This window comes from Xiphias gladius, chromosome 11 (genome assembly GCF_016859285.1).
Source record: "Xiphias gladius isolate SHS-SW01 ecotype Sanya breed wild chromosome 11, ASM1685928v1, whole genome shotgun sequence".
Classification (NCBI taxonomy): domain Eukaryota; kingdom Metazoa; phylum Chordata; class Actinopteri; order Istiophoriformes; family Xiphiidae; genus Xiphias; species Xiphias gladius.
In genome coordinates, this window is record NC_053410.1 from 20275353 (window position 1) to 20336300 (window position 60948).

Below are 60948 nucleotides of genomic sequence, written 5' to 3' on the forward strand. Positions count from 1 at the left end.
ATCCAGGGTAACAGAGGGTCCAGAAGATTACCAGTTCGGCAACTACTCTTGATAGTAGCAACACCGGGTAAGAATGATCCCGCTGAACAGGAGAGAGAAGAGGAGACATATTAACAACAGAATAATCCAATTGTGCTGGCTGCCATATTGCTTTAACAGAGGGGATACAGGCAGCACAAAGAGTTACGGAAGTAATTCAAGATCACCCATCCAGCACACGTCATCCTGAATGCTGGGACAGATGACAGAAACTCTAGATTTTAAATAACTTTAGAAAATGAACAACAAAACACACATCATCTGTTCACCAAATTGTTTTTCAGATTTACATCTGTTTACGCTGAAAGAGTAGTCATCATAAAGTGACTATTTACAATTAGAGAATCCTGCTGGGTTCTTATACATTCACATTCTCAGCGTGTCTGAAATTCAACAAAACACTGAGACAAACAGACAGATTTGCCTAACTGTGATTGCATCTGACATTAGCTTTTTTCCTTTCTTGGTATAAATATGTGACACCACATGAGTTGTTCTTTGATGTTGAATCAATATCGGACACTATCAGATGTCTAAGACCTGTCTGCAAATATACTGGGCTGGTTACATTTGAGTCTGTAAACCTCCCTGCCACAACCAAATGATCTTTGCTGACAATTTGGTCTAGACCAAATCTCTGCTTATTGTGAGGATGGGTAAATCTGGTGTATATTGCTCCTATAGTCACAAAACATCCTTTATAATGTTTCAAAAGTTGCTTCTTAGTTTATTTTGTCTTACATTTAACCTACCATCTTCCTTACCAAATTCCCAGGTAGTACTATTACTGTCATTTTTCACAAAGTATTTCACGGAGTAGGAGACAAAAGCAGCATCAGCATCCTCAAAGTGTCCCTGAATGGCCCATGTGTTCCCAGTCCCTCTGAAGCCAGGTTGCTGTCGTTCGTGATGGCGAATCTTATCCAGGCCAGCTGTAGCCCCTCTCCTCAGCCGGGCTCCTCATGGGTTTGGCAGAGTGGCAGTGCCAATGCCCATCAGCGCTGAAAATCAGTCACTGCATGCCCCAGATTCACACATCATCTCCACTTCAGAGGGCTGGCCGACTGCTTGTACGCCTGTGTTTGTGAAGTATCTGTGAGTGTGTGTGTGGACAAAATTAACTAACTGAGGCAACTTGAGATTTCATGAATATCATTTTTGCGAGAAAAAGGCCCGACACAAACAAACCTGATACATTTCTGCCACCTGGATAACGCGGAGGTGATGCAGTTATCTTTGTTTAGGTGATAAGGTGATTTAATCTGTGAACCCCTGCTCATACTGTTGCTGGTCCATAAACATTCACTTTCTGTTTATCTCATGATGCACAATACATACAAATCACATAGACATAGCTAAAAAATGCCTCTGCAAATTCTGAAAAATGATTTCTGTTACACCTCTGTAAGATTTTCAGCAAATCTCAAGTTTACTTACAAAACCAGAGCCATCTAATGAAGAAAATCACCGACTGAAACCTACAATATCTTCTTTCAATTTTTCATAAAAATCTCTCCTTTCGTGGAAGAAAATACTGTAAAATCTTTGACAATCTTACCATCGCAAGCTCTTCAGAGGAAAATTGCAGGCTACTATTCATCTGTGATTCATCTAGTACCAATCAAAGGGACTGAAAGTCAATTAAATAGACAAAATGAATAAATAAGGAAAAAACTGAGACGTTAAAGATTTATCCTGCCTGTTGATTCCCTTTGCTCAACACATCTCTTGCTTCCTTTGTTGATCTGAAAATACATTCCTTTCAAAACAAAGAGGTGCAGATCTCCAGCGACAGCAACTAAAAAGCACAAAGACAGTTTATCTATAAGTCATCATTGAAATTCTTAATGAAATGTATAGGTTTCATGCCATGGGATATTTATCTAAAACTTTGAAGTCTGATGTATCCTGAGAGAGGGAGAATGCTTCAGGAATCCTTGGGGAAGTGGAGCTGCCAGGCTGAAACGAGGCACTTTTCTTTCAGGGATATTTCTGAAACATATTTTGTGCCTCGGACAAAATATAGCTTTATATTAAGTTTATTAAAATACAATAATCTTAGGCTCTTTGTAGTCATGCTTTGTGGGTGAGTACCATTTAATACACAATATATTCTCCATCATGGTGTTATTTAACCTCTCAACTTGACTGTTTCCTTGATCCACTGAATTCACGACTGCATTCTCCAGCAGTTTCTTATCCTTGAGCAAATGCATGAGTGCTGAATGAGGTCCACATGTCTTTGTGAGCATAAATCTGAGTGACTTTGGTGTAAGAAGTTGCAGAAGCCATCGTAATTTCATGAATGCGATAGGACTCGTTGGCTCTAGCTTGTACAAATCAGTTCTTCAGTTGAAGATATATTTATTTCTGCTGCCTCACTGGCCGCGACAACCTTTAGACATAGCAATTTTACCTATGCAAGCAGTGTGGTATGAACCAGCGCATGGCTTATAGTATCCAGTGACCTAAAAAAAATTTAAAGTCTTGGTGAAAATAACCTGCCATCTCACATTCATTTTCAGCGCACTGATGAAGTCTGACATGAGTGACGTCAGAGGTCATTTTACCTATTCACCATTATATTATCATCACCTATACTGTTTCAACCCTCATGTGGCTGACACAAGAGTAGGTGTAGGGTTTGTTTTTTTTTAGCACAAACTCAAAACCTCATGTCCACCTGCTTTTCTGCACATTTTGCTTGAGCATGTGACAAATCAAACTTGTAAATCATTAGGAGAATTAGAAGGAATATGTAATAGAAATTTTTGGGAAATATGCTTTTCAGCTTTCTTTCTGAGAGTATCCTGAGAAGACTGATATCACTCTCTGGTCTCTATAGTAAATATAGGTCCACTGCCAGGAAATGGTTCGCTTAGCTTGCATTAAAGCCTGGAAGCAAGTGGGAAACAGCTTGCTAGAGTCATCACTGTAAGGTTACCTGGCAATGTCATGGCAGTGAGAAAACTCTAGCTAGCTTTTTCCTACCTGCTCCCAGTCTTTATGATAAGCTAAGCTAACCACCTCCTGTCCACTGAATATTAAGCTATAAATACGTAAAGTCTTGATACATGACTGTTAGTTTACAGCTAGATATCAGTGACAGCATCCATCCCATGAGCTGTGATCATCGAGCTGTGTGAAGATCTCCACAGGTAATTGGTAAAAACAGCTTGTTTGTCAGATCACAGTGCTGGATGTTTGTTTGACTGCAAGCTCAGTGTGACCGTTGAAAACACAGAGGCAAGTTGTTGTAAAGCCGAGATCTGACCAGACATGCATGTTTGTACCCTGCCATGAGCTGGTGTACCCATTGAATTATTGAAGTGTCTCTCTCTACAAAGAAGCAGGTGCTAACCATGACAAAGTACTTATTCTTCACAGCTTTGTTTTCTCATTCATTTCCTCCTGCTCACCGGCAGACAGACAGGTGGATAGAAAGACACACAGACATGCATGAGCATTCACTCACCCAGAAATATGCATACGTGTCAGCATGCACACAAACGTGCACGCCGTATCCCCAGAGTCAGTGTGTCTCTAAATAGGTTGACAGGTAATCCTGTGGTCTGTAATGCTCCTCGAGTCATTCAGCTGGAACAGATTGAATTTCAGGGCTTTTGCCACGCAGCTTTTTACCGACTGCCACCTGTAAGTTTTAGGGGATCTGTAATTTTACTTTGCACTGCGATGATCATTTGAATACTTCATATGGGTTGTAAATGTTCCATGAATATATAAGTTGATGTGTGGCAATAATACCAATTTAGTTGCTAATACCAAGTAAGCACAGGGATTCTGCGGAAGGTGAAATGCTAACAGCCAAGTTCACCAAGTTTCACATCAACCCAAGGAAGCACAAACATTTTGCAATATTAAATACACATATATAAAACATTACATAGAAAAATGCAACGTTTTCATTTTGCGCTGTTATCGGAAAGATAATTTTTGTACCAATTTCTCCACAGAGCGTGTAGCAAATATGACTGCAGGTGATGTCCCAGCTTGTGTATTGAATGTAAAAGAGATCAATTCTGCTATCTACTATGAGGATTTGATCATGTAACATACAATATCTCCACAGTCACTATGTGTGTTTAGGATTGGATTGCCTGTATAGGTTTGTATTGTAATTCAGCATTACCAGTCAGGTCTACCTTCCTGCTTCATGTGGGTCCACTGCGCTTGGTCATCATGAAATATTTATTCCACACTGGGCTTTTGTCCTGCTCACTTCAGCTCTTTTTATACTCTGATGCATACAGATGTAAAAACACATGGTAGACTGTATGCACAAGTCTAGAAGCTTGTTGTTGGAGATTTCAGAAGACCTGCCGCACCACATCGATGTGAAAATCTACTGTAGAGTTCATGGAAGCAGAAGACATACACACACACACACTATCAACAGAGTTATCAGAAAGAGGAATCCTGCCAAGTGTCATTAGTCATGGTGTTAGGATGGGGTTCGGGTGGAGCTGAGATAAACCCCTTCCTCTTCCGTTTGGTACCTTCATCTCAGGGGCTGTTGATGGCAGATAAGTCAACATTTCAGGTGGTGTCGACTAAACTTTTGCCCTCAATACAAATTCAAAAAACTGTACTTGGAGAGATCATATCCATAAAAATGAGTAATCCTCCATCCATTTTGAAAATAAGTTACCTGATGTCTGTCACTCAGTATATAAAAAAATATTCACTGATGTTCCAGTCTGTAAAGGTGTCATTAATGTGTCAACTGCTGATATGAATTACCTGCTATCATTTTCTCTTCCTTGAATCGAAATTTTTAATTTTGTGCTGTCGGCTGAGTTGGTATCAGTTTGGCAGATTTGTCATTTTGAAATGCAGCTCTGAAAATGAATCATCAGTTTTGGCAAAATGAAAAGCTATTATAAATGTAGATTCTTTTCCCAACAAAATCTGGTTTGATTTCATGTGTGGGGAACAGGAACAGAGAAAAATGTACATCAAAAAACATTCTGTTTGAGCTTTGAGGATCTTGTTGTCATGTAGAAGAATTGAATCATGAATTTTCATAATGCAAAAATCGCTGAAAGTTGCCACATTTTCATTCTTATTGTGGCATTATTGTTGCCGAGAAAATCCATCTTTGTGCCAATATGGCCTGATTACGACTCAAGTTTGTACTGCATTAGGATCAATATGCTCATATACAAACAAACACTCAATTCTCCCACTCCCTCTCATGTGTGCTCACACATAGAGCTGCCCACTTGTGATCGGATCACCCAAGACACATGTTAATGCCAGGTATGAACAGGGCCATAGACTCTCACATCCCAGGGTCATGTGTATAGCTCTAAAATGCATCTGGCCAATGTGTATTGTAGGACCATCAAATTGAACACACACCTGTTTCTCAATATAACATGTTTTCAGTTACTTTATATATAACATAGTCGAACAATTAGACATGTGACCTATCAGCGAGCATAAATATATGGTATCCAGAACAACATTACAATCTTTTCAAAATTGTTTAACAGGCTACAATATTGACTCTTAAAAGACGAAGGGGGTTTTCAAGGAAAATATAAGTCCTATATACATTCTACTGAGCCTTTACATAAAATAGCTTAAATCTAGTTTAACACTCTCAGGTATACTGTAAATTTCCTGAGAGGGTTAAATATCTGGGAAATTCGCAAAGCCTCACTTTTTTGTAGCGACCTCTCTAAATCGTCCTCAGTTTCTCTATATTAAAAGTAAAAGACCAGGTGATTCATTCCCATTAAGTTTTAAGCATAGTGCCTCTTTCTTCCGCTGTTCTCTGTTTAAGCAAACAAATGAATAAAGCAAAGGAACATATATCTGAAAGTTGTGCAACATGTTTCATTTTGACGGGCTACATGAAAACACAGCCAATAAAAATCCCTTTATATTAGAAATGCACGTGAGAGCGGCCAGCAGTGACAGCCACAGCGGAGCTTTCTGTTCAGAGTCCCAGCAGGCTCTGCCACTGTCCTGGTGCTCACAGCTAGGTCAGTGGCTGTTACCATAATGCAGCTCACCTGTGGCTGCTGGACCTGGCGCAGAGCAGATAATTTGGGTAATCCTCCAGCTGTCCTCTGGGGCTTTTCCCAGGGGCCCCGGCTGCGGCTGTGAGAAACACTGTCAGTGGTGCTGATGACATTGGTTTACTGCAGTAGTTCATCACAGTGTTGCCACAGTCGAACATTGATTGTCACTTCTTTTTTAAGTTTAGATGTGTTATCTTTTCATTATAGGTTACCAACCACATTAAAGCATTTACAACATGATGAACAAACCCTAAATGACATCAGTTTGTGAAACCCTGTGAAGGGTGTTGGATGCTGAAACTTTTACACTTTGAAAAAGTTTTGTGAAAGGTTAGAAGTGCCAAGCATGAAACCAAGTCAGCACCGGCTGACTTTGCAGACTGGGTTTGTTCTCTCAGTGTCTCACTTAGCTCGCCTCACACCTTAGTCATCAATAACGCCTAAGGAACAGCAACAGCAAAGAAGAGGATATAACAAGGTCCTTCAGAGTGAGCCTGAGCCTGCCGAGCCAACAGGGAATTCCAGCCCTGTACAAAACTGCATGAGCAGATTTAAACCTCTGACCTTCAGGAGCACTGTTTTGTATTGTGATTTTCAAACATTTCACCATAACAGATAACAAAACAATTTATGTAACCCGTCGTGTATTACAGTCTAAGGAAAACACAACATGCCCCTCATAAAGTAGTTTTAAACTTTACGTGAAAAATTGTAACGATATAACTGTTTTTTTTCGCAATAATACGCATGACGGAAATGTGTGGGAGTAAAGTCAACAACAGAATACACAGTGGGAGCAAGGATAGACAAGGAGGAGGCAATGTGAAAGTAATAAAAGCAGATAATAGAATAACAGAATAAAAGTCGGTTTCTTTTCATAGATAAGGCAGCAAACAATGTCAAAGGGGAAGGCATAGATGCAAGGATTGCAGATTTGAGTTGTACAAGCTTTTGTTCAGTTCATAGTGTGACTTTTTGCATAAAATAAATATAAAAATACATAAACTTGTTTCTTTGTTTTGGTTTTGTATGGATATGCAGTCAACTCACTTACCAGCCTTCATCATGAGACAATTTTGACCTTCTAGGCGTAAAAACTGAGCTTGACTGACATTTACAAGATTTGAATCTATATTTCTCAAATGACATTTTGACCAATCAAATAATACAGCAGTAGTTAAGGAATCTTTATATATATCAGATGAGAAAGCTCCTTTTCGGTATTGCAAAGGTGACTTAAAGTCAAGCACCAGTAAAGCGTAGCTCATAAAGTTTCTCAAGCTCCTTCTCATAATTATTTGACAGTGTTCGCTTGTGAAAAAGCCTCTTTTGATCCATTCAAGTACGTTTGTCCTTTGCTAACTTTTGACTCTGCCATGTCTCTGAACGATCTGGATCGTTTTCTCCCTGGGAGTGAGCCAAGCAATTAGCATTTAGCATTTAAGAAACGAGAGAGCAAGACTGCCACTCACTTTGCCACAATTCCTTGCGGGTTTATACTGAATGTTGCACTTTGACAGAAATGTGGTTTGTGTATTAAATGAAACAGACATGACAGAAATCACTGAGTTCTGAAGTTTAGCACAGCACCCTGAGGAATTTACAGAAGCATGAAAGGTACATCTGCAGCTGTCTGCTCATTGCTATTGATCTATTATGAATGTCAGTTTCCACTTCAGCATGTTGAGTTGGAGAGTTATTGTGCATGCTACTTTACACATATACAGTTTTTATGACAGTATAAAATACTATACAGGAGGAGAACTTACAACCCAGATAATGTTATTAGAAGACATTTGGATTTTTAAAGGTCTAATCAAATCAACATATAGATAGGAGGTTTTGCCTTTACAAAACCTCCTAATGGAAATCAGCACCTACGGCATAATTGAAAATCTGAATCAGATTTCTTTTAATCACAGAGTCATCACAGAAAAGGCACACACACAAAAAAATGTACATGACATATCCCCTTTAAAAGAAATTTTAATTTCAGTTATGACTTTTGACTTCTCGGGAGCTAAGCAGAAACATGTTTTTTTTCTCTGTTTTTCCAAGATCAGACAAGACTTCCAAAAGTCGTATAAAGATGATCGACGCCTCTTACCTTCCTCCCACTGTACAAAAACGAAGCCAAAATTTCCCAGATACGGGCGCTGCCATCTTGCACTGGTGACATCATTGGGAGCGAGAGTCTGCACAATAGTGATTGGCGGGTCAAGCCACGATATTGAGATTGATTGAGATTTCTCTCTCTTTCTCTCTCTTTCTCTCTCTCTCTCTTTTACTAATTTACCACTGAGAGAAGATGCTATTGGGTTGCATTATGCGAAATGTAGGATACAGTGTTTTTGGATATAGACTCACATAAGTGAATATCTCAGCACCCCTTTAACTCTGTAAGCCCTCTAGTTGGAATTTAAACAGCCTGGTCCAATAGAGACTTACACAAGTGTGTGGTAACTTGAAGCCTACATTACATATACATAGATTGAGAATGGACTGTCAGTGATGTAGGAGACATCTTGTATCCAGCAGTTAAACTTTTAAAATGAAAAAGGGTTGCAACAAAGATCAACTGGTAAATTGAAAACTGTATTTCGGCCCAGCTCCCTCTTCACAAGAACATTCGAGTACAATTGCATATTAATAGACTCTCAAATCTTTTCAATGCGGGACACATACACGATGTCAATTGTAACTGACAAAAAAAGACATTAATTAAATTAACTTTTTTAAAGATGCAGTGAAGGACTTTTATACATAAATGAATGTCCGTTACATTCAAGCCCTTGCCAAATGAGTTCACACAATGCTGATCAAGCCTATCAGCGCAAGATAAAATGTCTCTGTATTTCACAGTGTACCAGAGTAAATATTCAGACCCTGGTGACATTTCCATGCTGGCGCTTCATAAGCGATGCATTTTACATCAACCAGCAAGTTTGGTAGAGCCGCAGAGCGGAACAACCGTAGCAACAGAGAGGGAGGAAGCTACAGCAAATAGGAGTATGGCAGAGCCTATGGCAGAAAAACCTAGGAAGTGTCCAAGAAAAGTTTCTGACGCTCCAGATAAAAAAGAAACTCTGTGTTCAGAGGAATGAACACAGTCTTAAAAAGACAGCGATCAATGGCGAGGACAAATACGGATTATCACTGGTGAGGATTTTATTCGTTGGAGAGCGCTGAAAGAAGGTAAAGGACTGAGGGCAGACATCAATGTTAACTTACTGCTCTTGAAACGATTTGTATTCGTCAAATATTTGGATTAGCCTCTGTAGCTATTACATTTACTCTACCTAAATAATAGATTATTGTCTTGGAATTGTGGAAATGTCTCTGTATTTGACAGTGTTTGTGTAATTACTCTAACTGACAGAAAGAGGAAACAGAAGTTCCACACTGCAGGTTTAAATTAAATCCAGCTACTACTACCAGCATGTCCTATTATATTGAAAAACATAACATCAAAAGTGTGATCTAAAACAGGCTTCACATTTTTCCAATACAATCTGATAAAATCCACCTAATCTATTAGAGGAAAAGCTGGTCTGATGTCCACTAATTGTTCAGTTTCTTGTCAGCATCTACAAAATCGAATTACCATGTTAACAATCCCTGTCTCCTCAAGACTTCAACTAATGTACCCACAGGTTCGGGAAATCTCGAATTAAATGCCAGTTTGAAAACCCTGATGGAGTGTTCTATGCAGCATCTTGAAGGGTACTGCAATGTTAAATGATATTAGATACCAGCTCACTGTTGATACATTGAATCCAGGTTGATTTGACTGCCTTAATGGCTCATCCAGAAGCAGGGAGTTGCCCTTGACAGGAAGAGAATATGGATGTTTTGAGGGATGACACACTTGCCTTTGACTGAGCACTTTAATCATTCACATACTGAAAGGAAACTATCGCTTCTCTTTCCAAGGCAAACTAATGTGTGACTGACAGGCAGTTCTTTGTTGCACTCTCAAATGTTAGTCAAATGCTTTGCTAAACAAGATCTGTATTTAGTGCATAATTTACCTCAGTAGCACACCTGATCTCACAGCACATGGTTTCTTGTAAGGCTTCAAAGTGAGAGTTGCTGAGGAGCAACAATGACTGTCTGCATAATTGCTGCTGTGTGGGTGTTTTAGTGTTGTGTGAGCGCTCAATGTGCCTTCAAACTACGTTGTCTACCATACCTAGCAGGAGCACAAGCTCTCAGAGAAATATGATGACATTTTAACAATTCACTGTCAACTCCAAATAATGTATACGTGATATTCGCCAGGTGCAGGAAGATGTTGGGGCAGTTGGGCTGATTGGATGGGTTGTTACCAGATATCCAACACTCAAAAGCTGTCCATCAGGCGGCTGTGTATTTGAAAGAGTTTTCTTTTTCTTCTTTCTTTAACCCTCAGTTACCTTGAGGCCTTGTGCTCTTTACAAATGTCATCACTCTTTAATAACCTTTGAAAAAGACACATAATTGCAACAGCTCATCAGTGCGCAGAAGAGGGCAGATGTCTGAGAGCAACCACCTTGTTGACCTGTGGTGTCGTGTCATTTTCAGAGGGAATTATTTTCCCGAGTAACAGGGCTACAAGGGTTACAAACCTCTATGAAAATTTTTAGGGAATTCAGTTTGAGCCCTTCAAAATAACGTAATTACCGAAATCGTTTTAAACAGCTGTATGTTATTTGAAGTTTTGAAAGAAATGCATTGGGAGCATGGTCATATTTTTTGGTAACTAGGAACTAAGCTGTTATGTTCTTGCAATTGTTTATTAATTAAATTAAATGGCAGAAAACATATTTTCAACTGGCAATCTAAAATCAAATCCTGATTGCAAGCTTGATGTATTTGACAAAGAGCCAGAATTTTATAGTGAAATGTCTCGGCAACTATCATATGGATTGCCACGGAATTTAGTACAGACTAACACCTAAAAAATACTGACCTAAGGCTGAATTGTAAAAACTTCGGTGATCACCTGGCTTTTCATCTAGCACCATTATCAGGTCAAAGATTTAATTTGTCCAATACTTAAGTTTATGACCTGCAAAATAATGATACTTCCATCAGCCTAAGTACTTTATGCTAATGAGAACATTTTAACATGGTAATCTGATAAGCATGCTAGCATTATCGTTGTGAGCTTGTTAGTATGTCGACAGTAGCATGTTAGCATGCTGACGTTAGCATTTAGCTCAAAGTACCTCTGTGCTTTAGTGCAGCCTCACATGCTAGCGTGGCTTCAGTCTCTTCATGTTAGTTAGCACACATACTGTACAAACAAACTTTTTAGAGTGGTGTTCTCTAAAAGTAGTGTTGGGCCATAAGAACCTGGCCTGTGCTGTTTGTCTATCTCAGGGATTAGGTTTTTAGTCTGGCAACACATCAGCATATTTTAATAAAATCATTTATTTTATCAACAGGTGGATTGCTTTGGTTATAAATAATGCCATTACAAAATGATGTTGATGCTGAATTGTAATTGGATTTTTGGCAGGATCACGAAATAACTAAAAATATAAAGGAGTGATTGCAAATATTTTGGTATTATGGTATATGAAAAGAAACTATCCTCAGCTCTTAGGAGCTGCCCTTGCCAGCAGCCAGATTAAATCCTACTGATATGAAAAGCAACAGGCAGTCTTAAGCATACATACATTTATTGGAATCTCCCTAAACAAGAGTGCAACACAACTGATGCAGAAAAGCACAACACAAACTTAGAACAGAGTTACTATACATTCACACACACACCCTTAGCTGCCTCAGTAGCACTGTGCACTCTGACAGCAGGACGGTTGAAGCATAAATCTACAGAACTGAACTTGGGATCTAGCTCATTCAAATGTCTGCTGATGCATAATGTAAGACTGTTCATTTGCATATAATAAGGAATAATGTGGTAACATCGATGATCTGAATACAGTGTGGATTTTTTTAATATAAACATCCTCAAACGTGGATTAGTTTCCAATGATGTGCTGAAACCATATGAAGCGGTTCAGAGTTCCTGTCACAACAACAAACCAAGGCTCCAACGATCACACTTTGACAAGATACAGTAGGCTCCATAGTTTTCTTCATGGACAAATTTCACACAAACGCAGTCCTTTATTGTACATAAAGTATTTAAACAGCAAAACACAGCTCAAAGAATTCTCAAGGCCGGACATGCTTATTCATAGAAAACAGTCTTTTCTCACAAATTGAACTGGCATGCCATGAACATAGATTACTTAAGACTTAAGTCTTACACTCATTTTTTTCTTCAGACATCGATTCATTATAATTGCTAATTATTTCCTTATTCGTGAATATTTTTAGTTACTTCTATCCTTTCAGTCCTTGGGAAGGTGAAATGACTGAAAAAAAATTACAAGCACTGGTTTCCCTTGAGCATCTGATTTGAAAAAACAGAAATATGTATTATAATTATTATTTTTTTCTCTGTAGAAAATTATTGAACTTTTATTTTAAAATGACACATCCACCATTTGAAAAAAGTGATGCCTACTGCTACAAAAGTATCTTTAGCACCAAAATTAAAACAGATCATGGAATGATTTGAAGGACTCTGGGAAAAATAAATCCTTAAAAAGCAAAAATACATACAAGATTTCTGAACATTTTTTCCAGTATACACTGTACAATCTAATAGGGTGAAACTAAATGACAAGGTACGAACATCAGGGTGCCAAATCAGGCAAATGCAGGTCCAAAGAACATATTGCATCTGTGTCACAATCATTTCATCCTCAAATCTGCTGCAAGATGTCAAAATCTCACAGCCACAGATGTCTAGGCCCGTGCTGAAAGACTCCGTAGAACCAGCAAGCAATATACAAATTTCTCTCCAGTCAACTCTCAGAGTCTCTTGAAGTCCCATCAAAGAGTCTGATGTGCAGAGTCGAGCACCTCCTCCCTATAATGAAAGTTTCATTTTGTATTGCACTGGTGTGGGATAGGCCTTGTCAAAACCTGCATGTGCACGCACGCACACACACGCACACACACACACACACACACACACACACACACACACACACACACACACACACACACACACACACACACACACACACACACACACACACACACACAGTTTTAAGAAGCTGCCAATGGGTTGCATTAGTGATAGAGGCTTAATGGTGGCTAATTTTAATAAATTATATTTAAAAGAATTTTGAACAGAGAAAAACTTTTGTTGCAGTTCCTGTGCAATGAGCCAAACTGTGACTTGAGTTAAGACAACAGCAACTGAAGATGCAGCTGTCTCAACTGTTGGCTTTTACAAAACGTGTGGTCTTTTGACTGTGAAGACAGACAAATGTAAATAGACTAGACTAACATCCTGACAAGGTAATAAAATTACAAAATAGCCTTCTGTATTTGGCTTGGTGCTAATTTCATATCATGCTGTTTTGTTGGGATATCTCCTGTTTTTCTTCCCTTGCTTTTAAGTGCAAATATATAATCTATGCCTTCCTATGTAGTTTGGCTGGGTTAGAGGTAAAATGAGATTGCACCTTCCCATTAATGTCACAGCAGTGGTGAAAAAGACATGGTAACCAAGGCAACAAAATTATCCAACATATCTAACAAAACTTGTAAGAGGCTACAAATTGCTTTCTTGATCTGGTTATGTGTTATCTCTGTTTATAAAGCATAATAGGGTGCATGGAACCCAAGCAGAAAAAAGCTACAAATCTTTGGTGTCTGCTTCGTTTCAATGCAATGTTCCTAAATTAAGGCTGGAAATATTAATAAAAAAACAAGACATTACTGGATGAATAATAGATTGAAATTCGCTGTCCTGGGATCAGGAGTGTTGTCCACTGAATGCTAGATTGTCTATTTGTGGGGCTACAGTGGGCTGAAAGCCATTTGCAGTGCTTGGGCAGTCTGTGGCGCACTTCATATAGTCCTAATGCCCTCATAAGCAGCGGTGGCCGACCTCCCTTAATGAGGATTAATGCAGGATCAGATTGGAGTTTGTGCCTGCTCAGACAGACTTCCACCATGCCATACCCACCTGCCTGTTATTGATTACACTCACTGAGCTACAGTTTGGGTCCACGTCCAAGGACAGCCCCTGGGAACATACGTTAAATGCAGGGCTTGTGAAAAATAAATATGGATGGAGACAAGGTGAGGAAGAGGCATGAGGGAGAGGTTTTTCCAGGAGTGCCCTGGAAAGGTATACAAGCCCAAAAGAATGGAGAGAATTGGAATAATAAAAATGGGGAAAGGTAGAGGAGACAGTTTAGAGCGGTTGGGGAACAGTGAATATTGCCCTTGACTTGGACAAGTGCTTTTCTCCAAGAGTGTAGTGGTTCCATATTTATCAGTATGTTGCTATGGACAATCAAAAATTATCAAAAGCATAAAAGGTATGAATCTAGAGTAGTGCCCCAAGACCTTCAGTTTTTTAAACCAACACATTGGTGCCCTCTGATAATGCAGCATACACCTGAAAGTCTAACCGAAACACAGAATGTCACTGGATTTCTGGCACTAGTTACTTAACATACAATATTTAAATAGTTTCATTAGTTTGATTTCATGGTTTGATTGCTGTGACATTTCTTGGGATTTCTCGGGTACCCCCTACTTGCTGTCCGAATCCCTTAACAGCCAAACATTAAATACACTCCAGCATAAAACAAGCTGCCAGCCACATCGCTTATTAAGCAAAACACTATCTTAAACTGGCAATATTTTCATCTTCCTTCACAGCCATTAATAAGACTTGTGTCCAACATGTTCTTTCTCTCTTCCCTCTCAGTGGTGATGGCCCATATTCGTAGGTCCCCTTCACACATCACATCTAAATATAGACTTTCACAGCCACTGAGCAACAACCAGATACAAAAAAAATAAACAAAAAAGAATGCAGGTGTCACCAAGACTGGGTGTAACAGAGTTGAGATGGGTGAGGTGAATTACTTTCCACTGGAATGTACACAAGAGCCAGTCAGTCACTGGGAATGGGGAGGTGGGCTCAGTGGCTTGGTGAGGGTGTTGGAGGGACTCTCAGTGGTGGCCACTAGTCATACTGGCCCTTCAGTCAAGCCCTCCAGGGGAAGGGTGGTGGCATTGTCAGTGGGCTGCGGGTCGTCTTGGGGATGCGAGGGTGTGTAGGCAGCGGCAGCCAGACTAGCATAAGGCAGGTGACAGTCCATGTGCAGAAAGGGTGGGTAGTGTTGGCGGTAGCAGATGTACGCAAACAGCAACCCTATCACTCCTCCAACAAAGGCGTCTGCAGAGTCACAAAAACACATATATTTTAAGGTATGCATCTATATTTAATTTTAGCCTGTGTGGAGGCAGATAAATAACGCCTGCTCTTAGAATGAACACAGTTGATTAAGCATTACTGTATGTGCTTTAGTGTTTCATTGAGCATTGGTCATGCCTGGTTAGTTTAGAGGTTGATGAAAGTAAACTGAAAGGCATAGCAATGAATCACTTTTCTTCTATTGAACACTTTGTCCCTGTCTCTGTCATTTTGTCATCTGTGCTGAACAGTTTTGTATTGTACCGGGCCCCCTTTAAGCCACATTACATCATCATATAATATCACACTGCCATGCTGAATATTAAGCCTATATTGCTGGGAATAGATCAAAACGACATGGCCAGCTGTTGGCTGGGGCAGTTGAAGTAGAGGCTTCCATAATATCAAAATTATATTTTTCCATAGGTCTCCCTTTATTGACTCCTTCTGGGTGAAATCAAATATAGTATAACATTGATTTCCACCTTTCAAAAACTTTACAATGCATGAGCTTCCCCACGACTCCTGTCAACTGAATTTAATAGACTGGGATTTAATGCAATATATTAGTACAATATATATTGGTGGCCTCATTGAGACAGTGATTGGAAGGCCAGCTTTTCTCCCTGGAGGACAAAGTGCACCTCCAAAGTGCAAAGGGATGGTGAGAATATTAGTATCTATCAAGCATGGCTCAGCAGCTAAGCTAATGGGGGTTTCCAGCTTGTGTTTACACTCAGTGCAGATTGGGGCCCCTCAAGTTTAATGGGCTGTGCTATTGCGGATCTCCCAGCAGACTGAGGGGAGAGAGGAGAAGAGTATGCGAAGAGCTAAGAAATACTAAGAGCACTCAGTTAGTGGTCAGCTTGCCTGTAACTACTGTGTGTGTTGTGCTTTAGATGTTAATAAATCCTGGTTGTTAAAATAGTTGTCTGTTTTGTAGCTGCTCTGCTCACCATGTGGCTGTCTGAAACTAATTAACACCATATGACAGAACTGTCATCATTTTTCCACATATTCTCTCCCATTTCCCACCTACATATGCATTCCCTCCTCTCCAAATCTCCCTCCAGTTCTTTCAGAACAGATATGAAAAACTGAAGCTTGAAATTATAATTTTCTTCCCAGGCTGCTGAATTAAATGCTACCTCACTGTCATCTGAGGCAGTTTCAGGAAATCAAAACCTGTTATTCTGCTATAGCTGACAGAAAACAGTCTTATAAGACACATTTTTCAGTCTGCTGGGCAAATAAGCACACTGCTCAGCCTGATTCACTGCACATTCTTATGTTTTGGGGCACTTCCTCAATTTGTCAGCCATGCTGATTAAGTTAAAAATTTGTGTGATTAAAGCAGTGCAGCTGTTTGAAATGAGTATCACCCTGAGTTTGCTTTATAAATTATCTATATAATAATTATAAAAGTTTGATTGAAACAGACTTCCGCAAAGCAATCCTTCTCAGGCTGACACAAGCAGATTTAACATTGTATACGTTAAGAATACACAGCATTTATTTGACAGTAATTTTGATTAATGAAGGAAAATCATATTCATGTGTATTGTGTCTGAGATGTTAGACGGACCTTGCCAATGGTGTTTGTAGTCGCAGGTCCGGGACAGTGCAATCATCATAGCGCTGTAGAGAGGCAGCACCATAGCACAGAGACGCCAGCTACGTCCTCGACCCTGATCTGTGAAACACTGCAGCTTCCCTGCCAGGTAGAAGGAGGTGAAGCCAAGACCAGAGAATGCAACTAGCAGGCAGAGAAGTGGGCAGCCAAAGCGAGAGAAGAAAAGGGGGTCAAGATTAAACATTATATTCAGCATTCAGATTATAAACTCTCATCATCTCTGTGACTAATCCTCTTGTTCATCAGTAGATATAAAATGCGAACATTGTCAAGGGACTGTCTTGTAAAAGTATATCACACTGCATGATGACAAGTGTAACAGGTGAGGATGAAAATAAAATAAACAACTATAGTGTGATAAGAAAACATTTCAGAAGGAGAAACATAATGAAGACCTGCCATTGCCACCCAATCGCAGGTAAGATCATTGAGGGATGAAACTTCAGTCTGTCGGGCAAATAATTCCACACTAAATTCACTGTGTGCGACAGGCGCAGAGAAGGTGAAGGCAAAACAGACAGCCACATCTACACATGTACAAGGCAAAATCCACACGCTCGAGGAGACTTATTTAGTAATGTGCATTCTCTTGTATGTGGCATCAGTGTGCATCCCTGAGCCAATACACAGAAAAAAATTTGGTTCCCAGTGACTGGTTCTTAGGCAAAAACACTGCTTAACAAAGATAAGAGGGGACTATGTAAGTCCCAAATGATACCACATCTCAAGATTAGTAGATTAGTGTTGATACACTATATTCAGGCCATTGGAGGGCCTATGTACTATGTACATAGGCCCTCCAATGGCCTGACAAATTGAGGTCACAGTGAAAACTATACCCCTGTCCAAAGAACAAATGTGACTGAACTGTTGGTCGTGCTCTGCTGAAGGGGGGCAGTGTTTTAGATGATGGTGGTCGGTGTAAGAGAAACAGCAGCAGTCTAATTGTATGAATTAAAGGTTGTGTCATGGAGCCACAAAATGTGGTGTTGAGAGGGGTCATAGTTTACTGCTGCGGAGGACCAAAGAGCACACATCAGCTGCCCATTTGTCACTCAACCCACAAACCAGCCAAGAATACTAAGGACGATGGGACACGTGTGTAGCCTGTAGATAGAGAGGAAGGATAGTGAAAAAGAAGGCAGAGGCAGAAAGTCCAGGTGTCTCAGTGCTTGTCCTGCTGTCAGGGAGCAAGAGCTGGCTCCATTAAAAACTCAGCATTTTCCATTACGCAATTTACACCACTATATTGGATGGCTGGTATATGCTGGGCTTTTAATAAAAACTAGTCATATAGTATTACCCACCTAGGAAATTATTGATATAAATTAGTTCTCTTGATTACATTTTAACTGTAAAATGTACCCCTATATTGAACTCTTTAGCAGGAATGAATCTAGCATGGGATTTTGGTTGGATTCCACATGGGTATGTGTGGGGTATGATTTTATATGTTTTCTTGTTGTATGCTCATCAGTGTACATATCAATGTACACTGATTAGTCAAAACATTATGGCCAGCACTTCCTGCTGACGCATGGACATAATAAAACCTCTGAGGGTGTCCTGTGGTGTCCGGCACCAAGACGCTGGCAGCAGATCCTTAAAGTCCTGTAAGTTGCAAGGTAGGGTGGTGGTGAACTGAACTGAACGTACTGACATTAGATGGTCGAAAAAAAGTTTAAAAGATAAGTCAAAGAGCCTTCAGCCATAGCAGCTAGGGGTTCAGGCACAGTGGTGCTTTGAGCTAAATTCTCTCACAATGTTAATATGTTCACAGTGTCATAAACCAAAATATTGATGATGGCACTAGATGAAAAGTCGGGGGATCATTTGAACTTATCCTCGAGCGACCTTCAATATCTGTAGCATCCAGTGGTTGTTAAGGTATCCCATTTGCCCAAACTGTCAACCTGATGTTGGTGCTAGAGAAAAGGTAAGGGGATTGCCAAAGTCAGCAGGGTTCATCCTCTGGTGATCATGAATGTCACTGTATAATTTCATGGCAATCTATCGAATAGTTGGTTAGATATTTTTATTCTGGACCAAAGTGGTGAGAGCTACGCCCCTAGCATGGCTAAAAACAGTATAATAGTGAGTCTGAACAGCACCTGTACAGGCCTAGAACAGGCTATATCTGGTGTTAATTAAATGCTCATATTGCTGACTGTATGGCCCCCTTGGGTGGCCTATACAACTTCAGCCACTAGAAACCAGACGGCGTTTTAGGTGGTGTGATTAAGTTTGGAGAGTGGGTTCCTCTTAACAGTTTAAACTAAATTCACCAAGGGCTGGATTAATCAAATTGATACATTTAGCTGGTTAAAGCAATTCATATGGAGAGCAAGGAAAATATAAAATTTATATAAAATTGACCCCTTAGCCTATCATCCTTCATTGCCCATCCATCTCACCTCTGAGCGAACTCTCCACATTTCCAATCACATAGCAGCTCACACCATTCATTGTAATAGTTCCAACCATAGCTAAGACGATTACATTACTCATTTGGAAAGACAGGACTAAATTATCCTTGAACCATAGACCCATTCTGCTGACTGAACATTTTAACTTGGGGAAAACTCACAGCAGTTTTACATGACGACACATTTCACATGACACATTTCCAAGACACCTTTTTACAGTTTTGGCAGAGCTGATCCCTAATCATTAATGCATTAACTGCAGTTTTGTAACACTGACAGAATAACACTTACTTATTAATCCCTATGTGCAATTTCATATATACTACATGACTATTATGTATATTGCCCTATGTGTTTTGCCAACTTTGTTTCTTCTCTTTTTCTGTATTGATGTGATGGACCCAAAATCATCACCCGGTTTATTTCTCTGTGATGACAGCATACGAAACAAAGCTCTGGATCCAGCAGGTACCCAGATTACCACTATTCTGCCTTATCATTGTTTATTCAGAGTGATGGGAGCCGGAGTTTATCCAGCGGAGTTTGGAGATTGAGAGGAAGGCAGAGAAACACTAAGGGCAGGTCAGCAAACCCTCAGAGGGTGAACTCATTCATTCACTCACACTCGCAGCTACAGTACATTGTGCGCAAATTAGAGTGTTTTTGGACTGACAAACACACAGTGAAGATTGTAAAGTATTACTGTGGGCATATGTTCTGTATGTAACTACTGTATCTGCATCTTCAATTGAAAAACTAAGTCATTAGTAGTTATTAGACTGGTTGGTTTTCAGACTCTACAGAGGTGTTAGTGGTAATCAAAACAGAAAAATATGAAGTACCTGTAAATGCAAACTATATACAATATTTTGTTCCTCTGTTGGCCTGTTGACCTGCTTTTGAACTGTAACACAGATATGAAGAGATTTGCCATTTAATCCGAGCAAAACTGCATTTGAATTACTAAAGGTATCATAAGGCAAAATTATGCATTGTAAAAGTAAACATGCATGCGACCAATATGTTTGCACACAGTGAGACACAGTGAGGATTACACTAAGAGAAATGCTTTGGTGATATGCATAATACATGAGTGGGGACAGCTAGAATGTGTCTCCCACATGCACACAAAGAGGCACACAAACACACATCTACATGTAAAATTAGCATTAAATAAGCCAATATAGTTGCAGCGGTAAGGTTATTCACTGAATGTTAGGTCTATCCAATAACCACTGAGAGGCAATAGGAGTCCCTGAAAGGCCAGCAGGACAGAGAGGAGGCCAACAAAAGGAAAAAAACATCATGGTAATGACTCCACTTCATGCATTTTAAAAGCCTTAAAAAGTAATTCCATTGAGAATAAACAAAGACGCCTAATGAAAGTGATGAGTGTAATGTGATTGCGTTTTTCATCTTCAAAACAAGCTCAAGGTTCGTTCAGAAGTTGTAAGCGAAGAATAACCAAGTCTGATTGCAATTTTTAGAAGAAAATGGAGGGGTTTCTGTAAACATGGCAGAATTGAGACGACGATTCAGAAAGGGGGCAGGAAAAAAGGAAGATGTATGTCAATTTAACTTTCAGAACAAAATGTGATTAATAACAGTAATTCCATGTGTATGTAGGTGCATTATGAACGCTTATCAAACCTCTCACTGGGTGAGTATGAAAAAATATCATATATCTGACAATGGAGGCACACCGTATTAACTCTATCTAAAATAGGTTGTCATACTGAGTAACGTACAGCGTAACTAGCTTTGAGGGAGCTAGACACAGTAGAATAATTCCTTTGCATTTTGGGGAAACTGATTGTTGTCAACATACAGAGCATGAAGAGTTTTGATGAAGATTTTGATATTTTTTGTCCTCTGTAGAAACATGTTACCATTTTCTGTGACCACTTGTGTCTTTAATCTAATCTTCACCAAATTTGATGCATTTTGTGTTTTCTGTAATATTTTCATGTAATCGGTTGCCTACGTTCAGGAGATGCAGACGGGGCCTAACGGTGGTGGTAGAGCAATATGATATATTCCAATGATATAACTTAGTGGTCAGTGGATTTACATACTTGAAGGTTTCCCACAGTTTGTTCTTATACAAAACTAACATACCTGCACTGGATTTTGGTTTGGGTTTTGAATGAAATCTCTAAACATCTGTTAGATTGATTGCCATGACAGTTAGTTCAGACATTTGGGTTTCCCTAAGGATGAAGTATAATAACTTTGGTCATTCTCTGTATTATCAACTAGTACTATCATTAGGTCAAAATTATAATTTGTCCAATACTTTAGTTTATGTAAAATATATCCTTGTAAAACTAATGACATTACCATCAGCCTCAGCCGTAATGTTATTTGGCAAATGTTAGCACGCTTAACTAAGAGAGTGAACATGGTAAACATTGTACCCACTAAATAACAGCATGTTAGCATTGAGTATGCTCAACACCATGAGTACATAAGCATACTGTCATTAGCATTTAGCTAAAAGCATGGCCTAGGCGCATGCGTACAGCCTCACAGAACTGTTACTGTGCCTGCAGACTCTTAGTCTTGATTTTCTGAACATTTAGAAAAAATAAACATCTAGTCATTGGTTGCTTCATCATTACCGATGGGCATCACTTTGAGGGAGCACCATGAAGATGGTGCTCCCCATACGTACACATGAAATGTGTACGTATGGTGAGCGGTGGCGGGGGTGGTTTGGCGGGGGTCAGTGGTGAGGGAGCCTAGCTGGGCAACAGAAGGGCAAATATAATAAAAAAGATTTGTAAATAAGATGAGCTAAGAAGCATGAAGGAATGGGTAGTAAGAGGAGACATACAGCAGACTGTATGTTAAAAAAGGAAACCACGGTATATTAGGAGCGGTTCTGTTGAACCTGGTCTGGTTTTTGACAAGTGAACCCACAGAGGACACATTTTTGTCTTTCAAACAACAGGGTTTGGCTGCAGATTGAAGGAGTGGAGTTATGCTCTGGTCAAAGCCTCTGCAAAGTCTAGTAATTTCGGTACTATCCATCTCCCTACCTTTGTCCCCTTTAATTCTGATGAAATATCTGTCACTGAACTACCTGACCCACACAGATATGAGGTGTCCAACCAATCACTGTCAGCTGTGGTTATGTTTTCCATCTCCCGGCCTTCCTCGTTCTCTCTCCCTCCTGTTCTGACCTCTGACCCCTTCAGGGACCAATGGGACATCCCTCTGACCAGAAGTAATGCATATTAACCAACCACTTGGGTGCCGAGGCTGTTTCATCCATTAACATACAATTATCATTATTTGCACTTTATAATTCCTGCATTCCTACACAAGCTATTTTTAAAACTCTCCACACACTCCACATACACTGAATTGTACCTGAGTAAACACGAGAGGACACTTGCAGAGGTGCAGTTCTCTCTAGATACTGAACTAACATTACAGACATTCCAAGCTATGACCAATTTAATATAGATAGTTAGATAGTAAGATGTGATTTGGTCCATCTCATGGGATTCGTATAAGTTATGGAGGGAATGTAGATGGTAAAGATGGCAGATGGTTTTTAAAAGTGCTTATTAATTGATCGTATAGCTTAATATGCACAGGGGGAGATGGTGAGATGAATATGAATTAGAGGGAGACAATTTACAGCTAATGCTTTAGTGCCTGCTTGCTTTACCACTGCGTATATCAATGCAGTGGGTTCAGGGGAATTTGTATTTATCTGTTTGTTTTTCTCTTTCTGGGACCCGTCTCCTCCGATTTCTGTTACTTGGTTACTGTGCTGTGGGGTGAAGAAAATAAATCTAATCACAGGGAACCTGGGCGGCTTTAAAAATTTTGAAATGTAATAATAGTTTGTGCGCTTTAAAAAATAGCTGTCATCACAAATTTAAGTTGGATGTGTATTTATAGTTTTGTCCTAGCTGATTCTGATGGATTAGTTTGGGTTATATATTTACCATGCAGATTATTTAGCATACTATTTGGAGAGGCAAGAGTCTCTAAAAGTAAAACCAGTTTGCTTTGCATATAGTCCGTTTTTTGATCTTCATACCAACCAGAAGTGATGTTGCGTTATGTCCAGATGACACTTTGAATGAGGCTACATTCACGCACATTTGTCTGGTTAAAAGCTCTGTAACTTATGCGTGGTCCAACAAACGTTGTCCTGGTGAAAAGGGGCACAGACAGGAAATCTGATTTATTCTGCTTACTAGACGCGCCGGCGTACGGGTGCTCTTTGTGTCCCCGTTGCACGGTTCTCTCAATCACTTTGTTACTCACAGCGCAAGAACATAAGGCTATTAGAGCTGCTACGGAGATGAATTTAATCCACACACAGTGCTGCAGTGAATTACAGAGCAATGTCCCTCTCTGCCATTTCTAATGGGACTCAGCCAGTACTTCAAAGCATTTCTTTCTTAAATCAGGTGTCTGAGAAGCTGTAAGTTTGCAACTTCAATATTATGCTAAAACAACAGTTCAAAATCAAACTGGAGCATGAAATTTCAGCTGTTTTTAACATCAATGAAAATTCTGACCCATACCCATACCATCTAATCCATTATGTTCATTTGCCATCTTATTGTAACACACAAAGACCAATAAATCCCATGTTTGATTTTAAGATTTTTATAGAGTAATTCAAGGCATGCACACTCACAGCAGGATGGCAATTGAAAAACATTAATAAACCATTTCCCAAGCACTGTGTTTCTTGCACACACATACACTCTCCGCCTCCCAACTTCTGTCTAAACTCACATGCAACATTTAATAACAGTTTAATTAGAATATGAAATTCATAATGATATTCATAAGGATTTTCGCTTATTTTCAACCTGTGACAGTTAAATGTTTCAGTTGGATGCAACCATTTGCTTATTTACACACCCCTGCAGTACTTATGAATTCTACATAATTACCTTTTTAATTGTGAATGTGCATCTCGAGGGGAAATGTAAAAAATTTTGAACAAAAGCAAAAAACATAAATATCAAGTGTGCCAAAATATGGGTACAGCTCACTGGAGGATATAAAAATATATATTTTTCATTTTGCATAATAGATAACAGGAGGTTCAGTGTAATTCCACTGTAGGCATTTTATTGCTGGTGGACTTTTCTGATGCCCCCATTTCCCCAGAACAAGAGAGAAAATAAACTTCAAAGCCGTGCAGTCACAGGTATATTTTATGTTCAGTGGCAGCAAGGCCACTAAATGATGTTTTCAATGATATTTTCTTAAAAGCAGTCTTTATATGCCTGATGCACCCTATATTGCTTCAACACAGCAGACACTCCATGCATACCACTTAACATTCAACTGCTGGACAACAGAGAAACGTGAATTATTTAACATGCCGCTGAAGCGAAAACAGCTTAGAAAGCAATATGGTTGAAAAAATGTCCTGTGTCCCACTTTGGTCTGCATAGCTGGAAAAAAAAAGCAGGAAGTCAGATGAAGCTGAAACAGATAGGTGTGCATTCAACACTCACTCATTCATCAACTGAACAAGACTGAATATGCAAAATCAACCAAACCCCTAAGCATCTCAACAAGCTGCCTTGGGGTGTTTAAATTGAATGATAACTCCTTGCTACATAGTGCAATTACCTTCCAAGAGGGACAGCAACAAGAGCTTCACTTTGATGTGAAGTAAACACCTTGTAAACAACCAGTAAGCATTTTCTACTTGTGTGAAATGTTGCTCAGAGCATCAAGATCAAACTCAGTGAATAGCTACGATTGTATGCAGTTTTAATGAGTCAGAGTGTGAGTTCTTTTATCTCTTGGCATCGTGTTGCAAGTGCTGGCAGTGATTTGCTTTGACTGATGGCTAATACTCACAGGAGGAATGGCTGCTGGGGAAGCTCTTGCGTCCCTCTGAGACTAGATCTGGCTCCCCGGTGCACAGCATCTTCGCATTCACTTGACCATCTGGGAAACAGCGCTGGAAATAATCTGGCCTGGGTCTGGAAATCGGCAGCAACCCAAAAGATGTTTTTTTTGTCATCAGTAGAGAGAATTCCATTTACTTGTCAAACAATTCATTGGCCATAAATCTAATAAGACAAAGCTGAAAAAGGTGATCTCCAGAGCCTAGAACTTAACATTTAGCGTCACTGTCAGAGCCTGTAAAGTGCTTCAGTTTGTTTAGCATACCTGCCAACAATCAACTTGATGGTGTTTGTGAAGACTCCATTCAGGGCGAGAGCCAGGGACACAGCTGGAGGAGTAGGAAGATGGACACACACATTCCATTAATGCAGTTATAATGTTTGTCATATTCACCATCTGAGTTTTGTTAGTTATCAAGCAAACATTTGCTTAATATTACCAAACACAAAGTACAGAAGGGGCTCATAAGAATGGGAATGGAGTTTTGCAGCTATTTAGTCATAAACCAAGGTATTGAACAAATTGAGTGGACCAACAGACAGATCTATAGAGCCATGCTAGTAAAAAACATACTCACCAAAATGAAAGAAAAGCTGTGCACATATAAGGTTTAATGCTGCCGAATCTCGATCAGATATTAAATATAGAGAAAAAAGTCCAGAAAGTATCCCTACAGTAGTGGTGACAAAATTAGAGCCTATCTTACTGTGAAGCAATTACTGATTCGGCTCAATTTTGATAATAGGAAACAGGAGAACTACAGTTGGTTGACAGGTAGGAATTGCACTGTAACCGTACAGTTCATTTAATTAGCTATGAAGCAAACCATCGGGGCTCATCATTAACCACAGTGCCTGCCCTCATAGGTTCATCCCAGTAGTCTGCAGGCCAATTGAATTCACTCCACGTCGCCAGTGCTCAAATATATTATCTTCCTGAGCTGCTGAGAGGAACACAGTGTCAGTGTTATTTAACAGCTTGTTAATTAGGGCAAACCCTATGCAGATCAGATGAAAGCCCAAAATGATACATGTTCCATTTGACCAGTTCAAAAATGGGACATTAATGTGTTCACTTTGTCAGATCTGACTCAGTAAGAGGAGGCCTAGCATGTATGCAGCTGCATTCTCTCACATATAGTCTAGACTTGGAAGGTTTACTCATGGACATTAAAGTATTAGTAAGTTTTGTGCTGGCCCAAAGCCGCAATTAGCACTGACACAGTTTTGGCAGTCGATTTGTTTGCACTTATGCTTGTTTGTAAAACATCAAATGAGCCCGTTTCTGACACGTGAGATTGAGTAGCATCACAAAAGAGGCATCACCTGCTCTAAGAGCATATCTGAGGTGCTGTAGAGTAGCATGGCATACTGCATATTTGTGCCTTGCGACTTTGTGCCTCCACTCTAGCCTGGACTCGCCTCCCTTCTGCTACTCTTAAAGGGTGTGAGAGGTGCTGATGTGATTGGCCAGTCTTGAAGCACTTGCTGATACCGAGTTCGTATTCAACCTGCGTCAGTCTCTTTGCTAAATTGGTCTGTGCTGTGCTAGGATTGTGCTTGTGCCACTGGTCACCCAAATTAGTCACATTCATATGCACTTGCACCCCAGAATACTAGTGTTTGCACTAAGGCACTGTTTCAGGAAATTAGAGACCTATAGAGTAAAAACAGGGTTGCTGCCATTACATCACCAAAGCTTTTCTTATTGAACTTCTGAATGCTTTGGCCAAGTTGCTGCAGACTGTTCGATTATAACAAAATCTCTCAAAGGAAAAGGAATGTGTGAGACATGCCAAGTTAGCTGCTACTGTCCAAATCTTCTAACGCTTTATATTCATTAACAAGGCAGGTGAGAAGGGGCCAATTTGTTTAGTACTGCACATGCTGATTACTGTATATAAAGATATACAGTATCTTTTTAAGCATCTTTATTTATAGGGTTATAGCTTTGACACATTAGATCAAATATGCAGAGACAACACAAACTCTTTCATTGACTCGCAAACTGGAAGATTACTCCCTCTGTACACAATAAAGCCATTATTCATGCTTTGTAACCAAAATTTACAACAATCACTGCAGAACCATCTCTGTGTCATTCTCAGAGTGTAGTCTTTTGGAAAATGTAATCAAACTTCCAAAATGGCCCCATTATATCCTGACTGGTAGATAATCAAGCAATTAGACTGCAGGAGTTTGGGAATGATAAAGGGTTATTAGACAATCCTACAAAGAGAACATTGTGTTCTTTTTACTCCAAAGAAAAATAAAGAGGCGGTGTGATAACAGAATGCACTGTATCAAACAATACAAGCACTATATTAGCAAAACCAAGTCCCACTGGTATTACAAGGGTGAAAATCTCATTCACACCCTTAATTTATGCCAGCTCAATTATATCTGTTTGAAATTTTGATTCATGAATTCAGAATTAGAGGACCCTCAGGGACAACTTTGAACTTAATAAATTATGGGATGAAAAATAAATAAGTCGGTGGGTAGTTAAAAATAAGCTACGTTTTAACTGCAGACCCAGCTGAAAAACAACTTTCTTGCTCATTAGGTCTTGAGGTTCAAAGACATGTTCAGAACCATGATCATGTAGAAACCTGACAGAATAATGGGCTCCCTTTTATTCTTTGTACTTCTGTGCAATGTTGTTTTCCTGTGCAGCTCGTAGAAATGCTTCTCTGCAGGCAGCAATGGGCTGGTTAAGTTCGAAACAGCACTGTAATCTCTAAACCGATGCACTGAACCACCCTCTCTCTCTGTTTGTCTCTTTAATTGGATTTGTGTTAAACTTTCTTAATGCTCTCTCAAGTGCCGAAGCCTCAGCAGGCCTCTTGTCCCCCGGGAAATGGCAAACAGGAAAAGTCAGTGTGAGAGAAATGCCCAGATGCTGTGTTAGAGCTAAACAAATAGCATGCAATTTTAAAAAGGTGTTAATACTCATGGCTGCTGTGATTAAGATAAAATTGTGTGTTACCATGTTGACTGTAACAGGGGTCACAGTGTTAAAAGATCTGAACAATAAAGTACTTGTAGGTGACCGATTAGCCCATAATTTCAGGTTAAACTTGGGAAAGATGAATATTAAAGAGTGAGAAAATTAGAACGAGAGAGGGCTATTTCGTGGTTATTAAAAAACTCCAACAAATGCAGTATGTGCAACAACTTACCTAAACAGGCCTCTTTGATTTCTGTCTTGTCCGTCCTCTGAATTATCTTCACCACAAATATCACTGCCAGTGGGGTAAGGAACGAAATTGCCTGGGAAGAAATCAAGAGAAAAAATTTACAATTATTACTGTGACATTAGAGATGCACTGCAGAATTCCTTTTTTCCAGGTTAATTGTAAAATGACTTTTGCTTCAGGGAATGACATGAGTCTCTCTGTTAACCAGAGTTAATTTCAACAAGGCAAACTGAGGAGCCAAACAATCTTCTTTATTGATCAGTGGGGTTTCCCAATTGCACAGAGAATTTTATGAAAGATTTGCATCCCCCTCACGCCCCAAAATGTATTAATTACTTTCTGGCCAAATTCAATATATTTTCTTTCCTTAAGCAACAGAGAAAGTAAGAACAAAGGTTGGGTTTCAATTCCATTTTTATGACAGACATATTTAATATCCTCTGACTGCTGTTCATCAGCTCTGCAGTTCAGCAAAGTGTAAATCGGTTTATCTCAGCCAGTTATAAACTAATTTTGCACCTCACTATCCTCTTTGAAGTAGGTGGGTTCGAACTTGTCATCATACTTGGAATTGCACTCAGGAGTGCTCTAATATTTACTGTCTGAATGTGAAATGAAACAATCCAGTATGTCCTTGTGACATTGGGCACAGACATGAGTATAGTCAAAATGTCAATTTTCATCTTAGAGACGTTCTACTGTTTCCTCTGTAGCTATTAACAACAGAGTGCAAAACATGGCTTTAGAATCCGTGCAAAATAGCAATGCAGCCATGTTGTATCATGGGTAGTATCATATTATATGCCTATAATGTCTATGGGATACATTGTGATTGCACCTGCAGATATAATCTCTTTCTTCATGGTACATTGCTCACTTGTACCAAAGACAGACAGACAGACAGACGGTAATAAAGACAGACACAGGATCAAGTACAAAAAGGATTGAAGCAACAAAGCTGCAACTCAGGAGCTAGTGACATCTATCACATTTCCCAAAAAAAGCTGTGTATCATTGACCTTTCAGTCACATTAGTTTCCATTACTTTCTCACTAAGGTTATGAGGGAATCCAGGAAAAAACAAAACAAAAAAACACTTCTTTCTCTGTCAGGTTGAGACTTTCACATCCCTCAGAATTTATGTGGGGTGAAACAACTATCCTGAATGGAACCAGTACCAGAGTTGGCCCGACTTTGGTGTTTGCTTCGGCAGCCGTGGTTGTTGCTTAACTGGACATTTACATTTACAACTCCTAACAGTATTTTACTTATAGTCGCTTTTCACAAGCTATACATTGGCAATCCTGAGAGTATAATACAGGTGTCCAAGGTGTGAAGAGTCATATGTAGGTTAGGAAAGCACAGAGAAACACATTAAAGTATTTAAAAACATCTTAAACATTTGACAACGTAATTGATCGTGTCTCATAATAATTTAGGCAAATTGAAGACACTTATATTCAGACTAATAAATACATGCATATTAACCTTTATTGCGGTTCATTATCATCACATTTCCAGACAGGGTTCAATTAACGCACCCATATGAAGGCTACATGTATGTGCCTCAGTTTAACTGTGAAATCTTCATTCAAAATGATGTAAATGTTACTGGAAACTCTTTTATACATTTTTCTTGGTATGTGAATAGCTGTAACAAAAATCTCTTTCACATGGGTGATAAAACTAAGTAGACATCTTTATAGGTGTAAATCTCATCAAACAATCGATCTGTACCTTTCAACAAGTGCCTGCTTAGAGGGTAGACTATACTCACATTTGCAGCTCTCAGGGAGAACCCCCATTGTCAATAATGTATAGTTAAGTAAAAATAGATCTCAATCAATTTTCAGTTTTTGCAATACTTAGTAGCATTCTGACTGGGAGAAGAAAGGATTTCCTTGAAGATGAGTTTGATTTTCAGGCACAGATTTGAGGGCTATATTCTAATATCCTCTTTACACATTCTTCAAATGCAACCTTTGGCTATACTGAAGAGAAGAGTTGTTCTCAAAGCTCATTGGGCCCAACAATAAAAAACAAGCACTGAGAATATTCCTGCCATTCCTATAATGAGAGAATCCAAGAGTAACTCCTGAGGCTACACACAGGCTAATACAGTATATATCTTAATGAAGGTCGCAGTGAGTCATAATGTAGTTTCAAGTAAATCCCCTCCATGGACTTTTTTTAATGGCCAGATAAATTCTCCACACCTTCAGGGCCACTGTCAGAGAAATGACATTGAAGAAGCCTGACTGTTGGGTGTCAGCACTGGGAGTATTTTCCACAAGAGGCACAAGGGTTGGGGGGAACTTTCTCTCCCACTCATTATTTAGAGGCCTGTCATCAGCAAAGATCCATGGACACTGAAGTTAATATAAACTGTCAACAATTTTCACAAAGTATGTTGATAAAAGAGATATAAGAAATAAGGGCATATATGCTGTGGATAAGCTCGAGAGTTTATCTATTGCTTTTTGACGTTCTGTACCACAGATGAATGCTGCGGGAATTTGTGTGTGTGTGTGTGTGTGTGTGTGTGTGTGTGTGTGTGTGTGTGTGTGTGTGTGTGTGTGTGTGTGTGTGTGTGTGTGTGTGTGAGAGTGTGTGTGTGTGTGTGTGTGTGTGTGTGGGCTTCTTTTACTATATTCGTGGTGCCTGAAACCAGGGAGCCCACTATATTTGTGGGGTCTGAAAGCTTTGTGGGGACCAAAATGCTGGACCCCGGGAGTTTAATTGCCTGTTTTAGGTTTAAGACTTGATTCTGGTTAGCATTAGGTTTACGTTAGGGTTAGGGTAAGGGTTTGAGGCTAGGCATTCAGTTGTGACGGTTAAGGTTAGGGTAGGGGGCTAGGGAACGCATTATGTCAAAGACGGGTCCCTATGAATATAGTAAAACAAGGATGTGTGTGTATGTTTGTATGAGTGAGTGCTTTCTTCTTAATTGGTAGAGGCTTTCAATGTGTAATGCACTTTCAAGTACTTAATAATAACCATCAATATTAACTTGTTTATGAGCAATTAAAAGCTCAGTTTTTCTATTTATGAGCAAATACAATTCTGTTAATGTTTTGATCTTTTTATGTTAATCATTGGTTAAATTGGTCTGGCAAAAGGGCCTCTTTTTTCTTCTTCTTTTTTTTCAGGAAGAGTATTACATATACTGAAGAGTAGCTGCCATTATTTCTCGCTTGAAATGACTGACAGCTAGCATTCGCTAGCTGTCAGCTACTCTGCTTCTGTTTCTGCACATAATGAGATGATGGAGCAGCATAAGATGGAGTGCAGCGCCCAAAACGCATACAGTTCACAAAGAGGTGATCTAAACAAGCAATGGGCAGGCCAGTCTTTGCCTGTTAACTTGGTTTAATATTTTGATTAAACAGTAAATACCTACTAGAAGGTCTTCTGACAAGTTAGACAAAGATGTCCTGCACTACAGTATTAAACATATCAACCTGTCAGTGAAATGATAAACTGAAGCTGTGGACTACGCAGCTAATTCACAAAATAAGTTACAGATATTTCTTGTATGATCTCATGAAATAGTTTTGCAGTAGCCTGTAGGTTTTTATAATCCCATTACAAGTTCCACAGTGTCATCACTGCCACATAACAGGGCAACATCATAATACATCAGGGCAGTAGCCCTGATCACACCCCTCCTAACAACTCTGTATTAAACCCGCGAAAGATAGTTTGCTCACTGTTTGATGAGTTGGAAAAAGAGTTTATTGTATATCAGGAGTAAAGGGTATATAATGCCATCGTCATCAGGGCTGAATTTTTGCCTTTGAGCACCAGTATGGAAAACATATTTAGAAGATATTCATATTACAGCAGATTTAAAAAGCTGTTCTGGCTGCTGTTTGCGGAGAAATAATTAGAGCACTTACAGTAACTCCCCCATAAAACCACGACTTTCTTCCCACTTCTCTTGGTGAATGGATTAAACAAATGATATAGAATGTGGTTATTAGTGACATTAAGACGTGCTTATAGGTGTATTTTTGAACTTTGGACCGAGCCAGGCTAGCTGCCCCCCCGCTTCATGTTTTTATGCTAAACTAAAATAACCTCCTCCTGGCTCTAACATTAAACTTATTGCACAGACATGAGAGAGGTATGAATCTTTTCATCCAATTCATGGCAAGAAAGCAAATAATCATATTTGCCAAAATTTTCAACTATTTTACTCTCTATTGAATCTGCTCCTATTGTTAAAATCTCATAAATTATCATATTTAAATTGTCACCCAGAATTTCATGTCATTAGAAAGTGTTTACTTTTGGTAGCTGATAGGAAAAGTTGGAATTAAGTATTTCAGGTTTTACAGCAGCGATTTCTTTTTTGTCATCCCTGTTGTTGGCATATGTTACCATAATCACTCTTTGAAAATAAGACCATCTAGTGTCCGCCATCTGAGTCTGAAAACAATGTATGACTCACAAAAAAGAGCTCTGTCATTACCAGTATGCTGTACTGTAAGTGTACTGAGGCCGGTGACTGTTGCTGAGACTGCACAAAGAACAAAATCAGCACATATGCTCCTATATGTGCTGGATAGAATTGCTTTACGTTAATTGCACAATGTTTAAAGTATGAGCCAGAGGAAAAGTATTTTCAGTCCCTGCTGCATCTGTTAGAAATTCATCTTAACCCAGCACCTCCCACTTCTGTCCAAGAGGAGATGATATTTACATTGGAAGCGCTAATCACCAGAGTTCTGAGAGCCCCTTCTCTATCAACACCATTCAGACCTCACCTCAACAGTGGAAAGAAGCGGCTTAACAGTATTGATTGTCCCATGTGAAGGATTTTTTTATACCACACAGATTAGTAGGAATTAAGCAGAGTATGTTGGTTCATGCAGAACTCAATAATGACGAAGTATTTAGTAGTAATCAAGTCTGTAATAAGAGGAATGCATAATTACAGCAGGTACTTACGAACATGACCCTCTTGGGAATGTGGTCTGACTCAACGAGAGGATTCTTGTAGAGCCAAAGCTCCTCTGGTTGAATCACCCTCTCAAAGGGCTCCAGAAACTCTGTAAATCTGTGGCCAAAAAAGACAAATGTACACTGATCAGTTACTCGTTTCTGGGCATTCAGCAGATGCTTTTACAAAGAGCAGCATACAGTGAACCATATGAGATATCACATGCCTTTTTAGTGTGCACAGTCTTATTATGCTTAATTTTCTGCATCTGTCGGCCTAAGGAAAAGAGGACCTGTTGATTCTTCCATAAGGACAAACACAAGCGAGGCTATGTGAACAGGGGGACTTCACCTGAGATCACCTACACTAATGGGCCCTTCTGTCTCACACTCTTACTGAGTGCATGCTCCTGCTTCCTCCAGCCCTGCCTGTCTGGTACAGTCTTGTTCTGCGTAGTCTCGGCAACGTCTTTTCGTCACTGCAAACTGAAACCATTCAATACACTGCTCTCTTGAATAATTCTGCTACAAGATACCTCCTAGGGCCATAGAGAGCTCCAAATATTTAAAACATTAAACTCACAGCAGAAGTAGATTGTTTGAACCTACAATGTAACTGGGACATTGTCTCCTAGAAAGAAAATGCAAAAAAATAATACAGAAATTTTAATCTCACTCTGTGCGTCCTTCTGAAGAAGTAAAAAGAAGTAAAAATATATGAAAAGTACAGCTGCCCGCTCAGAGGCTGAGATTCTGGGACTACTGACAAAAACTTACTTAAGGCCTCAAAATAGAAAATATCTCAGATCCTTGGCATATTCCAGGGCCTGTGTCTAGCTCTGGGTCCCCCTGTATCATTCTGTCTTTCTTCCTCTATTCAGCTCCCCTGCCAACAGCACATTCGTTATGACAATGTATTGGCTCTATAATTTTCTTTTAAAAAATATCTAGATCAGTGAATCCCAACAAGGGGGGTACTTCTGTAGCTACCTAAAAATAATTGATAAATGGAGGAAATAAACAAACAAACAAACAAAAGAAAACCCCAAATAAATTATAACAGGGGAGGCAGTTGCCTTAAGTTTGTGGAAGGATTCTTGGGTCCAGCAGTTCATTCCCCAGATGAAGTTTGAATCTAGGTGGAAATACTGATTGAGTAATGCTCTCCCAAACAACTACTTGCCCTTCAGCAAGGCATTGGTCACACATCTGCTCTAGTAGAGCTGCTCACTGGCCAGCGGCAAGAGTGTGAGGAAATCGTGGATCCAGCTGCTCACGGTGAATCTAACTGTGGAAATGTGAAGGAGGCCACTTGCTAAAAGGCACATTAATCTTCTGCAAACCTTTCTGACATAAAAATGGGGTAATGTACAACAGACGTTCTTATTTTCCCTCTCTTGAAGCTGCAGGAAAATCAATTATATGTTTGTAATCTCTCTAAAAGACATGCAGCGTGTTACACACTGTGGAAAGTCTATTTGTTGGTCCGCTGGTAACCATGTGTCAAGATGTTTTAGCAAGGGAGCAGCCTCATCAGTACTAGCTCATTTTACACCTTGCTGAGCCCATATGCATGATTCACTTCAGCAGCATTACATATATGGTATGTGGTGCACAATAAAATACACCAAACTAATGACACACAACGCGCTTCATGAATTACTCCGTTTTCCCAGTCTGTCCTCTCTTCAGCTCTCTTGTTCAGACATCATTGGCAGGGAATGTCATTTTAGTCCCCAGTGATTAAAAGCAGGGAGACAGAGCATAGACAAATAGTGTCAGTCAAGGCAGACCCCCACCCCAATCCACACACACACACACACACACACACACACACACACACACACACACACACACACACACACACACACACACACACATATTTCACCCACCTCTTCTCTGAACACAAACACAGAGCTCCCAGGTCATTAAATACTGCAGTGGTCTACCTGTCACTCTATAAGGCTTATCTTGCATCCAACCCCTAACGTCTTAATGAGTTGAGGCGCACACTCCCCCGAGGTAACTGCATAAATATAATTCATCCTCATAACATTTACTTTCATGGTTTACATTAGAATGCACAGAGCATGCAGAAAGTTAAAGCAGCTTTTAGGTAGGTATCATACTTAAAAGTTTTTTCCATACTATTTGGCATTTTTTTTCCTACATTCATTCAGTGGATTTACAATCTGTAATTACTTCTGTATAATGTAGTTTTTATTGGTAATTCAGATTTCCTACCTAAGCATGAAGGATTCACAACTTTAATGTTAAACATCCAGTCATACAATCAAAAATATTAGAAAATCATTTATAACTTGTCATCAATTAATTTAAAACAGCATAGGCAAATATTTTGAACTGACATGAAAAATTTTATAAAACGATGCAGCTACAGAAATTTCACTATGACACTTTATTTTCAAATATTTTCACCATCACCTTGTTTACTGGGGATGATCACTTTCATAAGCTGAAAATTAAAATGCCTTTTGGACATGTAATAATATTCCTCATTCTTTTGGAGAAATTGGATTAAATCTCCCCCAACAAATCAATACCACCCTCAAAGGATTTCCCTTGGCTCAAGATTCAGAGGGTTTTTTTGCCGCATCTTCTCTTTTCCAATGATAAACTTTATTACAAGAAAGACTCCAATGCGGTTTAGGTGTGCTTTAAGGGCTCCAGGTCCCAAACATCAAGCACACAGTTGGAATTAATCAAGGCTTCATCCTTGACTCAGTATGAATGGAAGTGCCTGGCCTTTGAGGGAATGAATTTTACTTTACTGTAATTTACAGGCTGAGATGAAAGCAGTAGGAAGTGCATCATTTCCATGCTGGTGACAGAGGATGCATTTGTTGTTGTGAGGAGGGAAGGACAATGTGGATTACAGTCACATTAGTAGAGCTAATATCAGAGCTTGGGGAGGTAATGACATGCACAGCATGCCTCCCAATTTATCCTGCTGGGAAATAATTGTAATCACATTTATTCAAAGACAGAAACAAAAAGGGTGAGATGTGGTGGTAGTTCGCCTTATTGTAGAAACGAACTAAGAACCGGTGCATTCAGATAGGCAAAATCCTAATATGTGTCATTTATGGCTTCTTCTTTTGCTCATTTCCAATCTTGAAAATCTACGAGAAGATTTCAACCCTTACTGTAGAGTAAATGACATTGAGAGCAGGAGCTACAGAGACAATGGGAAGAGACAAAGACACGGAAAGAGGAAAAGAAGTGTAAAAAAAAAATCTTGTACAAAGGCAGACTCCCATCAGTGCTCCAATGAGGCCCTAGGCCCTATGACAAGATCTCTGGGCAGAACAGATGAGCTCTCTACATGTCCATAAACACGAGGCAAACAAAAGGCCCCTTAACTCAACATCGCCTGCTGGCTGCCTGGGGAGTACCTAATTCTGTTTTATCAGCTTCTGTTAGCTTAGTGTACAGACGTTATTGAGCAAAGGCATAAAGATTTCTATAGGGGCCAAACCATGACAGATTAACCGACAACCTAGCAGGCCTGAGGGGGAATCTGTAAAGTTCTTAAGATTATGGCATCGAACTTTTGAAAAACTTTAGAGATATATACTGGCAAGAAGCCTCATTTTTCTGCAAATAGTTTAATTGTAGGGGCCATTTATGCTCAGTGGATGCAGAGTATGCCACATATATCCACATTAATTTCCATAAAGAGCAAACTATAACTACTTTATATTCTTGGCTTTAAAGCTTCACATCTGACCTTTTCTAACTCAAGAACTTTTTAGCTTTTCGTATCTTCCCTGTTCTTCTTCATTAAAGCTCTGCAATTGGGCCAATTTTTCATCACCCATTCCTTTCCATCTCCACTAGATGCATATTCTAAATCTGACTAGCACAGCCACAGCCAAGGAAATAAAACTGAATTATTTCTCAAGATCTCCTCTCTCTCCCCACTGCTGAAACACTATGAAGAGTAAGCACATAACAGCATCAAGAACAATACGAGCAGCTAATAATTTAAAAGCTCTTGATTTACCGTACAATGCACTGTGGGCAGAAACTGTGGCTCTGGCCTTGGGAATACATATTGTCTGCTGTACCACCGCGACAGAAAGTAAAAAGTCGAGAAATTCCACCTTAATTAGTTAGATATGCTGCAAAGCAATTAGGCATACAGAAGAGTGGAATAGCTTAGTTGGATTAACTTCAGGCAAGCTCCCATTTTCGCAAAACTAAGTCTGAGAGTAATCTGTCTTTGGCTGAATGCGTGTGTGTCTCTGTGTTGGTGTCTATGTTAGCGTATTCATGCCTCATGCCTATCATAGATACATCCAAAAGGAAGCTGAGAATTTTCATCAATATTGATCGTATTATATATGCTAGCAAGGGTTGGCCAAGCAGGAGCTAAATGCCCAGAGCCATTATTAAGCTATAGTCATACAGCGTTTATCTACAGGTGCAAGAGCCCACAGAGCAGCGCTTACACTGCATTGCTCACTTAGCAGACACAGTGTATGACCTTAACCTCTCAAGGGGAATGGAAAATATCAGGGGGCTTTAAAATGTCCTTAACACAGAGGCACAAAGCACCGCACATTGCAGGTTGTGTGTTCAGATGTCTTGGAGTTAGCTCAGGGCAAGTCTTGTCCTTTGTAAGTTGCAACCCAGGGAAAGATTCAAAAGGATACAGGGCTTTTTGTCCACTCACATTTGATTGCATTTCCACTCTCAGTAGGTGCACAATTGGCAATCAGGAGCAAGTTGTGTGTGTGTGTGTGTGTGTGTGTGTGTGTGTGTGTGTGTGTGTGTGTGTGTGTGTGTGTGTGTGTGTGTGTGTGTGTGTGTGTGTGTGTGTGTGTGTACGTGTGTGTGTAGTGAAGAGATTGAGAGAAAAAAACTGGAGCTGACCATCTGCCAGATCTGGGACAGAATTTTAAATGACTTTTCCCACCAGATCAGAGGTGGGCCATCATCACTGCCTTTCTCTCAGTCTGGTCACACCCACATCACCCCCTACTTATTACTCCCATCATTTAATCATAAAGAAGGGAGCTATTGAAAAGTGACTTATAAGATCCAAAAGCTATTAGGATCAGAGGTTGTGTTGAGCCCTGTGGGAATTTCCCATCCTTCGCTGTTCAGTGCATCTTCCGGTTCATTTACTGCTGGTAAATTCCTCCTCCTCCTCTTACAAGCCATCAAATCCATGTTGAGAGCTTGGGCCTCCATATGTTTTATATATAAAAATATGTATTATATGTATGGTAGAAATGACAGTCAGAAGGAGAGAATAATAAGGCATATGAAGAGACAGAATGGTGCAGCAGACTATTTGGTGGCCCTTTGATTCATGGCCAAGTTATGTCCCAGTGGTGGCTGGCACACAGACAGACTGTTCTGGAATGGCCAAATCAGCAATATACTGCTTGGACGGCCGCTCGACACGTCTTAGCTCAAAGGCCTTTGGTTGTTGCACAAACCAGTTTTAAATTAAAAGGGTGATCATTCTCAGAATAAGCGTTCCAAAACTGTTAGGACATCGTAAGGATATGTTTAAAATACACTTTTGCACTCTGTATTTTGTGCCTCAGTAAATCGTACTTTATCAAAGTGTTATGTCTCAGCGTGTGAAGTTTGTTTTCTGAAATCTTCTATTTCATTTGTAAAGAGCTCTGTAAAAAATGTTTGTTAAAGGTGTTACATCATAAAGCTAATTTGACATCGCCTAAATATATAAAATTGGAGGAAAGTTCCAGACAATTAGGATGCACCACATTAGGAGAAGAGGTAAGATACTTTGAGTTGTCATTAGAACCATGTAAAAAAGCAGAACAGCACTGTATTCAAATATTAGAAAAATCTATAAATTAAAGTAGTAGTTTGAAATTTTGTAATATATGCTTATATCATCACCACTCTCATATCTGTCTTTTCAGTATGAAGCTACTGCCAGCAGCAGGTAAGCTTAGCTTAGCATGAAGACTGAAAGCAGGGGAAACAGGCCAGCTTGCTAGTTAACACATTATATGTTGTTTCTTTATACAAAAAACAAAGTCTAAAAATGACAAGTTGTGGTTTTAGAGCTGGTTATGTGCTGGAGTTTTTCATTTTAGAGGCAGAGTTTGTTACTTTCTGCCAAACCCAGGCTATCTGTTTCAACCAATTTCCAGTGTTTATGCTAAGCTAAGCTAACTAGCTGTTGGCTCCAGCTTCTTATTTAAAGGACAGCAAAAAAAGGGAACAAGCATATTTCCCAAAATACTCTCTCCTTTATGAAATGTACTGTTTGTTGGTATTTGGGAAAACTCTCAGTACTGACCATAATAAGCATCACAAGGTAATATTCATTGACACTGTATTGGGTTACAATGTAGAAGGTTACCCAATAACCTGGTAGTGGGACAAAAACATATTTTTTACCCAGGTCTATTAGGAATACAATAAACGGATATGTTTTCACAGTGCACATCAGATCACATTGGCGTTCCCAGAGTTGTCAGTGTTACCAGATACAGCTGGTTGGTTTCCAGCCCAAAAACTGTTAAAAAAATCGCCAAAGCACACACGAAACTGTCCAAAATTATTTGATCCATATTTAGTTCAGTATTTGAACTGCTACAAATACTTACTGCACCATACTTAAAAGCAATGCACACCAGCAGCTGAAGCCTACATTAAAAAAGCAACAAACAACAGCAGCAGCCAACCACAGCAGAAAAAAATCCCAACAACGAAAGGCTGCTTTCACATGATAAGCCTTAATTATTTGTAGGCCCAATCCCAATGTCCACACACTTGTACACAGGGAGTTTGAGGCATGTTCGCTCTAAGTCCATGAGGACTTAGGGCTGTCCCACTGTCAAATCGTCAAGTGCATGACGGTTCTCTTTCAGACATTTTGCACCTTTATGCAGAATTTCTGTATGTATGTACTTCTGCAGACTTTGCCTGAGGGAATTACACACCTTTCATAATATTGTGACGTTAAACACGGGGTAAACAGGGAAAGCAAGCATGGTCCAACCAACCTTAACGTTACAAGAAAAAAAAAAAAGTTTACATTTAAGTATAAACACATAGCTCACTGGTGGTTCATAGCCAGAACTGTGGGTAGTTGTTTGTCCGATGATGGCATGATGATGAATTCCAAATGTGCTTTCATCAGATCTGATCCAACAACATTTCTATTTTGTTTACAAACAGGGAGCCAACAACAAACACTCCAATTAATCCAACCGCGGATCGAGTACGAGCCCCACTTTACTGGCCAGAGAAATGCTTCTGCTCAAGGTTTCAAGGGAGTATCCAGCTAGTAAACTTTAGAAATGTCAGTTCATGATTATTCAGCCAGCCAATGGATGACTGTAAACACAACAGCTAGAGCTAACACATGTGCCATAAATTGGCCTTCTTTGAGGCATTGCACAAGACTCTGGGCCAGAGGGACTTGTGAACATCATTGCCACAGCAGTTGCCTCATCACCACATGTTGCAGAGGACCCTGGTGAGGTTCCCAGTCCCTCATCTCTAGGGTCATCTACTACCCCAATCCAACTGTCTGGGGGTTCCAAATGGTCCAAACCAAAAAAAAGAAAAAGAAAAAATTAGGTTGTAGAGTCCCTAAAGGAGTACACAGAAAGGCAGGAGAAGAGGCTGAGGAAGCTAGATGAAAGGGAGAGAAAAAAAGATAAAAAGAGAGCAGCTGGACAACCTCAGTAGTATCTTTGTGAAGCTGTTGGAGAAGCACAAATAGCCTTTTAATTTTTTTGGTTTGAATATTTTAATGTATGGTTATCTCCACTATGGATTTGTTTTATCTGATTTCTTTGAAATTACGTATGATTAAAAATTACATAGATTTCTGTTTCCGTAAATCAAGTGATTCCTCAGTTAAAAACTGTATGCCATTAAACATGAGTTGCTTTTCATCCGTCTCAGTGCAGCATTGAGATTGTGTTGAATTCCTTCCTTCAAAACATCAGGACTCATGCATTCGTTTAGTGAAATATGCAGAACGCAAAAAGTTAAATTCACATCTATTAATTAAAATACAGCAGTGTCTTAAAGATTGAGGTTGCTTACAGAGCTCTGGACCAGACTATGCATCCCTGACAAGCATACAGCATTCACATCAGTTCATGAAGTCTGAGTGACTATTCTCTCCCTGGTCCAGCAGATATTAAGTTTAAACATAGTAAATAACATTGTCGGCATGGTCATCTTCTTATTGGCTGAGACCTCCGTCACTCCTCAGGTATTTGCTTCCCTCGTATGGACATTTCACTCTGTACATGATTGACTCTACCTATTTAACGACTTATCTGTAGAAAAAAGACGTAGAAAAGGACAAGAAACTACACAGCACCCAAGGACGGTTTTTCAAATTGTCATGCTGTTTCCATATAAGGGGTTGTTTTTCACATATAGATACCCATATATCTTTGGGTGCATTCTTTACAGAATAACACCTCTGTTTAGTACAAGCACCTGAGTTTAATAAGCACCATAAGCTGCTTTCTTTTAGTCTCATAGTAAGGCAATATATAAAAACACATAAAAATAACCCTTCAATTGTCAGCATGAATATTGAAATAGTTTGCTTTAAATGGGCAATGTGTAAGAACTGGCCAACTGTCGAATTCATAATTCAAACCAAATAAGGAAAGCATATTACCAGAAAGTTGGGGTGTCCACCCTTAACATAAGAAACAAGAAATGCACTCTATGGTACTTGAGTATCAAAACACATTTGGATCCATCACAAACTAGAATTACAGAAGGTAGTAATGTAGTTATTTATAGCTTTATGACCACAAACTTAAATTATTTCAACAAGTTGAACAGAAATGTTTTAAGGTAAAGACAGGGTTGCGTTAGCCGCTATCAATGTAAACTAATAGGGATTTGACTCAACCTTGCATTCATTTAAATGTACAAGAAACAATCTTCTTCTGACATAATTACAATCCCGTAATGGGGCCTGAGGGTCCTGGGTGCCAATATGTGGGCATATAGTCTGTCCCCTATGTGGACACCACTCCTCTCCTCGATGCCATAAAGTTCAAGGGGAGCAAGGGGACCAATTTCTTCTCCCTGAAGCTCTAGCTCTTCCATGATGCCTCCATGTGTGAGGCAAACATTGTGGAGGAAGGCACAGGCCAGGGCAACCTCTGAACAGAATTTGTGCCTAACCTCCAAAGCCTTGAATAAAGTGACGCACCTGAAAAAAACTCTTTAGGCAACTCTTGGACCCCTGACCTGTTGAACACAACATAGGTGGGACACACAAGCTCCAGCTTCCACAGAAATTCCATGGATGGCACTCACAGTTAGTACAAGACCAGGAGTTCTTTCAAGAGCTGCAGCATGTTAGGACCACTTGCTTATTCTCAAGTGACAGAGTGCTTGCCTCCAACTACTAACTGAATGGTGTCTCCAAGTCGGGCTGTTGTTCATTATTCATATTGAGAATGCTTGGCTTGATCATATTCCTCATTTTTCACACATACAGCCAGTTGAAGGCCTGAGAAATTGCAAGGGGTTATAAATGTAATTGGAAGCTCATGACAAGGGGAGCCTCCATCTCCCAAGAGAAGAGGCATGTATGGCAGCCACTGGAACTGGGTTAAGGTCCTGAGATCCTGCAGTCCCCAGTCTCTAACTGAAGGCACATGTCTCTAACTGGCAGCAACAGGACAGGAGGGAAAAAGTGAAGGTAAGGGCTGTTGGTCTTGTTTTTGTACATTTCACTCAGAAGCCGCGCAGCGTAGCACTGTTTGGAGCTTGCTGTCAGACCAAAATGTAAATTGAGTGCATCTTCTTGATCGATGATTCTGTCAATGCAGTCTGCTGTCACTAACCAGCAGGTGAGACTTGGAGAAAACAATTTCAAAGGACATCCTCCACTGTTAACTGTCTCATTAAGAGTTCGGTAGTCACTCTGATGCTTACCTGAACAGGCAAACCAGTTGTAAGTCTCCCTGATCAAACAGCATGTTCAATATTGCAAGGGAGCTGCTGCATTGCTTTCTGAGCTCCAACATCCAGGGAATGGCATAAACATCTGATTAACTGTAAATTATGCTGCTTAAGTTTGAGCAGCATATGCATGGAATGGTGTCTCCCTACCATGATGCTTGCTCCATCTTTGGCTACCCCTACCATATTTGCTATATCCAGTACATTAGCTTGCAAAAAGCCAATGAGGGCATCCACAGACCCACTAGCATCAGCGTCCAAAAGGTTGATCAGTCCCAGGTTAAGTGCTCACAAATCAATTGGGTTTCTTTGAATGATAAAGATTTCCTTTATCCCCTTCTATTGAAGCGTGTATTCAGATCACGCACAGGTGGATTTGATCTACTCATCAGAGGAAGTAACTTATTTTGAAGCCAGTGTATACCTATTATAAATAAGGCTGTGCCTTGAGTTTCCAGCAGATCATTGCTTACTATGTAGCATTGTGATGTTGGGAAAATGGCATCAGAAGTAAGTGAAAGTGTCAGAAGTCAAATTGTTATTCTAAGCAAAGAGGAACTTTCTCATTGTCAAATCATGGCTAGACTTAAGGTTTCTAAGGGAAACCTTAAGTATGGATGGAATTCTAAACCCTTTGCAGAAACTGAATCAGTTGTATCCAAAGTGCAATCTGGCAGACCAAAAGTCACTACAATGTCAGAAAATCAATATATCAAGCTTAGTTCCCTGTGAGATAGAAAAGCAACTTCATCACAGACACAGAATTTTCCCAATGAAGGACACAAGACTCCAGTCAGCAAAAATACTGTCAAAAGAAGGCTGACTTGTAGTGTTCTCAGAGGAGGAGTAGCAGTTTCTCAACCACATCTTATGAGAGGAAACAAGGCCAAACGATTCAAGTTTGAGGTAACAGTAACAGAAGGGCGTATGTTTGGAGACAAACAAGAAAGGGAATGATACCGCAATGTATCAAACCAACAGTGAAACATGGTGGTGGGAATATTCAAATCTGGGGCAGATTTGCCTACACTGGAGTTGGACACCTACACCCTGACCAAAGAGAATTACCACTACATTCTTCAGAGACATGCTATATTCCCTGGTGTGCATTTTTGTGGAGAAGGATTCATATTGCATCAGGATAATGCCCCCAAACACACCTCAAAGCTTTGCAAGAACTACTTGAGGACCAGAGAAGACCAAGGAGTCCTGACTGTCATGGACTTGCCTCTCACTTTAACTCATCTCAACCCACTTGACTAGTGATCTCAGACTATTGGACCCCGCTGTATATGTTTGAAAACCGCCAAACTGCTCCCAAACCAGTCCAAATTTTGTTCAACCACCCAAACCAATTTTGACCCGCACAGTCAAATCTGGCAACACTGAGAGTCGTGCATCAACCTACAAATTAATTAATTAATGGATGAGAGTCACAGCAGATAAGCCTCAGTTTATCACAAATCCATAATTTACACACTCAACACTGCTGGAGGGATTAAAGTACAGCACACGTTTTGCTTAAGTTTCCATTTCTTCCTCCACACCGAAAAAAAATCCTGCATTTGCTATTCAAGCAAAATCAAATGTAACTCCTCTGGCACGGCTGGATTAAAATAAGAACAACTGGGTATCTTTAATTTAATAAAGCGCTGCTGCTGCAGTTTGATTAGGGGTGGGTTACAGTGGAGGAAGAGGGGAGGCAACTGACAGACTGTAGACACATTCTTGATTTAATTATACCTCTTTGTTTCATTCATTAAGGGAGCCGTACACCAGAGCAGAGCACTGATGTCATCACGTTTAATGTGTGCATATTTGTGGTATTGACTGAAGGCCTGGGGATATCTTTATAACTTTAAATAAGGCTAGCATCTACCTGGCAGATTCCCACTGGATTTCAGAAACCTAAAATCATGACATTTGAGGCTGCTTGTTTTGGCTGAAAGGGGACCAGAGTACAGGCAAATGTGTGGAAATGTGTGGAAGGTATTAAGCCTGAAAGTGAGGTTTTGTGGCTAGTTATGGCATTGGGCTGAAGTTTGGTGACAGAACTGAGACCTGGGGACTGGGGCTTTGGGCAGTATTGTGCCTTCAAGGTGAGGAATATCAATTCTTATACCCTTTTCTAATAATTGTCACAGCCTGTGGAAACAATATGATTATATTGTCAACCCAAAAATGGAGTCATACACGTGCTCTGTGGAAAAAAAATTACACACATGACATTAACATCCTCATCTGAATTTACTATACAGTAAACTGCAAAGCTAATGTATTCATATTTAATCAACATAATTACTGAGATGTGTTCAAAACAGACATTATGTATTTTCCTAGAGACTTCTTATAATTTACTCTGCAATGTCAGAATTCTGCAATTGCAATAAATCAAACCCCAACCTCTGTCTCGGTTTGTGTTAGTGTTTACTGTCAGGGCCTTGACCAAAGATGTCAAGAATGCACAGCATTGGTCCTGTCACAGGCAAGGGAGGGAGGGGAGTGGGATAGATGCTGAGTGACACTCAGCTAGCTCTGGCATCCCCGGAGATATCTCTTCTCAAGTTGACTAAAGGCGAGACAAAAAAAGAAAACACCATCCTTTCCTAGTGGTGGGATACAGAGGAGAATGCAGGGTTATTTTTTCAGTGTTAATTACCCATTCACACTGGCTAATTCAAGAAGATGTATTAAAAAGCCACTATATAATGAGGAGCAATACAAATGCTGGCTTGGTCAGACTACAGGTGTCTGTTCATGATAAAAGCCCCAGAGACACTTTGAAAAAGGTCAGAGGCCCATATTTGAGACAGGCATTAGGAAAAGCAGTGGTCTGAAGCTGGCAGGACACGGCCAAAGGGAGACAGAGGGACTGGGGAATCAAGGCAGCATGGTGAGGGGGGGCTTGGCGAGATAAGTTTCCAACCCTCAGTAGGAAAGAAGGGAGCCAGGCTGCTATACACAGATGATTTACCAGCAGGCTTCACAGGTCCAAACCTTGTATTCATTGAGGTTACTGAGTAAATGCATCGACTTTACTGGCTCATTACTGTCAGCTCATCAGATTTGTTGAGCTTTCTTTCTCTCTACTGCAAAGAGGACACTGTCACCCTAAGATGCTGCTGTACAGTTCTGCAGTGCATAGGAGTTATTCTGTAACAAAGTGTTAGAGTTCACTTTTTCTGTGTACCTTACTTTTCTTGTCTTATATGAATTTAAGTCATTCCTAATTTTTCCACTTTGACTTTTGACAATACAGCCTCTCTGTATTTGGTTGTGTTGTCCGAATTTGCAGCACATTTGTCCATTTGGTTGTGTTGTGTGTATTTGCAGCGCATGTGTTGTCAAATTGAGAAAGATGTTTTCTTAATTTGCTTGTGCTGTATTGCATTGAGCTCCCTCGACCACCTTAGATAACAGTTTAGTCTCTCTGTGCTCAGTGGAGAGACTGTCTAATACGTGTTAGCTTCACGTGTGAGGTAGAGGTGGGGAGAGACAGTTAGCCTCTACCAAAAGTCCCATTTTCACAGTAGCCATTTTAACTTGTTAGAATGGAAAAAGGAGTTGTAACAGGTGTTACTAATAACATTAACCATGGCTTTGTTCTAATCAGTTTCCCTATAAGTAATGACAGTGGGTCAGCATACACAATCATTGCCAGGAACCCTGAAACCACAGCTAAATGGAGTTCAGCTAACATTCATTTGACTGTTTTCAACATACTGTGACATGTTACCAACCAATCACAGCTGAATGTGTCACTTGTTCTGTACACTATCAAAATATCTACCATCAAAATGTGAGATCATCCTCCAATAAAAAACGACCCCATTGTTCATAATTATTAATGAATTAGGTTTTATTGTTCCAAGTGATCTAGCGGTCTAGCGGTCGTGTGAGACAGCATCAGGCTTTTTGGCAAATGCTCCAAGACGACCTGTTAACAGTCAAGTGACAAAGCCCTCTAGTAGCCGTAGTAATTGTGACAGGAACAAAGAAGGAAGTCGAGTAATAGTTGTATAGCGACAAAATATATAGGGAGGAGGTCGGAATGGATGACTGGATAGAAAAAACGCTGGACTTTAACAATGGAGACCGCTGTTTTTTTTTTTTACCGTTGCCAAGCGACAGTCAACAGGGTTTCTTTTAACAGTGACCGTTCTATAACCTTAAAGCTACAGCATGTAATTTTTTTTTAAACAAATAACAAATAACATCTTAATGTGGGTAGTTGCTATCAAAGGTTTCTGTCACCCAGAATCATTGAACAGCCTGGCAGCAGAGCAGAGATATTCCCCTCTAAAGTTTTTGAGCGAGCCTCGCCCTTCTAACCAATCAGAGAAGGCAAAAGTTAGGGGGTTGGAGCACGCGACTGTTGATAAATGTTTGAACGTGCTTCTTTTCTACTACTCCTCTTTCACTGAGGCTTTAAGCTAGTATTAGCTGCTTGAAGACGTTGCTATAGCTGAATCACAAGCTAACAAGCTCCCAATTCCTGCATTAGCTACAGGACAAGGATAAGGTCTGTGGGGGCAAAATGGAGCAGGGACAGGGAGGGGTTTGGGTTCACATTTCATGATTTCCAAATGCATATTGTAGCTTTAACCATGTGTTTATTATTGTAACCATGACAACAAAAGTCCTTTAACCTTACCAAAGTACTTATTTTAAACCAAACCTTTTCTGTTTCCACAAATGTTAAATACAGGAGATGTGACAAGTGGATGCGAAAGCTTTAGAGCTGTTTCAAGGCACATTTCCAGCCTTATAAACAAAAGTAATGTAATGAGTAACATAGCTAATTACTTTTGCTGTTGCATAATTCCACAGCATACTTACAGTAATGGATAATATTTTGGCAACATTTCATTCAATTGAAGTTACTATTCATTGAGAAAAACTGGCATCTTTTGAAAACAATACCTGATATCAATCATTGGTGTTTTTAGGTAGACACTGTGTTATCAAACCCTTCTGTTGCCCACATTTGGAAGATACGTTAAAAACTGCTTATTAGCCAGTGCTTAATTGTTTCATGGCGGATTGCTCCTTTAATAAGTGATATGAAATGGTATGAAAATAAACTATTTTAACCTACTGTGCATTTAGGGCAAGAGTTTACTCCAGCTACGCTCCCCGAGTGCTCTGTAATTATCTTTCAACCTTTAGGTAAACCACAGTCACTGAAGGGTGAAATACACGGGATTATATATATATATATATAAATATATATATATATATATATATATATATATATATCAGCTAACCTTGAAATGTTTCAGTCTTCAAAGGTCAGATCTGAGTTTCACTTAATTTCCTTGCTTTGAAACTCATGATTATCAAAAAAAATTAAAACAGGCCTCCTCAGGCACAGATAATTAATTCTGCTGGCAGAATAACTGACATCTATGGTTACCGCTGAGATTAAGAAATCTGTGTTCAAATCTAAACACAAGATATATAAAGACACTTGGGTGGGAGTGTATATGTATGCCTTTGCTTTTGTGTTGGTTTAGTAAGTTAGGAATGAGGGGTAACTATGCTTGGAGTGCCAAAGTAAAAGACTGGGGATGGAAGGGAAGGGAGGTGGAAAGAATTAAACCAAGACAACCTGATCATTCACATTGGCTGTGATGTTGGACACAGATATGGGACTGGGACACAAGGCTGACATTTATCAGTGTTGTCATGCTCATTGTTCATCCTAGCAAATGTCAACGTTGGCAGCAACAGGAGAGAGATTTCAGCTTTGTGTTCACTGAAAGGAAGGGTGAACTATACACACCCCTCAACAACACCCACAGTGTTAAAGCTGGTCATTAGCAGCACCAGAAGCCAAGGTGCACTCCTAAATGCACACAGACACAAACACACACAACCATGTATGCAGGTATACACACATACTGAACATACACACAATAAATACACAGATTTTGATACACAAAAACTCTTGCTTTTCTCTTACAAGCATGCACAAATTCAGAATAACACAGAGTGATGCTGTACTTTCATGGATCTATCAATACATCTGCTGATCTGTAGAGTGTATATACTGAATGTTCTCTCATTGTGACACTTTCCTTGCCTCAGGGTATTTCAATTTCTTTTATTTCCCTTCCTGGTTACTGTTTTCAGCCTACCACTCTGATGAGTTTTGATAACATTTGGATTTTCTGGAAAGAAAATCCAAATGTTATCTTGATCTTTTTCACATTTGCTTGAAAAGGTTGATTTTTTTGAAACCTTGGGGGATTTGTTTGTCACATGTGTAAGAATATTTAATTACTTCTCTTTTGTTGTTTTCGTAAACTACATGTGCAAAGAAAGAATACCTGTGAATAGAAGGAAGAATACAAGAATTCCCGATGCACATACAACTAATATACAGGGGTTGTAGGATAAATCCGAGTTAAAACCATGCACATTCAAACAGTTGGGAAAATAGCAGGAAAAGGTTGGTCAAGCCATGCTGGCAAAAATTGGGCTGGCATGGTGTCACAGAGTGGGATTTAACCCCCTCTCTAAATCTGTTGGGTCATAATGGGAGTAATTGATGACGAATAGATCAAAAATGTATTAAAAAAGTATTCAAACCCTTAACTCAGTACTTTTTGGAAACCCCTTTGGCAGCAATTACAGCTTTGAGTCTTCTTGAGTAAGTCTCCACAAGCTTTGCATATCTGGATTTGGGCAATTGATCCCATTCTTCCAAGCAGATCTTCTCAAGCTCCTTCAGATTGGATGGGAAGCGTCTGTGAACCGTCATCTTCAGGGCGGCTGACTTTTGCCAAACCACTCCGGCGTTGTTTTGGCTGTATGCTTCTTGTCATTATCATGGTCGAAGGTGAAACAGTCTCGGGTCACGTGAACTCTGGAGAGGGTTTTCTTACAGGAGCTCTGAATCCTTCCCTCAATTCTAACAGGTCTCCCTGTCCCTGCTGCTGAGAAGCATCACCATAGCATGATGCTGCCACCACCATGCTTCACTGTAGGGATGGTATTAGCCAGACGATGAGCAGTACCTGGTGTTCGCATGACATAGTGTTTGGAGTTCTGCTCAGATGGTTCGATTTTGTCTCATCAGACCGGAGAATCTTTTTACTCATGCTGTCAGAGTCCTTTAAATACTATTTGAAAATCTCCTTTTACTCAAAATGGCTTCCATCTAGCTACTCTACCATAAAGGCCTGATTAAAGGGAATGCTGCTGAGGTCGTCCTTCCAGCAGTTTCTCCCATCTCTGAAAATGACTTTTGATGCTCTGTTATAGTGACCGTTGGGTTCTTGGTCACCTCCCTGAACAAGGCCCTTCAAGGCCCTTTCCACAAGTGGTTGCTCCAGGAAGAGTCCATGTTGTTCCAAACTTCTTCCATTTCACAATTATTGAGGCCACTGTACTCCTGGGAACAATCAGAGCTTTGGAAATGGTTTTATATCCTTACCATGATCTATGCTTCACCACAGTTTTATCACAGATATCTACAGAGAGTTCCATGCCTTGGTTTTTGTCCTGACATGCAGTGTGAATTACGGGACCTTATATACAAAGCTGTGTTCCTTTCTAAACTATGTCCAATCAATTTAGTTTGAGGTGAACTCAAATCAAGTTCTAGATACATCTCGAGGATAATTAAAGTGAACAGGATGCACCGTACCACAATGAATGATTACTTTTGTAAATGAGAGATTTTTAATAAATTTGCAAGCATTTCTAAAAACATGTTTCAATTTGTCAGGTTACTGTTAGTGAGTCTAGATTGATAGGAAAAAAGGTAAATTTATCCATTTAAAGTTAAATCTACAACACAATACTGTGTGCAAAAAGTGAAGGGGTCTGAACACTTTCCGAAGCCCTGGTATAGTCTGTACAATTCACCTTGCAATGGCAGAAAGTGAGCTATCACTCTGCAGTGCATTGTCTATAGAAAACCACGGAGGAGTCATCAAGGAAAGAGCGAGTTCTGACAGCAAAACCCAGGGGCCTGAGACACACACACACACACACACACACACACACACACACACACACACACACACACACACACACACACACACACACACACACACACACACACACACACACACACACACACACGCGTGATGAAGGCTTCTCCAGCAGGAGAGGGGCTTGCTTGTTATATATTTTGAGATTTGGGCCAGGAGACTGCCAAATGTGTGAGTGTGTGTGTCGGAGGGAAGCTCTTTCATCTCCTCAGCACCTCATCTGTCTATGTCCAGATAAGAGAATGATGCTGAAAATGACAGTAATGGAGCAGATGTAAGAAAATACCTGAGAAAGGGGCAATGGATGGGAAAGGTGACAAAGAGAGGAGGTGGAAGAGACAAAAGAGAAAACATTTTTTCACTTCTAAACTGAGTCCATAACTCCGAGGTCTACAGCATTCCCCCTCAACTCAGCGCCAACCTACTGAGCTACAGTCATGGTTCAAATATTTCATCTTCTACTAGCTAATGGAAAAATTGTTACAGAACATTTCCAGACAAATAGAGTGACTACAGCAAATACCATATATAAAAAATCATACTGTATATCACTTAAATACTATTTCCATCATTCACATCTCCTGGACTTGGACATGTTATCTACATATTCTTAATCACTGAAATGTTATTTCATACTGGTCTCCTTGTCTCTTTCAAATAAATTGAGCTTTAACTATATATGATTTTACAGTTTTACAAGTTAAAATGACAAATCTCATCATCATAGAACTGTTTTCTAGGCACCTTACTGTATAATTTCAGGCTTGTCCAAAACATCTAAAATAATTGATCAAGGTTAAAGTACCATTTAGTTTATGCACTGCTAATAATCAAGTAGTGGGCTGCTCAGCCAGAAACATTTGATATGATTTTCATTTTCACCATCAAGAATTTATACTTCTTTGATTAGGGGTTAAAGAAATTGGATTACTGGATCATATTTGATTATGACTAAAATGAATTGGATCATGAAGGTTTTCCAGACACTGAAAAAGCTTTTAACAGAATGCCATGTTGCAGGATAACTTCTTCATAAGGATCAGGGTATGTAAAACCTGTAACTGTATGATAATAAAAGTTACACCCTATATGACGCATTTGATTACCCAGCTGAAAATTTTATTTATGAAATGCCTACCACCATGAGAATACGACTGGATTTTTGATTAAATGCCCCCTGTAAACATGTTGGTGGCTGATTCATTTTCTTTATTTCACTTTGTAATGAGAGCTATAGGGGTGGGTTCGGAATTAAGTCAAATTTGGGATGAAAATCGCAACTCCACAACATATTAAAAGTGATGGATGGGACAACAAAACACAGGACTTCCACACAAGAAAACCGCTGTTCATTTCCCGTTTCAAACCAATAGTCTGTGTTGTTTCTTTTATCCATGACTGTTCCCAATCTTGAAGAGAAAAATCTTTGGCAGATGTGATGTAAAGGATTCATGGAAAGATTAGGCAAAATGTCTGGTTTGACCAATTTCATGTTGACCTGAATCTGTCTTCACACAAACACAAACAAGTGAACAACTGTCTACTGACCAATAATGTTAAATACGCTCAGCTGTCTGGGTATACCCAGGTAATACTAATGCAGTCTACTACAACAGCTGTGTTGCCGTGAAGGTTATAAAGTTCAGTTTTTGTTAAAACTGTCTTAGAGAGGTGTTGATTCATCTTTATACTCTTTTTAGAGGCTGTAGTTTGTGGTGTTGTTGACTTATATTGCATTAGACTGACAGCTGACTAATACAATATGTAGTCTACTGCTACTGATATTATGAGGTGGGCAAAATGGAAGAAAAGAAATATTACACCATTGGAACCATGATAGGTTGTTGAAAGCTCCAGGAAAAGCTAGTAACCAGATCTTGAGTTAAAATTCAACAAAAACTGAACATTATAACTTTCATAATACATATAAGATTTACTGCTCGGCTGATATGCGTGACTGATTTATATTTTAAGAGGTGTATCTAACAAACTGGCAACTCAGTGTCATTGCAACTAGACTAAGTGTACAGCCAAGCTAGCAGCTCTGTGATGCTGTACATAGGCACAGTTATGCTTTAAACTAAATGTTAAGCTTAGCATGCTAACATGCTCACAATGACAATGCTAAAGTGGTGATGTTTAGCAAGTGTAATGTTTACCATTTGTAGCATGAAGGACAGTCTCATAGGGAACAATGACAAAATTTTAGTCCAATAGTTTTTGAGATATTTAATTTTTTGTTTCTCCTATCCTACCCTTTTTGTGCCTGCAGTAAATTTTCATCATGTAATAGATTGGTTGACCCACAGGGCGATCTCTGAAAAACTTGGTGTATTTCTGTAAGAAGAAATGGTGAAAAGGACAGACGGTGAGTAACTGAGTGATCTGATAACCATGGAGGGATAAAGAGATAGGGTTGCATAGATGACAGCAGGGACCGCGAGACATAATGAGCTGATCAAATGATTGTGGAGGATGAAATGCCAGAGTATTTTAGAGAGGTGACAGACTGAGCTGTCAGGGAATCCCTAGTCTTGGTGTGATAGTCAGCTGCTTTTGCTGTCATTGGAACCATGGTTATTTCTGTTACAACCCCTGCAGAGTTTGCTGATCCACATTTTCTCCCTCTCCTGTCTCCTTTCTCTATCCTTCTGCTAAACACAAACACCTCCATTCTATTCATTTTTTGTCCATCCTTTCTACACATAGATCCGTCTATTTTGCATTATCAGTCCATCTTTTCTTTCCACAGATTTCTCATATACTAAATTCACCATGGTCACTAATCAAACTTGGCATGCAACACATAAATCCTTTTCAAATGTCTTACCTGTGCTGGTTGTTTTCCATCTCTGCATTTTCACTTATGCTTTCACCTGTGTTTGTCAATTTATCTTTTATTTGTTTGGTTTAATTGGATGTCCCTGAATAGACTGCCACTTTCACAAGCCACTTCTTTAAGGGATAAGTAATTAATCAGCTTTCTTTTACATAATCAAGCACAACAATGTTTTTTTTCCACTTTTGCTATTTCAGACAAAGAGCAATATATGAACATTCCCTGAGGTCACACACTCTTCAGTCATTTTTTCCCCCTCACTCGGATCTGTTTGTGTCAACAGAATCTAGTCAGAAATTGTTTCCTCGTCCATCCAGCCACAGTCAGTTGTCAAGCCTGCAAACTCATTTTCTTCCTTCATCTCTAAGATAATGAGGGTTGCAGATTGGATGACCTGTGATCCGGTGCCCCAGATGCTAGCTGTCAAAATTAAGAAGTGCAAAGAGAGAACACACTGTAATAAACATGCGGGCGGTGATAAAAGTTAATAAAAGGCCAATGACTCTAGCGGGACATGTGTCACATTGTTGAAAAGTGATTTCTGGCCCCAACAGAACAGAAAGGCTCCAAAACAAATTGACAAGCAACAAATGTGTGTGTGGAGAAACAGAAACAGATCAAAATGGCCATCCCACTGGTCTTCTCTTTCTCATCATTCATTATATTCTATTCTAATATTTACATGTCTCTACCTCTAGTTCAGTCAACCAGATTTTGAGAAAAATATAGTCTGAAATGCGACATGTTGGACTTCCTTTCAGCAGCATCTACTTCGGCTCTCTGCCATTACCCACTGCGCAGGCATCATAAAATCAGCTTGAGCAAGCTTGTTTGCTTGGAGATTTTACCCATGGGAAGAGCTGTTTGGACTAAGCCGTATAGACAGGTGAAATAAAACACAGAGGTGAAGGCTGCAGAGCTGCAGAGGGGAGCTACATCTGAACATTTTCTGTCAGCAAATTTCTTTATTTACATCTTATGATGAAAGTGACTAGACATTTCAAAGCCTTTGTTGGTGGAGTTTGGGATCACACACGTGAATATTTTCATCAGTACATCAGAGTCAGTACATTACCACATAAATGTCCATTTACAGTCATAATCCTAAAGATATTCATGAACCCCATTTTTGATTCTATTTATTCTATTTTTGTCACATCTTTTCTGCAATAGTCATTCAAGTATGTACATTGGTTAATTATCTCTCTCTTCATGAGTTTTCATAGGCAGAGCTGCCATTCTGAATTCAGATTGCCTACCTAAACGTGACGGATTTACAGGAAAACTATGCATGCATGTAATCCAGCACAACTGTGTCTCATTGATATGAGCCTCACTTGTTACTGCTCACTCTCTTTACACATCACCAGAGCAGTACTAAGTTACTGCTCATGCAAATGGAACATCCTGCTACTACTTCAAACTAAAAGGATTAAGCCGGCAAAACACGGGTAGGCTTTTATAGTGAAGCGGTCACAGAAAACGCAATGTTTTGGTCACCACTGTTAGTGCTAACCACGATTGGTTGTTTAAAATGCATCTACAAAACAATCTAATGGTCATTTTTGGCATTTTTTTTGGAGCGGCCACAGTGAGCCGTTACTGTAGATGAAGAGCTGCAGGCGACAGGCTGCTCTCCAACCATCTCCACTGTGGCCTATTGTGCGGAAAACTTCTTGCTCTGTGTGCATTATGAAATCAGATTGTGGTTGCAATCATTTTTAGCAGACGTCTTTATTAAAACAATGTGATTTTGTTACACTGATCACAATTGTTGCTTTTTTGTGTTATTTCTGATAAGTAGCTGCTCCCGGAGTGTTTGTTGTGCCATTAAATTGCACTTCCTGTAACCATGGTAATCAGAGGTGTTACCGAATCAACACGACTGAAATCTTGAAGTTTACAACTTTATTTAAACTAAGTTTTTTATCATCAGTCCAATAACCATAGCAGAAATAACTGTAACGTTCTCCTAGATTAGAAATATTTTTTTGTTCATATCAACCACAGAGACAATGTGCCCTGATGACTCTGTAACCAGTCCTCCACCAAGAGATTTTCTCGACAAAACCAGAGCAAAAGAGCCCCCCATCCTTAACGTGCAAGCGAAACAATCCGCTTATTCTTAAACAGTCTAAGGCCTGACATTCTACTCCTTCCCAACATCTCACAAGGCTTTCTGAGACTTGCCAAGGCTCTGGACTGCATCCCAGGGCTGCTCCTAAGCCTTCCTCTGAGAGGAGAGGATGATACGCAGTGAGCCAAACACTGTTTTGAGGGATGAACGGTGTTGTATGGGAGCACACACTGTTAACCTCATTTGACAACAACTATATCAAAAATTGCCCCTAAAATAATGTCAGTGTCAGAGGGTATTTAACCCATCACACACTGGACATTCTGGCTTGCCTCAGTGCCAATACACGCGATAAACAAGATTCCTGCTTTATCACCATGATTCTCTGCAATAAAAGAGTCAATTCTGCTCAGGCAGAAATGGTTACTCTTGGAAAAAATACATCTTCTATTTTGTTGTGTGCATCAGTCACTAAAACAGTCACTCTCTTCTCTGGCCAATCACTCCGTTGAGAGGCTTCTAGATTGCACTGATAGGAGCTGTCAGAGTGGTTTTGGTGACTCTGTTTGCTGCGCCTCAGGTCTTAAGGTGTAAAATCTCAAAACAATCCAGATCTCCCTAACTGCATGTCCTCCATCTTATCATCCTCCTCCTCCATCTTTTTCTTTTTGTCGCTGTGTCCTTCTTGCTTTGTCTCCTCTTCTACACTGAACCAGTATTCTGGTATTTACTGGAATTTATCTGCTTATTCAAGTGTCCAACTATGAGCTTTGGAACAAACACACGGAAACTGAGCTTGTGTTGAGTGACTGAGGACATGAGCTCCACCACACAACCACTCAAGGAAGAAATGACTTCTTGGTATTTGTCTAAGCTCCTACTCGTTCTGCTCCGGATTACAAGGAAAATGAAATAGCACCAATCTCATTATCCTCTCTTTCTATGTTGAGTAGCTGACCGCAGGAAAAAAAAAAAGAACTTTATCTTTTTCTTTTTTTTAGTTTTTAGCTTTTGTTTTTTTCCACTTTGTTAAATGTCAAACATCCATTTCCATTTAGATTGGACTTTTGTTTTACTCTTGAGAGATGTGGTACTCCTAGGGTGCCTACCAAGCTATGATGACTGAATGACATTAGCGGTTCGATAGCTCAGGGTCAACCGAACATCACACACTTGGCCCGTCGCTAAGGTCAGTGCACCTCCTGAGGCCTGGAACAGACGGACAGCTTGGCAAGGAAAGGCAAATGAAAACTAATATTCCCTCAAAGGCAGGTCGTCTGTGGCAAAATTTGGATTTGAATAAGGCAGGGAATTCACGGCTCTTAGTTTTAAAATTTCTTCCCATACAGAAACGGTCCTCGCAGAGTACAGTATGTGGTTTACTGTGTGGTGGGGAAAAACAAAAACAGTTTGAGTGGAGGGACCAGTCAAGCACAGAGAATTAATTGTATGTATATTGGTTACAGTCAGCATTATTTAATCAGAATCAAAGACATATATATATATATATATATGTGTGTGTCTTTGAAAAACTTGCATGTGTATCTGATTAAAGATAACTCTCTGATGCATTCATATCTGCTTATGAGCCCAAACTAAGGGATTAATTCATTCATTTTCAACATCCCATGGTACCTGTTCACAATTATGAACAAATATGAACAGAAAATGAGAAAATCAGTTATTTCATTCTTCCAGTTAGTCAACTTCTTCCTGAGCTGCATAGGTAGAAAGCAATCATTGAAATTGTAGTGCGGGAAGCAAGACTTTAACAAAGCAATGAAATAAATAAAAATACATGACTGTTGAGTCCTGTTGGCGAATGTACACTGATAAATGTGCCATTTTCTTCCCAAGATACAATGCCCTACACACTACACTGAACATCAGGCACAAAAGGTGACAGCTAAAAACTGTCCTTTACACCTCCAGTGAAGAAAAAAACAGATTCTAGTTCACCCCAATTATCTGGCCTTCATCTCGTGCTTTGGGGTGAGACAAGAACAGGGAGCTGCTGCCATTCAGGGCCAGAGGGTAACTATCTCGGATCTGCTGGGTATTAAGCTTGCTCAACACAACAATTACTGCTAGTCCCAAAGAAATGTATTAGACCAAATGCTCCCTCTGTCAAAATACATGGCTGAAACTTGCTCTTTTCCTAAAGGCTCTCAATCATAAGCACAGAGCCCAATAGTGTACTGTTTATGTCTGTTATCTTTCCAACTTTAATTAAATAAAAATACAATGAATTAAATAATGGAAATAGGATGTGTGGCTCCTTGTTACACCAGTATTTGTCTCTATCCAATCACAGCTGCCCATGCTAAAATGTCACAACTCTCCCAAAGCACTGCTGTAAGTACAAAGCAGATCGACTTTACTGACGGGGCTCCATAACAACTACAGTTCATTAGCATTAGACTGCTTTCTGTCTACTGCAGAGGGAATATGGGGAGCACGGCGTCGTGAGTGCGGCTTCTGTGGCAGAATACAGCAGTTAGCTGATGATGATGATGATATTGTGTGAAATCGTTTTTGCTTTGTTTTTAAATGTGGCCTCCAGCCCCAATACACAACAACAAACCATCCAAAAATGGGAATCTCGCAGACTCTCACACACAGATACACAAAAGTCTAACTTAAGATTCCTCACGCCTCCTCTCTGACATGTTTCATTCTTTCCCTTAGTCAGATCCCTCCAGTTGAGTTTGCCCATGCCCTGTGAATGTGCAGCATCACACTCTTCTTGGCTGTATAATCCTCTCACTTCGACAGCGCACATACAGCAGATATTAATGACAATGTACACATAGTATGCAGGCAGTTTTGCTGCGCACTCCAAGTCAGAGGAACTGATTTTTGACATCTTTTTTTCCCCCCAGAGATGGAGTGAAATCCATAGCAAGGACAGTCATTTCAGATAACAGGATCTGGGGCCTTTTTCAGATCACATCAAGCAGAAAATCAAAAAAAAAAAAAAAAAAAAAAGTGACACAATCATGGTGCAAGCAAGGCTTAATACCTCCAAGCTAGACAAACAATTAATAATTCATATTTAGTTAGTTTTGAAGGCAGGCGCCTGTGAGGCACAACCTTCTCACAAAGTGTCACGCTGCAAAAAAAAAAAAGTATTAGGCCCACATATCTGTGTCGGCCTTCCCTTGTGGCGCTGGCATTTGGTTTGGGGTGAAGTGGTCAAAGCAGCTACCTCGGTCTCTCACTAACCATTTAATTATCGTTAATAAGAATCAGAAATCCCGGAGGATATTTCCCAAGTGTCATCCATGCGTGGTGACACACCAGGTCATGCCAGAAAGTAAAATGCTGCCGGACATTCAACTTGGTTTTTTTTTTTTTTTTTGCAACCTGTTAACGCTGCTTCGTTTAGCAGTGATCCGTCCATGGTGCTGAACTGCGGATCAACAGAGGGACCTGCTCGTCCAGCACCACACCGCGGCAGATGAACCTGAATACAGCGGTTCAGTGTCTCAAGCTCGCCAAACCACATGGATAACGTCAGTCATGAAGCTGAAAGCCATCGCCAGGACAGACGATGCCAGACTAGATTTGTCGGGGAACAGAAAACTCGGCTGGTTGAAGCTTTTACTTACACAAAAACTCCGAAAAGCAGAACTCGGATGCCAATCTCCAAAGCCAGTTCTCGCATGTTTTTCCTGCGGTCCGGGGGCGGCACATTCATGATTCGGAGATAATCCGTCAAGCGAAACGGACAAAGGCGGTCCCGGTCAGTTCAGATGGTTGTTCACTTTGTATTCCACCTCAACAAAGCGAGGGCGTCCAGAAGCGGCGCTCCCTAGTCTCGCATGCCGTGCGCCTCCATCGCGAGTCGGTCACCTGAAGCAGTCTCCCCCTTTCCTCGCCCGCGCCTGTCTCGGCTCGCCTCCGTCTCTTTCAGTCCCCTCGGGCGATTTTCTTTATTGCAACTGCTGACAGCTGCTCCTCTGTCGGGTCAAGGTCTCCTTCCTCCACTCCATCAATTAGACTGCTTCAACTGGGAACTGGGTTGGAGTTTTGTGAAGTGAAGACATTAGAGGCGTGGGTTAGCACTGAGGGGGGAAAGTGGTGGGAGACAGCAAAGTAAAAAGGGAGACGCTGAGCGTCACAGAGTGTGTGTGTGTGGAGACAGAGTGGGCCACTCTCTTTCTCCCTCTCTCCCTCTCTCCCTCTCTCTCTCCCTCTCTCTCTCTCTCATCCCTCTGCTCCACTTTGGAAAATCACATAAGTGGAAGTTTCTGGAATACCGCTCAGGACCTCGGAGGAGGCCAGATGAATAAGTTCAGCCCTGGTGCCCAGTAACGCAACACTCTAATGAGCTGTGTTTCTTCTGAAGCCAAGAGACATTGCTCCGGAGCAAATAAATCCTCATAAATGATGAAGCACTCACAGTAAATGTGACATAAACAAAGCAGCGAACCACCCCGGTGGTGCAGTCCTTGGTAGGTGTTCATGGCCTGAAAATTGCCACAATGGTCCAGCGGCTGCTGGAACTAATCCATCAACACAGGCATTAGGCTCAACACTCAGCCTGACACATGATATTACATTACATTGCCAAAAGAGG

At 40.0% G+C, this 60948-nt stretch overlaps 1 protein-coding gene across 1 annotated transcript; it reads right to left on the bottom strand.

The window, feature by feature from the left end:
- Positions 1 to 15145: 15145 nt before the first annotated feature.
- Positions 15146 to 60482, bottom strand: plpp4 (phospholipid phosphatase 4). The gene is made up of 7 exons (XM_040139804.1): positions 59978 to 60482; positions 33488 to 33596; positions 28517 to 28607; positions 25600 to 25663; positions 25285 to 25409; positions 16958 to 17128; positions 15146 to 15354 (listed from the first exon to the last, which is right to left on the bottom strand). The coding sequence occupies exons 1-7, from the start codon at positions 60064 to 60066 to the stop codon at positions 15146 to 15148; spliced, it is 858 nt and encodes a 285-aa protein (XP_039995738.1). The 5' UTR covers positions 60067 to 60482.
- Between the last annotated feature and the right edge of the window lie 466 nt (positions 60483 to 60948).

Excerpts from the sequence above, each read along its gene's own strand:
- plpp4 (XM_040139804.1), bottom strand. The coding sequence starts at position 60,066 with ATGAATGTGCCGCCCCCGGACCGCAGGAAAAACATGCGAGAACTGGCT. Across the intron at positions 33,597-59,977 it reads CTGCTTTTCGGAGTTTTTGT|ATTTACAGAGTTTCTGGAGC; the intron begins GTAAGTAAAAGC and ends TTTTGGCCACAG. Across the intron at positions 25,664-28,516 it reads AATCAAAGAGGCCTGTTTAG|CTGTGTCCCTGGCTCTCGCC; the intron begins GTAAGTTGTTGC and ends CTACTCCTCCAG.